This window comes from Diabrotica undecimpunctata, chromosome 5 (assembly GCF_040954645.1).
Source record: "Diabrotica undecimpunctata isolate CICGRU chromosome 5, icDiaUnde3, whole genome shotgun sequence".
NCBI lineage: Eukaryota > Metazoa > Arthropoda > Insecta > Coleoptera > Chrysomelidae > Diabrotica > Diabrotica undecimpunctata.
Window position 1 is genome coordinate 64,934,273 of NC_092807.1, and position 72,089 is coordinate 65,006,361.

Genomic DNA, 72,089 nt, shown 5'->3' on the forward strand with positions numbered 1-72,089 from the left:
GAATGAATTTTTCGACGTATAATATTCCTTGTCTCGTCATCCAAAACCATGCTTTTCCTACCTCTAGTTTTACCTTTTTCTTGCTTTTTATTTTCCGATGTATTTTTAAGTAAACGATAAATACAGCTAACGGATACTTTTGTTAAACTGCCACAAATGTCGACCGCTTGGCAAACATTTAATTCCATTTTTCTGCCGACAATTCCTTCATAAACGTTTCGTATTATTACCTTCTCTTCGGACGTTAACATTTTCCGTCTCTTTTGCGGCATTTCATTTTTGGAATCAACATCAGAATTTTGCAGTCTTCTCTTGGAACAACTCGGTTTTTCATCCAACTCCAATAAAACTCAAACCAAATAATCACAGAATATAACTAAAAATTTACTATAAAACGACAAACTATAACACTCGTATTATCAATAACACGTTTTATCAATAACACAAACTTATCGCATAAAATACCCTACCCTCAGAAACGCCAATGTAATGAACTATTGTTAATGGGCACTCGCTCGACAAAAAGTAGTTTTACGGGTTTCTGTGGATCTGAATTGAAACGGAGTTCCGTCGCTAATTCCAAAGTTGCCAAACGATTGAAAAATATTGTTTTAAAATATCGATTTTTATTTTATAAATTTAAATATGTAACGAAACGGAACATATAAATAAAATTTATTTCATTACAATTTTGTGCTTAATTTTTACTACTGAAAAAATCAGGTTTTTTTGTATTTTTATGACAGTAATAATCGCTGCGTGGAAGAATACAGGTTTTGTATGACCATAATTACTACTTGTGAACAAGAATTGGCTACACTGTACGACAACTTCTGGTCAAGTCTACTATAGAGAAGCACAAATAAATATACTACTTTATATATTCTGTAATTTCTTATGAGGAAACGCAAATTGCAATCGAGAAAACAGGCAGTTTTCGAGGGCCGCTGTGTACATTTAAATTTGATTATATTCGGCGTTTAAACTATGATATCACTCTTCTAAATTGAGGGTTTCTACTATAGGTATATTTGCAAATAATTTTGTAGCAGAAACCCTTACTACGTGGAATCTATTGATATTGTATTAAAACAAATTTGTCACAATTTGAAAAAATATGTTTTAACACATTATCAATAAATATAGGTATGTACTTAAATTTGACAAATGTATATTTTTTAATTGTTTTTTTTATCGTAGGATTATTTGATACCTATTAAAAAATTAACTTGAGTTCAACTATATTTTATTGTATTAATTTTAAAGCAAATAAAATTGTATTTTACTTTTTCTATAAATCGTGTTTTTATACATTATTACTACTTCCAATTATTAACGTCTGAATAATTATCCCCGCGAGTGAAAATTCAAGCACGCTTATGCTCATTGAGGAAGTATCACAGTCTATCGATACCCGTTTTACTCCCCTTTACCCTCTTGTCCAGGAATATCGAAGCTTCAAAACAGTGTGTGTTTAAGGTATCTTATTGCTGGGTCCATCTATGTTTATACGTCCATGGTTTAGTCCAACTTGAATTTGGTATTTTTGGTATGAAGGGTAACATTTTGGCCTAAAATTAAGAAGAAAAAATTTAAAGACGCTAGTGATATTTCAGTAGGTTATGGCAAACTATATTTTGATACAAACCTTCACTAAACATTCTGTATACACGAGTTCTAATAACATGTTCATAGTTATTGGTTAATGAACGGCAGAAATTGGTAATAAAGTTGTCCCAGCTTTTTTTTCTAATTGAAAATAATTTAATAATTTTAATATTAGTCTTTGTTTTTTCTCGGTATATCTCGGCATATTTAAAATATTTTTATGACAATAAATACAAAATTAAATTTTCACTGTAAAATGTCTGAAAATACTAACATGGAATGACAATTATCATTTTATCCGTTGACATTGTGAAAGTACTGTCAAGATCGAGTTCTGCGTCAAATTATATTTATGCGCATCATTGATTGGATATCTATTTAGTGTATTATGAACTCCAACCAATTATACATCCGTAAGTAGAATTCGCTTTAATATACAAATACCCATAAACGATACATAATTTTCGAAGTTCTATGTATAATAATCACAGACTCGCGTTTTTTTCTGTCACTTCCAGCTTAATGCGTTAGAGAAAATTCGATCAACTATGACGCACTGAAAGAAGGGTTTGGGATGAACTATAATCTAATTTTCAATACTAAAAAACTCAATGTTCGTTATACAGAAAGTTTTTCGAACTATAATTATTTCAAGAGATTTATAAATTTAACAGATACTAAATTCAGTAATAGCGAGATAAAACTTTTAGAGAAAGGATTTAAATAAAACTTGCCTCATCATAATAATCAGAAAACTTTAGAATAATTAGGTGTAGAATATGAAGCAGCATTAAACCAATCTGTCAACAATATAGAAAAAAAGTATCATTGCAAAATCTATTACCGATGTGTGTAGTGAACCTAAAAATTCCTGTTACAAAGAGAATCAAACGGCCATTTCAATTCAAAATAAATCAATGGAAAACAACATAGTGTTTACAAAAGCAGACAAAGGTAACACTACTTTTGCTATAGATACAATAGAATATATTAACAAAACAATAGAATTTTTAAATAATCAAAATATTGAAACGGTAAATAAAGATCCGACAAAAAATTATCAAAAACAAATTAAACTAGTGTTAGAAAATTCAAAACCAAGGTATTACTTGGTTTTGAATTTTACAGGGTAAAATGTATAGTTATTGACACTAGCACAGTTATTGACACCTGTTTATTAAATTTCAAAATATTAAGATAACTCTTATTTAGTTCACTAATCTAAAAATAAAATATTGTACGCCAATGATCTAGTTATAAACGTAGTAATTTTCATAGGTCTGAGTTGGTAGTGTGAAACAGTAATGGCGATTACAGCAAGCCATGTGCAACGGTCGGTTAGCAAAGTGCAAATACTATCGGATTGTTAAGGTAATCGGCCTATAAGTTAGTTTGATTTCGGTACTTGCCCTACGAATATTAACTCTGGTAAGTTTTTAACATAAAAGTATATCCTAAATTGTAAGAATTAGGTGTAATCTATTCGAAAATTTCATTTCCTTGATTAATTTTCGGGGTGTCAACTACTACATATCGAAAATAAGTCAAAAACAGTTATTGACACGGGGTGGCAATAACTATATATCCATAGCGTCGAATAATTAGCACGGTTCTGATATTGCCAGCTTTATTTTCTTAAAGATAATATTTTAGGGATATAAAGTTTATTATGCTAGTGTTAGTAAATAGTCATTGACACCATGATTTCATAGTTTTAAATTAAGTGAAAATGAGATAAAATTAGATGTTGTAGGTGTCAATAACTATTTCGTTTGGGTGTTAATAACTGATACTAACCCATTGCCGTAGGTGAGAGCTTCAACATGCCTAAAGTAGAAAAAGAAAAATTATACAAAAAACCGTACACCGAAGAAGATGTTCAAAAAGCACTGTCAGCTATTAAACAGGGCATGTCCAAAAAAATGGCTTCGAAAATATATAATGTTCCTAGGCCGACCTTGATATTTCGCTTAAGCGATAAATTCGTAAAAACATCTCATGGACCAAATCCTGTCTTGACCTTAAATGAAGAAAAGATACTTGTCTCCTGGATCCAGGTATGTCAACGTAAAGGATTTCCTCGTCGAGAAGATGACGTCGTTGCAAGCGTTCAACAGTTCTTAGAAAGTCACCCAAGAAATAATCCTTTCAAAAATAATTTGCCAGGCAAAGGTTGGTTCAAGGCTTTTCTTCGCCGCCACCCATGTTTGTCCAAACGTACCTCCGAGGGTGTTACACAAGCAAGTTCTGCCATTAGCGAAACCGATATTAAAAATTGGTTTGGAACCATAGAAAACTATCTAATCGAAGAAGGACAAAGAAAAGTATTGGATGATGCATCAAGGGTGTTCAATGGAGATGAAACGAATTTCCAGCTGTGTCCGCAAGGCAAAAAGGTGTTGGCAATAAAAGGCTCCAAAAACGTATACGAAGTTGATGGTGGAAAAGCAAAGTCGACGTTAACTGTCATGTTTTCTTTTTGTGCCGATGGTACAGTTACACCTCCTATGATAATCTTTCCAAATAAAAGGAGGACCTTAGAAATTGCTAGATCAATACCAGATGAGTGGGGATATGCAATCAGCGAAACTGGTTGGATGAAGGCCGAAATCTTTTACGAGTATATCTCTAATATATTTTATCCAAGTCTGAAGAAAAAAGGAACTACTTTTCCAGTAATCCTTTTTGTCGACGGACATAAAACTCACCTTACGTACAAATTAAGTGAATTGTGTACAAAACTAGAAATAATACTCATAGCCCTGTATCCGAATGCTACACACATTTTACAGCCGGCCGATGTTTCGGCATTTAAGCCTCTAAAAGAGGCTTGGAAAAAAGGAGTCCTTAAGTGGAGACGCGAACATCCAACAGAAGATCTGACCAAAGAAAAGTTTGCACCCATTTTAAAAGTAGTTTCAGATAACTGTCTTAAACCCAATACTATTACGCAAGGTTTTAGAGCGACCGGTTTATTTCCATGGACAGCGAGTTCCATTGACTTTACTAAGTGTTTGGGGCACGAAAATAAGAAAAACGATGTCTTACCTGCAGTCTCTACTATAAACTACACAACATTTTGTGATATTGTGGGAAATAATATTGTCTCTGAATTTGCTGCAAACAAGGATAGCGACGTATACAATGAGCAACCCTATTTGGACAAATTATTTCAAATATGGAAGGCTTTCCAAAATAGTGAAAGTAGTAGTGTCAATCACATAAACGAAGGTACGGATCAGTTTTCATACATACCGATAATTATTAAAGGCAATGGCACCTGCCTAAACAATATTGAGACAGGTGATTATGTGATTGATGACAACATCCTCAAAAAATATAAAGAATCTGACATTAATATCAACAACGACCAGAAGCTACTTAGAGACATAGATAATCAATTAGATGATGATTTAATGACAAATCTGACCTCCATTACAGCTGCTGTTATTGCTACAGACGGTAATTTCGCTACAGATTTGATTAGTACAACAGAAGTCCTTGATGATATAGAGGATAATTCTGCAGTAGATCTTAATGATACAAAAATCGTGGCTGACGTAGAAACTGTTTCCAACGAATTGCATACCACATTAGGCGATATATTGTACTGGCCGAGCACTCCAATAAGAAAAGGTAAAAGAGAAATTGAAAGAGTTCCGTTTGCCGTAACTTCAGCACAATTTAAAGAAATTCATATTAAAAAAATGAAGGAGAAAAAAAAATAAAGAAGAAGCACTTGAAGGGAGGAAGCGAAAAAGAGAGGAGAATAGAATTGCCAAAATAGCCAAAGAAAAAGAAAAGAAGAAAAAACAAACCTCAACCCTAAAAAAGCCAAAGATTAATATAATCTCTAACCAAATTATTCTAAATCCAAAAGAAACCTCAGAAACAGAAGTTACCACTACATCTGAGAAGAGTAAAAATCCGGATACTGACGCTAAATTAGAAGAGTTTGAGATCCTCTTGCCGAATACGTCTTCAGTATTACTGGACCAAGAATCAAATGATCCTGCACTGGAAAAACCAAAAAGAGTTTTAAATGAGAAAGTAGAAAACGACAATGTTGAAACTGCAAAAGAAGAAGCGAATGAGGACAAGAACTCTGACACTAATATTAAATCTCTTAGGCAAACCGAAAAGTTGCATAGTACAAATAAACAATCCTCAAAAGCAAAAGAGAATCCAGTTGACAAAGTGAAAAAAAAATTGTTTAAGATAGATAATGATGAAAACACAGCAGTTACGGAACATAGTATTTTAGAAAATGGACTTTGTTTTATTTGCACCTTTAACATATCTGACACGAAAAAGGGGATAGGTTGCTCCTGTTGTTCAAGACGTTATCACATCAGCTGTCTTGTAAGGAAACGTGGAATTGAAGAAAGATCTTCATTTAAAGATTTTATGTGCAATACTTGTAAATCAAAGAAACTAGCTAACGCCAAGCTAAACTAATATTTTTTTGTGTGAACTTATATTTGTTGTAGTTTTGTTTTTATTTACACTCCACAGAAGATTGTGATTTTGTTTTATTTAAGTATAGGTATGTTAGTGTTTTGTATTTATTTTTTGGCTATATAACTAGGACTAAAATTGTACATAAAAACCTCGAAGTATTAATGTTTAGAAACTTACTCTTTGTTAAAAATTTTCTCCCTGTATTTTTAAGAATTTTTATTTTTTTTATATTTTAATAACTTTTCATTAAAAATTGAATAATTATCTAGTAATTTTTCTTTCATTCTTACCTATTTAATAAATGGCAATGAACAAGGACAAAATATACTGTCAATTATTATATCTAGCAGTGTCAATTACCATAATCTCCGTGTCAATTAATGTACTCACGATGCCTCTCGCATAATTTGTTTATTATTTTCTACAACAATTTTCTGTTAACATTTTGGTTAATAATTATAAAGAACCAAAAACAAACTGATGTACTGATGTAACTGATGCACCGTAAAAAGGTTTTAAGACAACCCTTTAGATTTTTTAGGCATCCTGTATAATAAAGCACTGCTTAAGGTGTCAATAACTGTGCGTCTTACCCAATATTAAATTCCATAGAACAGAAATACCTCAACATCATGAATCCACAGCCTCCTAAATTATAAAACTACACAAACCTCATCACCCAATAAGACCTGTAGTTTCTTTTGATACAGCTCCGGCATATAACCTTTCAAAAAAACTGTTACGAGTTTATTTTAGAAAACAATAAATTTTCAGCTAAATTTACCGTAAAAATACAATAGAACTAGTTATTAAAATACATTTTCAATTACTTAACAACTCCAGATTACTTTCCTTTGACGTAAAAAATCTTTTTCCTAGTATTACTCATACAGAAACTTTTGTTCTAGTAAAAAAGTTTTTTAGACCAAGAAAGTCTTTTAGACCATAATAGTACACATCCATTTCATTACATTGTCATTACAATCATTACATCTAAAATTTTACGTCTTCTCGAAATATGCATAAACCAGAACTACTTTAAATTTAAGAATCAAATATATACAAATAACAGTGCAGGACTTATAATGGGCAATCCCCTAAGCTCATTACTATTGGACATTTTTATGGATCATCTAGAAACAAAGATTTCAAAACATCCCGTATTCAAACAGTTTTTATATTGGTGGAGATACGTAGACTGTATGTGTGGAGATACGTAGGCTGTACTGGTATGTTTAGGAACTAACAGACAACTTGAACAATTTTTATCGTATATTAATTCACTCCATAGTCATATTGAATTTACAATAGAAACAAAACAAAATCATTCCATTAATGTTTTAGATTTAAAAATCATCAGACTCAAAACTAAACATGAGTTCTCCATATTTCATAAACCTACCCATACTGATACGACTGTACACAATTCATCATCCCATCCTACACAACATAAACTGGCAGCCTGTTATAGTATGTTACATAGATTAATAGAAAATCCGATTTCAAAATACAACTTTGAGACAAAATTCAATACCATTAAGCAAATAGCGGTAATCAATGGATACAACGAACAAACAATTAATAAAATTTTAAATCAAAAACTACACAAGAAAGCCCTAAAATTAATATTTCCCCCATCAGAGAAAAACCCCAGTACCTTCTGCTCGATTACATATACAGGCAAAAAAACTTGGGCACACATGTTAAAAACAACAGGAACCAAAATAAAAAGCACTTACACAGTGGTGTATACAAGCTTAAATACGGAGACTGCCCAAAAACTTACATTCCTGGGGTTTCCAGTAATAGGAATACAGATTCTACATACGCACTTTACCGTCTAGATCATAATCATTCTTTTATTGACGAATTTCTAATTCTTCACATTCAAAATAAAGGCCTTAAGCTATCTTTATTAGAATTTATGGAAATCAACAAATTAAAAAACAAACTTGATACAAACAGTTCTCCCCTCCTTATCATATTTCGTAAAGAATATAAATTATAAACACATCCAAAAATAGATCACTTGAGAAAGGCACTCTGCCAAAACTGCTGTAGAAGCTAATAAAATATTATAATAAATTTTGTGGAGGTTTTAAAAACAAAGTTTTCAGTGTTTTACTGTTATACAAAATGAATTTCCATCAAGGAATGGTCGAATCCATTACTTATAAATATAATTCCTTTTCTTGTTTTAATATCCGTCATACCATAATGAGTTGTAGACTGCATCAGTTATATCTTGGTTCTAAAAAATTAATACGATTAGAAATAACTAATTTAATATGTAAATATGCTGTAATTCAGGTAAGAATATGAAAGTATTATTGATTGCTGCAGATCATAAATTAAGAAATAACGAAAAAAATAATCAGCACGGGAAATGTATGTAAATTTAAATGTAATGTAAAATGTGACTTACATGAGCAGTAATACAATAACGATGGCAATTACAGCTACCAGTATTACAAAGAGTTGGTCAAAATTTTTAAAATTCACATGGTGTAATCATGTGAATTTGTGTGGATTTAAACAAGTATATTTTAATTATAAAAATAATAGCCAATTATTTAAAAATTTACACAAGTAAAAGTACCGACAACACAAAGCACGTGTCTATTTTAAAGTAAAATTTGAAAACCAGTGTAGTTAAAATCACAAAACATTGGTAGGTAAAAATATGACATGAATATTACAAAAACAATTAATAATAATTACTTGTTTCAAAGGCACTAAAAGTGCATACCTGCAAATTGATGATTTACGGCATATCTTGGGTATTAATTGAGAGTCGCCATTGTGGCATTCCAACAAGCTGTTCGTAGAAGCACCGGCTCAGTAATAAACTCAAAGTTACAATAGGCATCTGTACATTTACAATAAATAATGAACCAAATGTTGAAAATTATATATCTCTACCCGGACTTGAATTTTATATTCCAGCACGACGGTGCTGCATGTTACACAGCTAAAACTAAACTTAACTGAAACTAAAAAATTGTTTGGAAACAATAACATTAAAGTGCTCTCATGGCCTTCGAACAGTTCAGACCTTAATTTTATTGCGACACTGTGGCATAAGATGAAACAGAAATTGCGTAATAATCGTCACAAAACCGATGCCGATTTGAAGAGTAAATTAGGTGAATTATAGAATTGTTTTGATCCAGACTTGTGTAAATCCTTAGTACGAATAATGCTAGATAGAATTGCTGTGGTTGAAGAGGCGCGTCGCGATGTAACGACATATTAAAGTAGTAATTTTTTGAAATTGTCCGAACATTTAGTTGTCACGATGTTATGTAACATTTTCGTTTATTTTGTCGCCAATGCTGCAATTCAAAGTTTATAGAGACCGAACCAATTCAATATTGTGTTATTAGTGATAGAGTTTATTGTATTCTTCCACATGTTCTTTGGTTTAATAAGCAAAGTTGTAAAGATAAACGTTTTCAATACTTTTTCCTTTGTCCAAACATTTAGTTGTTAGAGCTCGTATTAAGAATATGCATTTCGATCAATCCATCGCTGTATATGATAATAAGCGTGTATGGTCGTGGCGATCCAGGCGCGCGGCGCTTGGAAATCTTTGTTTCAATTTAAAAAATGTTTTTAGCAAGATGAAAACCACTTATCATTGTCAATTTTCTTACTTATATGTAAAGGTTTAAAGACTATAAAGCTTTTTGTAGAAGTTTAATGCATTTGGTAGTTTTAAAAAAATCTCAATAATCTATCTTTTTTCAAACAAAACATTGCAAATAACTCAAAAAGAAAGAATTTTTTTACATTACATTAAAAAAATAATTTACTTTGATGAGATACTTTAAAAAAAAATTTCCAAGCGATTTGGAAAATTGTTAATAACAATAAAGTTATTTGTTAATAAAAATTTTCGACACACTTGGAAAAGTGAAAACTTATAATAAATGAACTTTGAAAATATAAATCGAATAAAAAAGGTTTGGTGCGATATAATGTAAAAACCAGACAACTTAATAATAATTAATATAACCAGTCTCATAATAAATGCAAAATATTCAATATTCCAGACAAAAACCGAGGTGCATGTAATATAAACTTGATTTAAGCACATTAAGTTCTAAAAGTAAACTTACCGGTGGGTAAATACATAAACCCTCCAATGATACAATACATTTTAAAAATAAGTGACATTTTATTATAAAATTTTGTTTTTTACTTAAGATTATGATATTCTCCAAAACTTTTATACTAAGTGACATCATATAAAAGTTTCAACCATTTTTCATTATAAAATTGGGAAATTGCCTCAACGATCATAATTCCATTACCTGTTACCATTATAAATAGGTCTTGGCTAAACTTTAGACCAATATTGGCTAAAAAATACTAAATTCTGTATACCAATTTACCAGCGGACAACAATTTTGTTGTCTTAATTATTCTCTGACTTGTTTTCAACAAGCGTTTGGCCTCCAGGCTAAAAAATAACTTTTGTGCGGGTGGATAATGTGTCGACAGAATATTTTTTCTAAAGCAGGTTATTGAGAAAAAATAAGCCCACGACCTTTTAACTTGTATATTCTTTATCCATCTGACAAAAGTATACGATAGTGTACGTAGTAGACAAATAAGGAATAAACAAAAAATATATAAAAGCAATACAACAGTTTACAAAATAAATATGACGGCAAAAATAAAAACTGGCAACAAAATGTGTTAAAGAAATTCCTATTAGCAAGGGTCTAAAGTAGGGCTGCTACATAGCACCTACACCCCTTAAATTATATCTGAATGAGGCACTCTCAGAATGGAGAAAAAAGTGCATAGATATGGGCATCCAAATCGAAGTCGAGAGATTCTACACGATATACTTCGCTGATGACCAAAAGTTATTCTAGGGGAACACGAGGGTGTTATACCATTATATGCTTTGAAAACTAAAAAAGCAGTACACCAAGTGCCAAAAGCCTTACAATAAATATACAAAAAACGGAGTACTTAAATGCAAGGAGAAAACCAGAAAGCCTACAATTCAAAAACAGTACAAAAAGAAAGACATTCTTGTATTTGCCAAACAAGATCAGCCACTATACAGTTACACAGACTATTGTCGAGTAATAAACTAAGAAACGAAAATAAAGGGAGAATTTATAAAATAATACTAGAAATGATTGAGTTGGACGAACTCTGGAAAAAACATTAAAGAAACAAATCAAAAATGATTTCCATGTATATAAACTATTGGAGGAGCTGTTGCTGGCTCCCTAGACTCTATAGGGTGAGGAACGAAGATAATCGGAGAGAAATTAAAATTTTTCTTGATATAATAGACACAATTGAAGCCAAAAGATTAAACCGGTACGGACACCTGCAGAAAAAAAAAGGTGGCATGGATGCCTACAAAAGGATAGAAAAATAGACTACGCTCACTAAATAAAATCGAAGTAGACTAAGTAAATTAACAGTATGAGTTAGACTGTGAGGACGGAGAAAATTTCTAGCTAGGAGAAATGCCGTACTAGGAGCGATGAAGGTGATCCACGCGCTATCTTAAACAGGGTTAATCTAAAAAAAAAAAACAAATAGTGAATTGTATATTTCAATCTTTATCCATATAAACTTTTAAAGTATATTTATCTTACGTAATCCACACTTATCTTATAGTAACTCTTTTGTTTTTAGAGCTCTTTTTACTTTTTGAAGAGCTGCTGTAGTCTATATTTTTTCATGATTGGAAATATTTTGCATATCAATTGGCATTATAAAGATTTCATTTTTCTCGGTCCCAATTAAGGTTATAGTCATGCTATTTTGTTTTATTATTACTCGCTAATGCCTTCACGATAAGTGTAAATCTTAGTTTTGCTACTTAAAAATAGAGTATAAGCAAAAATATTGTTTTGCAATAATGTTTGTTTCTTCAATCAGCAAAGTTTCATTAGTAAACCTTAATTGCGTTTCACTGCAAAAAGAACAACTTTATTATTAGTTGTACAATATTAATATTGTTCTGAAGCTATTTTCTTGTGGCATTTTAAATTAATTACTATTTAAATGGGAATAAGCCACAATTAAAGGTTAAAATACGTTTATTGACGTTTCAATTTCCACTTCGGAAATCGTTCTCAAAATACAAACATTAGTAAATTAAACAAATTTTGTTTTTTAAATTTATTTTGTATTTATTTATTTTTTTATTTTGTACAATATTAAATTGAACTTACATTACCTGCAAAAACAAACAACATTTAAAGCTTTTAAATGCGGTGGTAGCGTCTTTTTTGATACAAATTTGATAGCGCTGGGTTCAACAGACCCGATATATAAATATAATATAAATATATATTTTTGTATATTTTTCAATATTTTCTTTGCCTTTATTAATTAACTATCTTCTTATAAATACTGTGAAATGTGAATATGATATTGGATAATATATTATTTTAATATTTTTTGACATTTCTTTACAATCCTACATTTTGATACCAAAAAAACGTTTATTATTAAAAAAATATTTATTTAACTACTTATGAAGCATGAGATATTTATTTTAAAGAAACGTAAAAAGTAATGCTGAAACAAACTAAAAATGATAAAATAAACGATTAATTTGAACATTCGTCACAATAAATATTAATATGTTTGAGGCATAAAAATGCATGGAATTTTTTGCAATATTATTTTGACTAATTGTCATTTTTACACTTCCGCGCCTTTTCTTTGTCACAATAGGCATACCTAGCAAATTTTCTCGAGTTCTAGTATTTGTAAGTTCTTGAAGTCTATATCTTACTTGCGGTGGTACATTTTGCGTAACTAATGATGATATAATGATCTGACTGTAATGATCTTCTTTTTAAGTGCTCGTCTAATAATGACAGAGCAATAGTTTTAAAAAGAGTCGATGTTTCATACTGGTATTAGGGTTGTTACAATTGCATTTACACCTACCATGTTCATAGTTGAATAAAATATTACCACGGGCCACCTATTTGTATTTTACAATGAACAAACTTCGTCCAGGGTATCAACTTCTCCTTTTGTCATATTATAAAATGTGACAATTTTTGGTTTATATTAATTTCCGGAATCTTCATCAATTATGTTTTTGTGATGTAGACTAGAGACTAACAAAACATTTTTATTTTGTTTTGGAGTATACGACACAAGGGTAATATCTTTTTGGCCGCCTTGAGCGAAAGCTGGAAGAAAAGCATGCGTTGAGCGACTGTCAATATGATTTTGGGACTAAAAGGTCAACCATAGATGCGGTTACAGAAGTAACCTCTTTGGTTACGTAGGATACAAAAAGATGGGTGGCTCCCATCCTGCTTGACGTCAAGAATGCCTTTAACATGGCATCATGGGAAAAATCATGTCCAGGCTGAGAAAATTGGGCGATAGTAAGTACCTAAATTACGTTGACCAGGTACAAATACTTTACTGACCGGTCCATAAGAGAAAAACATACCAGCGTCCGTTTGTCGCAGGATGTTCCGCAGGGTGTTCAGTACTAGCGGATGCACTCTTACCACTAACGGGACGGAAGATTACAGCGAAACGGTAAATGATTGGCGATGATCTCGCACTGGTTGCTAAGGCGACTAAGAAAACGGACATGGCTAATGCGGCTAACACAGCCCTTTGTCATATTAGAAGGTGGATCAGAGATAACGATCTACAGCTAGCGCCTCAAAAAACTGAGGTGTTAGTTCTTAATGGGAGCCGAGAAAAATCCACTCTTCGCTTTATAGTGGAAGGTGTTAAGGTTGCGCTGGTTAAATCAATTAATTATCTGGTGTCTGGTGAAGTCTGGTTGTCGGAAGAACTAAGGTTCGGAGTACATATCCAAAAGACGGTAGGAAAGGTGAACCGAAATCTGAAGGCGTTGATACGGCTGTTGCCAAACATTGGAAGCCCAGGTAGCACCAAAATAAGGATGCTTAATGAAGTTTTCTAGTCGGGGGTAACCTACGGTGTCCCTATGTGGTGTAACGTACTAAACACTGCAAAATGTGCTAATCTGATGGAGACTTTGCAAAGGCGAATGCTCCTCAGGATATCTAGCGCATATAGGACGGTTTCAAATAAGGCTCTATATGTCATTGGAGCGGTGATACTGATCGTTTTGTTGTGCAAAAAGCGAGCGAGGATGTATGCGTGAAGGATAGATGGAAATATAGATGAGAATGATAGAGAAAGAAACATTGTAAAGTGGCAGAGAGAATGGGCGAATTATAGCGAAAAGGCAAGGTGAACGAAAGAGCTTATTCCCGATCTGAGTCCGTAGTGGGAATGTAAGTTCAGGAAACTAAAGTACTTCCTGACGCAGTTTCTGACCGGACGTGGTAGTTTTGGAACATTCACAAATAGAATAGGCAAATCTGCCTGTGCAGACTGTACTGTTTGTGGGGTAACGGATACTCCCGCCCAAATTTTTAACTGCCAGAGATGAGCAAATGAGAGCGTAGATTTCGAGAGGCGAATGGATTTCGGGCTGGATGAAAAAAACATGGTAAACATAATGTTGAGAGGAGAGAAAGAATGGAGAAAAGTACACTGTGCAGTTTCTAGGGTTTTGAAGAAAAAGGAACAGGACGACAGAGGAGGAAATTTAACGGGGGATCTGAAATTTATGGTTATTATTATTTATCAGTTTATGGTCTAACGGCTGAAATATTTTCTGATTTACAGTAATAGCTATAGTTATTTATAAGTTTTTAGTTTTTTATTTAAGTTGTTCATTGAGTGGCAAGACCACCTCTTTCATTCTTAAAATCTGAAACCTTAACTACTCTCAGTGTTTAAGGCTTTAGCTGGAACACGGTTAATCGGGCACTACCCTGGGGTCTTCTGGCCTAGTATCCTACTCGGCCGAAAGATGCCACGGTGTCTTGCTCCGTGATATTAGATGTCCAAAAAAGAATTCCCCCATCGTTGCCTGCCAGAATTCTATGGATGTCTTCTTAGGCTCTTACTGTAATCTGGCAATACAGCAATGGATCTTAATTAAAAACCATTTACAGAATTTTACTCTTCGAGGAAGATCACATAATTGTAAATGTGGTAAAATATTTTGTTTTAAAAATAAAGTAGTTGTCGAAAATAAGCTCTCACAAAAATTTGAATACTGATAATTAAGGACTAATTTCGTATCAAAGGCGTCGCAGAAGCGGGACACTATTGGCAACGATGTTAAATCTGATACAATAGTGTACGATTTTGACACGGAGAAGATAAATAGCTAGAGGGGAGTGTGCTGTGAATCAGAGAGCAGAGTTTTGAAAATCTGGCAAAGTTTCCCTTAATTCCATGTGTGTATTGAGAAGAAGGTGATTTTAGCTTAAAATGCAGTGTGGCAATCTTTGTAATGTGAGTTAATTACTGTTTGTTGTAAGCTGTATCCTCTGTCAAAGGATTCGATAACAGTGTTCTGAGGGCTAAGTAAGCCGACATGGTTTTAAGTAGAAAATAAGTTGCCGAATTTGAAGGATTACATATTGTTATCATCAAAAATAACCTAAAGTCCAGTTTTGAAATTTCATTTCTTCCAGTATTTGTTCAGCCTTCATTTTGTATCTTTAAGGGCCAGATTTTGAGGACCCTTAAGCTAGCGGGGACACATGAGCGGAATCCAATTTAACCTACGTAATATTTTTTCACCAATTTTTCACTAATTTATTACCACCCTAATAATTTTTCACCACCAAACCAACCTTAAGGGGAGCGATTCTGCTGGCTTAAGATTCAAGCTAGCAGAATTCAAAAAAGAAACTTTTTGTTGATGGCATATTTTTTCACCCATTTTTCACTAATTTATTACCACCCTAATAATTTTTCACCACTAAACCACCCTTAATGGGAGCGATTCTGCTGGTTTAAGGTTCGAGCCAGCAGAATAATAAAATAAAAAATCTTTTTGTTAGTGGCATATTTTTTCACCAATTTTTCACTAATTTATTACCACCCTAATAATTTTTCACCACCAAACCCCCCTTAATGGGAGCGATTCTGCTGGCTTAAGGTTCAAGCTAGCAGAATTCAAAAAAAAAACTTTTTGTTGATGACATATTTTTTCACCCATTTTTCACTAATTTATTACCACCCTAATAATTTTTTACCACCAAACCACCCTTAATGGGAGCGATTCTGCTGGCTTAAGGTTTAAGCTAGCAGAATTCAAAAAAAAAACTTTTTGTTGATGGCATATTTTTTCACCAATTTTTCACTAATTTATTACCACCCTAATAATTTTTCACCACCAAACCAACCTTAAGGGGAGCGATTCTGCTGGCTTAAGGTTCAAGCTAGCAGAATTCAAAAAAAAAACTTTTTGTTGATGACATATAGTTTCACCCATTTTTCACTAATTTATTACCACCCTAATAATTTTTCACCACCAAACCACCCTTAATGGGAGCTGTTCTTCTGGCTTAAAATTCAAGATGGTAGAATTCAAAAAAAAAATTTTTGTTGATGGCATATTTTTCACCCATTTTTCACTAATTTATTACCACCCTAATATTGTTTCACCATTAAACCACCCTTAAGGGGAGCCATTCTGCTGGCTTGCGGTTCTGCTGGCTTGCGGTTCAAGCCAGCAGAATTAAAAAACATATTTATAATATACCACAGTGTTTTGCTAGGTTTTTACGAATTTATTACCATTCTAGTAATTTTTCACCCCTTAACTACCCCTTGTGAAAAGTCAATAATTGTGGTAGATTAAAATTTAAGGAGAAATTTTTTTTCAAATTTACTGTCCACTACTTATAACTGAAATAAAAAAGTGTTTTGTTAAGTTTATACTAAACTTTGACCATCCTGATAATTTTGCTCCCATAAACCTATTCGAAAACTTTCCTACTAGCTGAATATTTGAACCAGCAAAATAAGAAAAAAACGTATTCTTGAAATACCTCAGTATTCTGCTAAGTTTTTACGAATTTATTACCAACTTAGTAATTTTTTATCCCCCGACTTTTATTTTTAACCCTTAGTGGAAGTCAATAGTTCTGTTATGTTTAAATTAAAGGTGAAAAAGTTTTGTTTTATAATTTTACTAAATACTATTTATAAGTAAAATAAGAAACTCTCTGGTTAGTTTTTACTAAATGTTAACGAACTTCACCAATTCCAACATCTACACATTTACGCTGGTTGAATGCAAAGCAAATCTTTTCGGAAATATGAGATACTACAGTATTATGCTAGATTTATACTAATACATTACCATCCTAGTAATTTTTTACCCTTCAACTACCCTCTATGAGGAGTCAATAATTCTACTACCTTAAAATTTAAGGTGATAAAAAATCTATTTTTATAATTTTACTGTATTCTACTTGTAACTGAAAATATAAATTGCTTGCCTGGTTTTTACTAAATTTGATCCACCCTTATAATTTTTGACCCCCTAAGCTTCAGATAATGGGAAACATTCAACAAGATACACATTGACGCTAGGTGAATAAAAAATCTTTTTGAAAACACAAGAGTGCTCTGCTAGAATTTTACTATATTTTTACCAGCCTAGTCATGTTTTTCTCAACTACCCTAATTGAAAAACATTTTCAAATGTTATTCTATACTAACTAATATTTATTTTTTCAATGTTTAAATATTAAAAATATGAAAACACTTTATTCCAAAAACTATAAATTTTACCCGTTTTAAAAAATTGACTCTGATTCGAGTCGTATTACATGGCTAAGCGAAATCGAATCGTTAGTCCTTTTTATGAATATAAAATAACTGAAATCAAGTTGAGTTTTAGTAAATACAATGGAATTTTTATATTTCACAGAATAAATTACCAGGTAAGAAATATTCAAATTGAAATAATTTTATTACGTCTATTACATTATTTATCTGATTGTAAAGGAGGGTCGTCGGGATCGTGCGCACCTATTGCACCCTATTGTTAAAAGATTTGCATTCATTAGGTAGATGAAAATTTGAAAAATAATTTAAGTATTTAATATTTTAATAATATTTAAATAAGAAGAGTATTAACGATTGGTCAAAACATAATTTTAAGATTAGGTGTATAACATAAAGAATTTATATTGCAAAACATTTTAAGTAGGTATATTCAAATGAGACCGAAATTACCGGTTGGTCAGAACAGCTGATATAGATTATTTGCGTAGTAAAATAAATTTATATTAGCAGCATTTTAAAAATTTAAAGATATTTGTATTTTAATTCTTTGTCGATTTTTCATTCATTGTCAGTTGAATATAGGTAAAAATTAAAGGTTATTACAAAAAAATATTAACTTATTTATTTTGTTTATGAAAATGTTTGAAAGAATCGCCCACGGAGAGATCTGGTTTCTCGGCACAATCCACACACCCATAAATTGGGTTTTTTCTTATTTTTAGGATAGGACATACTCTGCATCTTTTCGTTTTCGTTTCGCGTTTGTCCGATTTATTAGCAATTATTTATAGGTAAATGTTCGCGTGCGATATTCCGTCTTTCTTTGCTTTTTTATAAATTAATTTACGAATTAATTCTAACCTTGATATCGTCTTTTATGTCTTTTGTTTAGTATATTGTTTAAAACTAAGTCTAACTTTCCACGGTACCATCGATTCATCTAGCGATAATTATTTTACTGGATAACGCAGAGCAGTCATTTTATTATTAAAAAGTCTATAACTTCTTATTCTATAAAACCGATCTTCAGGAATAACATTCGGTCCCATTGGATTATGGATGAAGATTAAGCACCTTAAAAATATAAGAAAAAGATCTCTTCCGATGTTCTTCAAAAAAGATTTTAAGCTGAATAGTGGATCTGTTTTCCAATAACCCTCCAATCTTGAAATCCGTATGTGTCAGTGTGGAAGATAATTCCCATAAATACTAGAAATTCAAATAAGGAAAGTAGTTTACATCTTTAAATGCTAGAATTTACACAAACACCAACTTCACCAACTTTTTCATATGCTAAACATTGCAATATTGTTGTTTTGTACACTACCTATTTTTTAACAAAATTTTACAACTTAAAAAGGGATCATTCCCGTGAGTTGACTGTATATCATATAGTTAAAAAACTCGAACATTGAAGTAAAACACTGTTGTGATTGGTATATTTAATTAAATTTTAAAAATCCTAAAGGATTAAGTTCAAAACGTTTTCGGACTTATCAGTCCAGTGAAATTTGTAGTACTTTTAGTAAGTAATTAATAAGTAATAGGTAAGTAGTAATTTTTAATTAAATATATCAATTATTACAACAGAAGTGTTTTTCACACACACACACACACACACACGCGCACATACACACCGTGTAAATGTATTCAAGTATTTTTGAAAAAACAAATTTATTTAATTTTTGTTAAAGGGGTAGTAAGGGGTGAAAAATTACTAAAGTTGTAATAAATTCGTAAAAACCTAGCAGAACACTGTGGTAGATCATAAATATTTTTTTTAATTCTGCTAGCTTGAACCGTAAGCCAGCAGAATCGCTTCCCTTAAGGGTGGTTTGATGGTGAAAAAATATTAGGGTGGTAATAAATTAGTGAAAAATGGGTGAAAAAATATGTCATCAACAAAAAGTTTTTTTTTTTAATTCTGCTAGCTTAAACCTTAAGCCAGCAGAATCGCTCCCACTAAGGGTGGTTTGGTGGTGAAAAATTATTAGGGTGGTAATAAATTAGTGAAAAAGTAGTGAAAAATAATGCCACCAAAAAAAAGTTTTTTTTCTGAATTCTGCTAGCTTGAACCTTAAGCCAGCAGAATCGTTCCCATTAAGGGTGGTTTGGTGGTGAAAAAATATTAGGGTGGTAATAAATTAGTGAAAAATGGGTGAAAAAATATGCCATCAACAAAAAGTTTTTTTTTTGAATTCTGCTAGCTTAAACCTTAAGCCAGCAGAATCGCTCCCATTAAGGGTGGTTTGGTGGTGAAAAATTATTAGGGTGGTAATAAATTAGTGAAAAATTGGTGAAAAAATATGCCATCAACAAAAAGTTTTTTTTTTGAATTCTGCTAGCTTGAACCTTAAGCCAGCAGAATCGCTCCCATTAAGGGGGGTTTGGTGGTGAAAAATTATTAGGGTGGTAATAAATTAGTGAAAAATTGGTGAAAAAATATGCCATCAACAAAAAGTTTTTTTTTTGAATTCTGCTAGCTTGAACCTTAAGCCAGCAGAATCGCTCCCCTTAAGGTTGGTTTGGTGGTGAAAAATTATTAGGGTGGTAATAAATTAGTGAAAAATTGGTGAAAAAATATTATGTAGGTTAAATTGGATTCCGCTCATGTGTCCCCGCTAGCTTAAGGGACCTCAGATTTTGATTGTTTGAAGTCTGAAATAATATTATATAAAATTTTATGTAGAATTTGAAAATAAAAAGATAATATGGTTCTATGTTAATTAACGAAGTTGACGTCTACTTCCGGTATAACCAGAAGTGTCACATTCAACAGCACAATATATTTTAACTTAGTGTCAATCAAATCCTAGACCTTCGAAATTTTAAATTTTTAACATAACTGTATTTATCATTATTTTTAATCAAAACTTGTCGCGCCACCCTCTGTATTCTAGCACATTTTAAATTTCTGCATATTTCTTATTTTCAACAAGATGTCGAAACTTATAATCCTTCAGACATATTTTACCTGATCCCTGAATTTGAAGGATTTTCATTTTCTTTTTCTACATTCTTAGAGGCATGCGACTAGGCTGTATATCTAAAGGCGATCAACGCATTTTATGAACGAATCACATAAAAATAAGTTAAGAGGTAAAGGTTCAAAACGATTACTATAACAACGATAATAATAATACACCTAGTTCAAAAAAATTTCAGGATTTTCTCTCACTTTCTAATCACCCATTCAACCCATTCAACAGATATTAAGGAAATACAACAACAAATTCCAACACCCAGTTTGGATAACTTCCACCCAAAACTTAATTTTACCGGACAGACATTCCTGTAAGCCCCTATCATACAATGGCTTTCAAAAATTTATATCACATTACCGATACCACTATCGTCTCGTTCTAATAATGACTGAATTATTGTGTAAAGACAAATCCATTATAGGTTTTTCTGCGCCACTGGTGGACCGGATAAACGTTTCGCTGATTTAATATGCTCGCTTTAATAATTCGCTAATTTAGTAAATCCAAAACATGTAAATAATAAAATATTTTGAAACGTATCTTAAATTGCCCATGTTTGTAATTACCGTAAAACCGTACTTTATGAAATATCACTACAAATTATAGAAATAGCAGAGAGAAACACGGACTGATATTTACTAGTTCAAGCAAACATCGAAATATTTAATACCATTTCAGAATAACATTTAAAAAATATATAATTTAAAAAAATACAATTTTTTATATTCTTTGTAAATTCCTAATAATTACACAAACATTACACTCCACAGCCAATTACAAAACACCTTTTAATATTGTATGTAATAATGCAATTTGCGCAAAAAATATAAGATTTACACTGCGTTCTTTTTAACACTTTTCTTATGGGTACCTTCTTCTTCGTAGCGCTTGAGCGGCATGGCATATGATATACATATATTGAAATGATTTCAATATGTTAAAAAGGATACAACTTAAATGGATTTTTATATGAGTTTGTTGTTCATGAATTTCATGAAGCCATCACAATGTGGGTTCGACTCTGAAATAAAAGAGAGAAAAAGATTAGTAAATTGTTAAATAAATTAATTTTGACTTACCTGGTATAGTGTTACTAATTTCTGAATAGTATAGTTGCCTAGTGTATAGGTGAATCGTCTAAACCTTAAAAAGAACAAAAAAAGAAGAATTCTTAAAAAATATTTAAATATAGAAATTTTAAAAAACGTCAGAAAATAAACTGTGAAGCAAGTCTGTGGGAGCTAAATTAATAGGGGTTTTGTTAAATAAGAAATTACAATGATGTGGAGATGAAAAGAATAAATTGTATTAGCATTGTAATAGAATAAGTTTTATATCTGAACATTTTTTTTATAAATTCCCAAATTAGATGTGATTAAAGTGATTATGAGAAATTAATGTGGATTGACAAATGTGTCAGAACAGGAGAGTTTTATGGTTTAAAAAAAAATAGAAGACGAAAAGAAAAAGAACGTTGGTTGCTGTTAGCAACGGATAATAGGTTTTTTTGGGGAGGCCGACGAGGATTTTTCGACGAAGGGGAGCCCTGAAACTGTGGAATAGGTCGGGAGTGTTTTTTAACTCGTCTAATTAGAATTTTGGTTTTTCCACAGTTTCCACAGCAGAGATATCCAGAATTTGTTCCAGAGAGTAAGAGAAACAATTTGACTTATAAATTATTATTGGAGTACAGAAATGTCATTTAAATTGAGAAAATTAAAATTCGTGAATTAACATAATTGCGATAGGCCTTAAAAATTGAAAATATTAATGATCATTAAATTAAAAATAGAATAGTACGGACCTTAACTTCCGAAGAGAGGATTGATATTCCAGTTTCACCGATTATTTTGCGAGTAGTTAGTTTTCTTTAAATAAATCAGAACTGTTTTAAAGTGAGGTTGGATAATAATTTTGGGGATCATTTGAAATTTTGATTATATTTGAATGCAAGTTAAAAGTCGGCGGAATAAAGTGTTCATTTTCTTTTTCTTTATACTTCATTTAAACACTTTATAAAGTTGCAATATTTATTTAGTTTTTAGGTACTTGTAGAGAGTCTCCACATTTTGTAATAAATTTTATTGTCACGACACTAAACCACATTAAGATTTATACGACTCCTACTTTTGTAAATTTTTAAAGGCAACCCAAGTTGCAGACGAATTTTATTGTTTATATTAAATTTGTTCAATATTAATAAATAACGTGCTTTATTTGGGTTAATTTATCAAAAGTCTAAAGTAAATTTTGGTTTAATTTCTTTTTGAACTCTACCAGGAGACTACAGAGTCGACGTCACACAGTGACAGAGTGCTTAGAATACATAATTGAGCTAGCTGAGGTATATATTAAATTAAACAACGAACCACATATTTTAAAAATTACAACATTTATTATAAATAAAAATAAAATTAATAAAATACAACTTTTTCAATATATCTATATATATATATATATATATATATATATATATATATATATATATATATATTGTTATGATTGTTTATTTTGAGTTCAAACTTAGTTTATTGAGCCAATAAAAAAATTATAACTTATCTGTTATCAAAAGTGAAATAATCCTTATATTACCTGTGTTCGATGGATTCAAAAGATTTTCTAGTTGTCTTTTATCGGGTTAGAGAAGAAAGGATAATAATACAAATATATTATATTACAAAGATTTACGTTTCTTTATTTTATATGAACGAATAAAACAATTATTAAATTCTGTCGTTGTCTTATCAATCAGCATACAAGAAAATAAATCAAATTATTATGATAATAGGATTATAAAGCTACATATATTTATATTACGTGAAAAACCAATTTTACTTAAAATTTTCTTTACTTGAAAAAAGTTCAGTTCTTAAATTTGAATGCTAATGAACATGATGTCGAAACGATCCTTCACAGATATTAAATTCAATTGTACAAATACTTACAGTTTATTTTCTTCTTGAGTTGTATGTTGGAACATACCCAGAAAAGTCCAGTCTCCTCAAAGATGTGATCTCCCCTCTTTGGCACCTCGGCTCCTTCTTTACGTCTCTGCAAACCTCCTTCAGACTACACAAAAAAACACCTGATTCACTTCTCCAAACTCCGCTACTTATTTTTGACACCAGGACCTCCTTTTGTCAACTTGATGCCGTAAGAATACTTTCACATATACTTTATAAAATGCCCACGGTAGATACAAAGACCTCTTTTAATCTACTTGTTATCTCCTTCTTCAAACTATTCACTTCTTTTCGTTACGCCGGTAGCCAAACTCACGAACCACACCCTATCTTTAGACAAACGACTGTTTTCTTTCGATCACCAAAATATGACTGACTTCTCCTGTCTCATCATCGACTCCCAAATTCCCATTTAAAAACGACCGTCCAATCAAAAAGCTTAAATTGTGTTTACTATGATATTGGAAAAGCCTAATTTCGGTTTCAGAGAAAACTAAATAGCTTACTTTAAAATTGGTTTTTTTTTAATACATCATTTATACATATTTCAAAAGATTAGAATATGGTCATTTAATACTCGACTCTACAAACAATGAAGCGATTAACTTACAGGTAAAATGTCTTCTAATTCTAAACAAAGGTTTTTTTTGATAATTTTGTTTGCAACGGAAACAGGTCGTTTGCCAAACAAATTTCTATTTTTATCTACACTAAATCTTATCTTAAATTAATATATACATTTTTGTTTATAACGATTTCTTAAAATTTTATTTCGATGGATTTTTTTTATTTATTTTTCTTTGGTTGGAAAAGAAAAAGTATGACAAATCCCCGCCTTTGCATATGATAAAAATTACTGAATTATGCAGGGATTTTTCTCTATGCAAAAACAATACCAGTATTTTATTCATAATATTTGTAAACATCGTTGATATTATAAATTCCCCTAATCTTGTCTGATTCTATGTGCTTCAACTCATAACTATTTATCCCATTCTCATTGTTTACTATGTACGGACCCTCAAAAACAGGCATTAACTTTCCGCACACGTTGCTAGGTATGTTGGACACGCGCAATGCTCTCACCATAACCTTCTCACCTTTTTTGAAAGTAACTGGTCTTCTTTTTCTATTTTGGTCTTGCCTCTGGACATATTTTTCGTTTGCTCTCCGCAATCTCCTCTGCACATTTTCCATTATCTGTGTGTATTCCTTTTGTTCTCTATCTTCCCATGGTCTTAGTGGCATTATACCCTTCATTATATATTCTGGGGTCTCTTTCGTTACAGTGCTCGGGATGGTATTTAGATACGTTTCTACTTCGGCGACTTTCCTATCCCATCGTCGATGTTGACCCTCTGTTGTAATCCGTAGAAACTTCGTCACTTCCTGTATAAAACGTTCCGAAGGATTACTCTGTGGATGTCTGATGCTAACAAAATTTGTCTCTATTCCCCATTCTCGAAGTTGTCCCTTGAAACGATCATTTCTAAAATATGTTGCATTGTCTAGAAGAATCCTTCTTGGTGTTCCTACGGTGGCTATAAAATTGTCGATTTTTCTCATTATTTCTTCCCCTTTCGTGGTACGGCAACTGTATAATTTTACATATTTGGAAAACACATCTACCATGACTAAAACATGTTTATTCCTTTTCGTCGTCATAATTAGATCGCTTAACATATCTATTGCTACAATATCTAATTTGTTGCGGGATATAATATTTTTTGTAACATTTTCATTTTTGAAATTTCTAATTTTATATTTTTGACAGATCTGGCACTTTTGTGTAATTTCTTTTGCGATGCGGTAATCTTGTCGGCAAATAAAATTTTCTCGAAAAACCAGCCAGACTTTTCTGCTACCGATATGTCCATTGTCTTCGTGTAATTTCTGTATGATCCTTTCTGCCAATGTCTGTGTTATCACGTATAGTTCCTTTCCATCAATTCGTTTGAAAAATATACCGTTTTCCCTCTCCGCTCTTCTTTTTTCTCTTTCTTCCAGGTCTTCTTGATTTGTTCTAATTTCGTTTAACGAAAATACCCCTTCCTCTTGTGTCAAAATGTTCAATCCTGCATGAAAAGCAATTGCTTCCTTTTTCCCCGAGTCTTCATCCCTTGTGAGAGCGTCGGCTATAATGTTGTCTTTTCCTTTTATATATCGAAACTCAAAGTCATACTCCTGTAGTAACAAAATGCCTCTATGTATACGATTGTTAACCAGACGATTTTTCATTATATGTACCAAAGCTGCATGATCAGTTTCGATTGTGAATTTTGCTCCCAACAGATAAAATCTTAACTTATTTACACAGAAAAGTACGCTAGCAAACTCTAGTTCAGTCACACTGTATTTTCTTTCGTGTGTTTTTGTCACCCGGGAAATAAAACAAATCGGCACTTCTTGATTGTTTTGTATTTGCGACAAAACTCCCGCAAATTTTTGTATGGATGCATCAGTTCGTATTATGAAAGGCAAATTGTACATGGGGTGATATATTTTCGTTCCTTTCGAGAATTCCTCTTTTAAAATTTGAAAAGCTTTCTCTTGTTTTTTCTTCCAATTCCATTTAACACCCTTCTTCAATAATTTGATCAGAGGAATTTCCTTCTGGCTTAAATCAGGAATTAGTTTTTTAAAATAGTTGATCGTTCCGAGAAAACCTCTCAATGTTTTTAAATTCGTTGGTCTTGGGTATTCACCTATGAGTTTTACCCGGTCCTCGGCTAAACTAACTGTTTGTGTGTCCAATTTAAATCCCAAATATATCACTTCTTTTTGAAAAAATTGACATTTTTCAACATTCAGTTTTAATCCGGCCTTGTCCAATTCTCCCAAAATAATCTTTATGTGTTCCAAATGACTTGATGTATCTGGTGAATAAATGAGTAAGTCGTCGATGTAGTTCACTATGAAATCTTCATATTTATTTAATATTGTATGGAGAGCTCTTACCAATGCTGCACACGCACTTTGTAATCCAAACGGTACTACTTTAAATCGGTATACAATACCATCGATTGAGAAAGCGGTGTAATTTCTACATCTTTCTGCTAACGGTATTAACCAAAAACTATGTTTCAAATCAATTTTAGAAAACATGTGTGTTCCCGTAATTCTCCCAAAAATAGCTTCGATGTTGAGGGGTGATTCATATTGAGATACCGTGTGTTGATTTATATTCCGGGCATCCAAACAGAGCCTCAATTCTCCACTGCTTTTTTTCACAATCACGATTGGGTTGATGTACGGCGAGTCACATCTCTCTATGATTTGATCTTCTAACATTTTGTTAATTTCTCCTTTCACCTCCTGTCGGTATTTATATGGGATCGGATAAGTTTTCGATCGAAAATTTCCTAAGTCTTTAACCTCAAATGAATGTTCATACTCTTTGGCTACTCTGTTTTCTTCATTTATTAAATCTTCATACTTTCTCAATATTACACGCAATTCCTTTTCCTTTTCTTCTCCACATATCAATTTTCTTTCTTTTTCCTCAATTTCTTTACACATATTTATTTTGTATTCTGCCTCCTCCATTTCGCATACTTCTTCAAATACCACTGTTTCAATTGTACCTTTTTCGTCTTCTTTTGTTAATCTTTCTTCTTTTTCTTCTTCTGGCTCATCTCTTCTTTTGAGGAAACCCACTTTTCACTTTCTTTTGCCAATCTCCTCTTTCTTCTCTGTCCTTGTTTCATTGCCAAATTCATTTCCACCGTTTGTTCTTTGTCTAAATCATTTTTTTGTTTCTCATTTTCCTTTTCCATTTTCTTACTGTCCTGTTCTTCTTCTTTTTCCTCTGTGATTTTCATCGTGTTATTTTTGAAATCTATCACCACATGTTTTTCTGCCAATTCATCCACTCCTACGATCATATCATGCAACATGTTTGGCATCACAACACATTGTAGTGCATAAAATTTCTTATCCAATCGTACTTTTATTCGTATTCCTTCATTTATCGTTGCCAAAGTCCGTTTATTTGCGCCCACTAAATTTACCTTGGGAATTTTGTAAATCAAATTCGTTAAATTAACTTCCTCTATTAGTTTTCTGTTGATCAGTGTAATTTCCGATCCAGCATCAATCATAATTTTAATCGGTGTCTCGTTGATAAAACCATCTACAAATTTCAGATTTGCTCCACTTATTTTGTCCTTATTTTCTGCCAATTTAATAAATTCCTTCGGGTGACAAAAAATTCCTGTTTGTTTCTTTGTCTTTAGTGAGCGCCTTCGTGAAAAGACGCTTGCTGTTCTTGTTCGCTTCTACTTCTGTCGCTTTGTCTCTCATCCTCACATTCCTCTATGTGTGTGTTGTTGACCGCTCTTCTATTTTCTCTTGGTCTCTCGGACCCGTATCGGTTTCCGCGATTTTCCGGTTCATTCGTTCTATTATTATTTCAGTTTTCCTGATATGTGCGATTGTTGTTTCTATTCTGGTTCTCTCGATATCTGTTTTTGTTCCATTGCCGATTTCTTTGTTCATAATTTACTCTTCCGTTGTCTCTACTTTCGTTTTCCCTCCTCGGGACAAATTCTCTTCTTGTGTACTCTCTCCTAAAGTTTTGTCCTCTATCTCTATAGTCTTGATTTTCTCGTTGTCTATAATTTTCTTGCGTTCTCCTCATTTTTCTTTCTCTTAATTTTGCTTCTCGTATTTGTAAGAATTGACATAAACTGTCAATATCTTTGTAGTTTTGTAGGGTTATGTGATCTTCTAAGGTATCTTCAAAATGTCTGGCTATTAGTTCCACTAGCTGTTCGGACGAATAGTTGTAATGTAAGTGTCTTGCATTGTTGTATAGTTGTAGGGCATATGTTTTTTCTGATATACCTATACTATCCCGGTATCTCCCATTTTGTAATTCCTTGTTTATCTCTATCTGTTGTATTTTCCCCCAGAAATAATTCAGAAATTTTTGTTCAAATGTTTGCCAAGTTTGCAATTCTTCTTCTTTGCTATCAAACCATAAACTTGCCTCATCTTTAAGATGGTTCCTTATCGTTTCCTTTGCTGTTTCGAAATTACCGATATGTCGTACTTTCTTTTTTAAATTGTTGGTGAAAATTACTGGGTGTAATTTTTTTACGTCCCCGCCAAACTGTATTTTTACCTCGCTTGTTCCATGGATAACCATTTCCCTTCTTTCCCCGGAATTTTGTTCCTTTTTGATTTCCTCCATTTTTCTTTCTATTTCTCGCATGTCTTCTTGTAAAACGTTTTCAAATTTTGTTTCTAATTTTTCTAATTCCTTTTTCTGGACAGTCTTAATATCCTTCATTTTAGTTTCTATTTCTTCTCTCTGCATCTCTAGTTCCTTTTTCTGGCAATTTTGTATCTCCTTCATTGTATTTTGGATATCTTTAATCTCTGTCTCTTGTTTTGCATTCTTTAGGGTTATTTCTTCTATCTGTTGTATTAGTTCTTTCTTTATCCCCTCAACACATCCTTTAATTTCCTGTTCATAGTTTTCCAGACGCTGCTCTATATTCCTGTTATTTAGTTCTATTGCTTGCCTTGTTTCCCGTTGGTTTTCTTCCATTGTTTGTTTTGTTTCATCCATTATGTGTTTTGTTTCCAGTTGATTTTTATCCATTTTTTGTGACGATTCTTGTATTTGTTGTGTCTGTATTTGCATCATAGCTAATAATTTTTCTAACATCCCTGTTTCTTTTCTTTCCTCCATTATTGTAGCATTTCCTTCATTATCAGATCCTTCATCAATAATTGTTTCCTCTTCTATCTTATCCTCTTTCCTTTCTTGCGTTTTGCTTTGACTCCTTGTGGTCGACATGTTCGTTAGATTATTTATCCCCGCCAAATATGAAATTCAAGTAATGTTGCAAAGACGAAAACTTTTTCTCTTATCCCAAATGCAATAAATTCAACTAAATGCAATAAAATTTTAAAACTTTTGTCAGTTGTAAAAATCAATAAAATATCATAAATTATATCATGTAAAATTTTGTACCTAGAGAAATTTGAAATGTAATGTCATAAAAGCAAATATTATAAACTTTAACCATCGGCAAATAAATTTTCAATCAATCTGCTTTCTTTCTCTATCCGTTTAAATTTTAACTAGAAATACTTTCTACGCCTTACACGTTGGGGGCCATTTGTTATGATTGTTTATTTTGAGTTCAAACTTAGTTTATTGAGCCAATAAAAAAATTATAACTTATCTGTTATCAAAATTGAAATAATCCTTATATTACCTGTGTTCGATGGATTCAAAAGATTTTCTAGTTGTCTTTTATCGGGATAGAGAAGAAAGGATAATAATACAAATATATTATATTACAAAGATTTACGTTTCTTTATTTTATATGAACGAATAAAACAATTATTAAATTCTGTCGTTGTCTTATCAATCAGCATACAAGAAAATAAATCAAATTATTATGATAATAAGATTATAAAGCTACATACATTTATATTACGTGAAAAACCAATTTTACTTAAAATTTTCTTTACTTGAAAAAAGAAGCCACAAAACTTTAAACTTTTGATTAGCCTAACAAAACCTCAGTTCTTAAATTTGAATGCTAATGAACATTATGTCGAAACGATCCTTCACAGATATTAAATTCAATTGTACAAACACTTACAGTTTATTTTCTTCTTGAGTTGTATGTTGGAACATACCGAGAAAAGTCCAGTCTCCTCAAAGATGTGATCTACCCTCTTTGGCACCTCGGCTCCTTCTTTACGTCTCTGCAAACCTCCTTCAGACTACACAAAAAAATACCTGATTCACTTCTCCAAACTCCGCTACTTATTTTTGACACCAGGACCTCCTTTTGTCAACTTTATGCCGTAAGAATACTTTCACATATACTTTATAAAATGCCCACGGTAGATACAAAGACCTCTTTTAATCTACTTGTTATCTCCTTCTTCAAACTATTCACTTCTTTTCGTTACGCCGGTAGCCAAACTCACGAACCACACCCTATCTTTAGACAAACGACTGTTTTCTTTCGATCACCAAAATATGACTGACTTCTCCTGTCTCGTCATCGACTCCCAAATTCCCATTTAAAAACGACCGTCCAATCAAAAAGCTTAAATTGTGTTTACTATGATATTGGAAAAGCCTAATTTCGGTTTCAGAGAAAACTAAATAGCTTACTTTAAAATTGGTTTTTTTTTAATACATCATTTATACATATTTCAAAAGATTAGAATATGGTCATTTAATACTCGACTCTACAAACAATGAAGCGATTAACTTACAGGTAAAATGTCTTCTAATTCTAAACAAAGGTTTTTTTTTGATAATTTTGTTTGCAACGGAAACAGGTCGTTTGCCAAACAAATTTCTATTCTTATCTACACTAAATCTTATCTTAAATTAATATATACATTTTTGTTTATAATGATTTCTTAAAATTTTATTTCGATGGATTTTTTTTATTTATTTTTCTTTGGTTGGAAAAGAAAAAGTATGACAATATATATACTGAGAATAATCGTTCTGATTTCTTCTTTATCAATTTGATCCCAAATTTCAACCAACCGCAAAAACAGTTCATCTAATGTGTTTGGTGCATTAGGTAGTTGTCGTAGTCTTCTCGCAGGCCAATCCATGGCAGGTATTTTAACCTCCTGACGATATTAGCATTGGCGATATATGGCAATATCTTGCATAAGCATGAAATTATCCACAATAAATGGTGCAAATGGCATGTTCTTCTAAAATGTCTATTATATACCTCTGCGATGTAAGCCGACCGCGATCTATTCTAACTAAGTCCGTACGAGCCTCTAAATTAATCCCACCCCACACCATTACCGAGCCGCCGCCATACTGTACAGTCCCTACGGTGTTACACTGTGCGTAGCGTTCCCCAAGCCTTCTATACACTCGGTTTCTCCTGTGATCAGAAAAAAGACAGTACCTGGATTCATATCGGTAAACAATATTCTTCCCCAATCGTCCAATCGTCCCAAATTTATTTCAAAATGCAAAAAATAACAATGTAAGAAAACATTAGAGGAATAGTTTTCTCTATTCTCTATTCCTCTAATGTTTTCTTACATTGTTATTTTTTGCATTTTGAAATAATTTTACTTGTTCCATCTTATTGATTGTAACGAACGTGCTCAAAGATATTTTAAATTTTAACATGCTTTTTATTAAATGTACAGTGTCATCAACAATAATGTTATTTTAGTATTAATTTTATTTATGTGTATAATCTTCCAATTTCTGTAAGTATTGTAAATCTAAGTGTACGTCAGTGTTTTGAAATGTTTGTTTTTTACAGTTACTTCCGATGAAGCCATCAAATAAATGGCGAAATATTGAGATTTAGAAAAAACAAAGATTTTTTATTTAATAGACCACATACCCGATATTTCTAACATATTTATAAATTGTTTTTTGGTCAAAATAATCACGTAATATATATATATATATATATATATATATATATATATATATATATATATATATATATATATACATCCCGCTATCATTTAGAGCTCTTTTCACGTTGCAGTAATTTAGCATCACCAAGAAATGCTATCATTTTCTATTTATAAGTCGTGTATGTTCGTTTAGTGCACCTTTGTAGGCTTGGCACCGTTGTCGGTTTTTCAATAATCGGATTTTTTTATATATTAAATTTTTTACATCAAACCATCATTGTAACAACGGGAGGTAAAATTACTGTATTTGGTATCATTTTAAAGCCAATAGATGTTGCCAGTATTAATACTTAGAATAATATTTGAAAACATAAAAATATCGATCCGTTTGGGTCAAGTTCAAATGAAGACAATGAATCTACCTGGCGGCCGGCTGGTTTCAACCGACAGGTTTTTTATATAAACGATCAGTTATTTTTATTCAATTTAGATATTTTTTCCCAGAGAGTTGTGTAAGGGGAATATTTTACATATTTCAATTTCCAAGCTGTTTAATCGAAGCTATCAGTGAATAGTTTAAGATAAATATTAGGTTTTTATGGGATCAAGTCAAAAATATTGGTCGTGATTGTGATGAGAATCACATTTTTAATTATTTAATGTTTGACATTTTGATTTCCATTCAGGAAATCGTTCTCAAAAAACGTTTTTTGGACAAAATGTGTATACACATTTTTACATAATTTGTACAATAAACAAGGTTAAATATTGGAAATCGTATCGTTAAATATTGGTTAAATAAAAATGTAATTTTCATATCCATATCGACCAATAATTGTGGCTTAATCACATAAAAAAAAATATTTGACTTTGACCATGCCATAAGAAAATAGTTCACGGAACCTCGCTAAATAGTTTAAAAAAATCTTATACAGAAATTTAAATTCTAAATAGTATGAGGGGTAGCCGACGAAAAATTCGTAAAGACGTAAAGTTGATTTTGCTTTGTTTTTTTAAACAATCTTAAAAGGCAAAAAAAAAATAGTTTTTTGCTTATGAAATGTTTTGTATACATTCTAAAGAAAAATAATTCAAATAAAAGTTGTAGACCATAAAAAGTTTTTTATGTAGAGAAATACCAAATTTAAATACATAAATAATTGAGATAATTCCAAAAAACCGTAAACTCTAAGATATTATGTTTGTAGTAATTTATAAATGTTAATAACTTTGTTTTTTGCATAACGACAGGTAATATAGCTACTTGAAATTATGGCAATTGATGAGTTATTAAAGTGTGCTAAATATCAAGCAGATCCAAAAATATTTTAAAATTTATTCATTTTGTTTGTCACAGAAAGCGATTATTTAAACAACTGTACTTGTCCAAACAGTATAACTCTACAAGTATTTTGTAACTTGCAATCGATTCTTTGCGCTTTCAATTTTAGGGTATATTAAAAAAACTTTAACATATTATTAATTTTTTTATTAAAAACCAATTTGAATAGGGGACTTTTTAGTTTTTAGACCACTTCACGTTTTTTTAGTTTCTTTGACAAGTGAGGATTGTCTATTCGGTTATTTCTTAATATGGGCTATGAGCAATTGTCTAGTCAAGTCAACATTATTATAGAAGTTACCCATACTTTTCCAGTAGTCATTCAGACGGTTCATCTTAATTGTCCCCATATGGAAGATAAGCCCGAGAAAAGTCTTAAATTATGTTTGTGTTGTCTCTTTCCACAACGCAATCCTCGATTTTTCTGTACGACTTTGCGCAAATATTTCATCAGAGTCAATCAGAGTCACTTCCACCATTCATTTAATCTACATCGTCCTCGCCAGATGGTTCTAACAATAATTGTAATTCAGCAGTGGTGAATCTACGTTTATGTTCACATCTAGCTTTTTTAGATGTCGAAGGCATATTATTTACATCTATTTTTTTATAAATACTATAACTCACTTTTACGGAGGTAATTAACAATAAAAACGTTCTACTAGAAACTATCAACTTACGACTTCCATTACTAGAAGGCCAGTTGAGGCACAATACATTTTTACTCAATAATAGTTCTTGTTTAAGTAAAATTGTTTTTTAATGTGATTCATTGAAGCACACTAGATATATTGCAATTTTGCCATCACATTCTTCAGAGTATGTTTTAACTTTTTTAACTTTTCTATCGGCCTTTCTACTAGTCATGCTTCTTCTTAAAATTTTGTAACATCTTGTACACTTTCTTCTCTTTGTATTATCTACATCGCTTTGCCTGAGATGGTATTTTTGGGTGTAACTGGTCGTGAGGGTTACAACATTTCTTTATTTGCAAATGCCTTCGCAAACTCCAGTCTGAACTCAAGGATATGTTGTCGCTTTTTTTACGTTTTCTATTATTTAGCAACTAAGCATTGACTACTGCGGTATTAAATGCGGTATTAAATATTAATTCCACTGCCACTTTCTGGTACCTCTTCAGAATTTTGCGTATTGGGCTTTGGTAAGAAGCCACTTGATCACTAAAATCAACACTCTTTTTTACCAAGTTATAATGGAGAATAGTTTGTGGTTTTAGTACTTGTGTATAATTTTTCTTTTCATTTTATTAAACCAAGATACAACTATTAAGTTTAAATGTTGTAAGAATTAAAACTGGTCTTTTGTCGACCCATTTTATCACTTGTAAAATCGATAATGGGGTCAAGTTTCATCGTGAGTAACTGGTTGCAACTTTTTTAATCGGGATTTTGGTTTTACATGTTTTTATAGTAAAACATCTGCACATGAATAATTCGTTTCTCGAACAATGATTTCAATTCATCGACCAATATTCTAAAAGAAGGTGTTATTACGTCGTCCGGAATAATATAAACTGGTTCTCTTTCACAAAGCATTGGAAATATGGTTTACATTCTATATTTAGAAAAATCTTTTACTGCAACTCTTTTTCGACTAAACTAAACTAAATTAATACACAAAACAAATTAATCTATTTTTTTTTAGAAATGCGTATTCCTGTCGGATTTTTATCAGTGCGGCATGAGTCACTGGTGTCTCGTATATCCGGAACTCTTATCACATTAATAACATAATTCTCAATTAGTAGTGCGGTACAAGATACATTTAGGTCGTATAATCTTAAAGCCGTAATAAGATCATAAGACCGTATGTTATAAATTAATATATCCCTATAAGAATTATCTTGAACGATGAGAAAAATACAATAAAAAAGTGCAATATTAAGTGTTATTAAAAAATGGTAAGTCATTCATGAGCGTACAGTTAAAAATAAAAGTTTTCAGTGTTCTATTGCTTGAATATTATTATCTGGTATTCTGAAAATGTTGACATTTTTTCCTGGTCTGATCTTCCTCAACTAACGTTATCTTTCTTAATTGGTGGGTTGTGTTGTTCAGGTCTCTTAAAGTGTTTTTGTTGCTATCCATACTGAATGATCTTCTTTAGAGAATGTACTAATGTAGTGTTTAAATGTGGCATTGCGTGCATCATGTAGCGCTGATCTTAATTGTCTGATTAGTCGATTATATTTGTGTTCGTCATTAAGATTTCGGCTTCTTGGTGATTTACCTCTTGCTCTTCATTTTTCGACTATTAGTTGTATATTATAATTCGGAGTGTTATTTGTGATTTCTTGATTTGGAATTGTTAATCGTGTAGCTCCATATGAAATAGTAGAAGATGAAAACGGCAGCATATTCATCCATAAAAAAAGGAAACGCGATAAAGATATCTGAAACAACCGTTTTATGTTATAAGAGATGAAATAGCCCGAAATTACCAAAACAGGTGAACAGGGTACTATAAAGAGGAAGTAGAATTAGCTATGAAACAGCTTGAATGGGGAATAGAAGTAAGCTTAGACCAAATACCAGCAGGAATTATTCAACTGAGGAAAAAAATTAAATGGATAACAATATACACTCTATTTACAGAAAAGAAGGTGACCCGCAAAAATTTTAAGAACTTCTTTAATAGTCTTCAGTCAACAATTTCCTAATCATGTTTAAAAAACGTACGGAATGCACTGTATATACTAACCCAAGTCTTCAACATACTTGTTGTTGCAGTTATGTACTACGATCGACTTAAAGGTTATGCACGGCTCCCCTTGTATAGGTACACAGGCATGCACCCGTGCGGGAGAAAAAAGATATGTCATACCGTTACATTATCTCACATTTTAACGTTGAACATTTTGTGGTCCCCTTTGGGTTATAAAACGAATGATCGACTTTTTCTCGCACAGATCCCGCCTATGTAACTTTACAAAGCGAGTCGTTTGCTGGGTATTAAAGAACCGTCTATGGCCATCATATAATTTTACGCTAATATTTCACGTTCTACGACGAATTCCACGTTTGACACACTGTCTTGTTTAGTTTTCTGTCATTCTATTTGTTAAATCCTATCTCATTCGTCACAGCGTCAAGGAGCAGTAAATGTGTGCAGTGAACGGGAGGCATATGTCTAACAGTGAACATTGGAAATTTTTCGAGTTTATCATATATTCTTTGAGTGCCTCTCCTATCGGAAATTCGATATCATTAGGGCGATTCTAATTTTATTTACTGCTGTTTTGAATAATTCGTTAGTGGTACAGCCAAACCACTCTCTTAAATTTCTCATCCAGGACATTCTTCTATGGCCTGGATTTCTGCGTCCTTGGATTTTTCCTTGCATTATATTTTGTAGGAATGTGTACTTTTGTCCTCTCATCAGGTGGCCAAAGTATTCAAGTTTTCTCTTTTTTATATTCAGTATAACTTCTGGATCGTTATTTATTCTGCGTATTACCTCTTAATTTGTAATTTTATCCACTAAACTTATTTTTAGTATACGGCGGTAGCACCACATCCCAAAGCTTTCCAGATTTTTAACATTCTTCTGTTTAAGAGTCCATGCCTCAACAATGTAAAGCAAAGTACTGAATACATACTAAGTAGTTAACTAAAAGTGGACGTATACAAAGAGATGTACGACGTAATCGTATGCTATTCGCTAAATCCTGTCACGTAATATGCCACACACCTCTGTGCGTTAATTCGTTTTATTGCTGCCAGTTTAAGGTGTTATTAGATGCCGCCATGTTTAATTTCTCTCCACCATCGTATTATCTCCGTGAAATCCTATCATTTTAGGCTCCATATGTCATGATTAGACCTATAGGACCGGATATACGCAACTAAGGCTCTTTTGACATAAAATATATAGGAGCAAAGATATATACCTAAGGTCCTCTTGACGTGTTGATGTGTTTGATTTCTACGTCGTAGTATTCTATTGGTTAAATGGTACCATTTGAGGTACTGTACGTCACGATTGGATTAATAGGATCGAAGATAGATAACTAAGGCCCTTTTGCCAGGCTACTCTATTTAACTTTTATATCTCATTGTATTCTATTAGTTAAATTCTATCATTTGAGGTACGAAACGTCACGATTGGACTAATAGGACCACAGATACATAACTAAGGCCCTTTTGACAAGCTGATATATTTTATTTTTCTATCTTATTGTATTCGATTGGTTAAATCCTATCATTTGAGGTACTGAACGTCACGATTGGGCCACTAAAAACGAAGATACAGTGAAAGCCAAATAAAGTTGCGTTCACGTCATCATTGTGAACATTTGCAGCGTTGTCAGATGGTTGATGAAGTATGAAAATTAACAGAAAAGAACTGAAGTAAACAAAAAAGGTGAAGGTAGCAAATTTCACACTATATTAAATGGAATTTGAAAATGAGTGTTTTTTTTTTTATTTATATTTTGTTAATTACATTCATGAATAGATTTCACAAAGTAAGGAATTCCAAAATAAAAGTGGTAAGGTTATTACTTTATTACTGAGATACCAAACAATAAATATAATCAAAATAAAACCACAAGCAATAAAATAAAATATTTTTTAATAATGAACGCATTTTCAAAGACAAAACATGACATTAAAAAAACAACATCAACTAACTAAACATTTTCTGAATCTGATTCCACATTAGTGTCACTCTCTCCCCTATTAACATTTATTACTATTGGACTAATTTCTTGACGATCAAATATTCTTTCTCTCTTATACCATTTAAATATTTCTCTTTCAGTATGATTGATAGAGTTTTTCCACATATTAGGAGTAATCATGTAAAGTGCCTCATGCCACATGTTTAGGTAGTTGTTAGCGCTGTTACCATCTATACCAATGTGCCTATTGTAATAATTTTTTGCTATGCCCCAAATTAATTTAATAGGGTTAAAGATACAATGGGACGTAAAACTTTGTATCCATACTGTTCTGCCATATCGTCCACTATATACTTTGTTTCAATTGGGACCACAATAATTGAACCGTTACGTGCTGTTCTAAAACCATAAAGAAATAAAATTATGTTAAATGTATATTTGTTATAATCATACTTACTTCTTTGGTACATATTGTAAATAGTATCATGAATAGAGCTTGTATTTAAAGTTGTATTTTTTACTCGTTTATTAGTGCAACGCGTTTTCTTTGGTGACTCGAACTGTTCACCTTTTTTCTGCATTTGACATATGCTGCTTACTGTTCTTACACTGATTTTTAAAGCAGCAGCTACACGCTAAAATAATACAAATTTTTGTAAAGTAAAGTAATGATATTTTATTCGCATATTTCCTCTTGTACAGTGTTTAAGAGAACAGAGGGCCATTATTATTCCTTTCTCCTTTAAAATAGTTAACTAATGGAGCCACAAGTTCTTTGCGTCGACTATTCAGCTGTTTGGACATTTTGATAAATAAATAAATGTTTTTCACAAGATAACCTCAAAAATCGATGATATGATGAATCGATGAGTACAAAAGTCACAGAACACTGATTGAAAACTCAACAAACGACGCGGCAACATGACAATATTTCTGGTAGTGACTAATACTCCGTCATTAATTGGTGGTTTCTTCATGAACATTTCAACACAAAATTGTACAATGAGGTACGTCTAAATCCAAAAAAGCTATATTGTATATACATTATTTTGTTACAAAAGTTTTTTTATTGATCGGGTTATTTTAAGAAGTGATTGTTTAGCAAACTAAAGTAACATACACTTTTCTATAGAAATGTAGCCACACATACAATAGAATTACGACCTTGGTGACGTGCACGCAACTTTATTTGGCTTTTACTGTACGTAACTAAGGCCCTTTTGACGTGATGCTGTATTTAATTTCTATGTCATTGTATTCTATTGGTTAAGTGCTATCATTTAAGGTATCGTACGTCACGATCGGACCAATAGGACCGAAGATACATAACTAAGCCCATTTTGACATGCTACTCCATTTAATTTTTATACCTCATTGTATTTTATTTGTTAAATCCTTTCATTTGAGGTACTGCACGTCATGATTGGACTAATAGAACTAAAGATACACAACTAAGGCCCTTTTGACATTGTTCTGCATTTGATTTTTCTATCCCATTGTATTCTTTATGCTAAATCCTATCATTAGAGGTACTATACGTCACGATTGGACTAATAGGACCGAAGATACGTGACTATGGCCTTTTTGACATGTTGCTGTATTTAATTTTTTTATTTCATTGTTTTGGTTAAATCCTGTCATTTGAGATACTGTAAGTCACGATTGGACTTATAGAAACGAAGATATATAATTAAGGCCTTTTTGACATGCTGCTATATTTGATTTTTCTGTCTTATTGTATTTTATTGGTTAAATCCTATCATTTGAGGGGCTGTACGTCGCGACTGGACCAATTGGAGCGAAGATACAATAGGTAGTTGCAATATATCATAACCCGTTACTTTTAACCAAACATGATGCCAGAATGATTTGTGGATGGAAAATATATATATATATATATATATATATATATATATATATATATATATATATATATATATATATATATATATATATATATATATATTCTTAAGTTTACTATTTCGTTGTGGTAATATTATATTCAACAACGATGCCAAATTTCTGATGCAAAATGATTGATAATGAAAGTGGGATATACATTTTCATGTATATAATGGCAGCGAGTAAACGGTAAAACCCAGAACTAAATATATATAATATTTTCACTGTACCATCATTTTAGACTCAAACATTTTCTGGAATAAACTTATATAACTCAGTAAGGGATAAAAAGAGAAAGCGGATATTTTAAAATACCAACACGGTATCAAAACTCTAATCAATGAGATGGTTAAAATTCTTGTAACAAGTACAGAAAAAAAGTTATTAAGGTCTTGTAAAGTAGCGTCGATATACAGATGCTACTTTGCAAGACGATGCTAAATTGATGGTAAAAGCATAATGTATCGATGCGAAAATGATAGTAGGATGTATATATATATATATATATATATATATATATATATATATATATATATATATATATATATATATATATATATATATATATATATATATATATATATATATATATAAGGCTATGATGATAGGTCACACCGTAAGTCCAGTAAAGTAACGGCGCCATATTTCAATCAATCATATTTTGTTATTCAAACGATACGTGTCATTAATAATACTGTATTAATAACATATTAATACAATTAAAAATTATTTTAACAATATTTTTAATGTAGAGATTAATACAAAATAATTTAAACCTTTATGCCAGTTTACATATAAACTCCTAACTTCATCTGAGCAAAGAAATCTGAATTAATTAATTTTTTTGAAAATTGCTAAAAATATAGATTACTGTAATTGTAAGGTAACATCGACGACGTATAATATATATTTATTATATGTCACTGGGTAAGATAAACATACACTTACTATAAAAATAAAATGACGTTTAAAACGTTAACGCTTTACCAAAATAAAATAAAATAAAAACTAAATAAGAAAAAGGCTAAGATTAAGAATAAAATTAAATAAAGGTAAATAAAATTAAACAAAATTAAATCACCTTAAACAGAATTATGTAGAATTAAATATTTTTTTATGCTGTATGTATTGTGGTGGGGGTAAAATAGTTTGTCGGATCGGCGGTAGCGAATAAGGTAAGAAAGAAAAAACACACATTGCGGCATTGCTAAGGCAGCATTACATCATATCTCCTTTATGTTTAGTCCGATTGGAGCGTGTGATACGTTAAATAAAAGAGAAGGATATCACGAATATAATAGGATAGAAAACCAAACAAATCGACTAGCAAAAGTTCACTACACAGTGTCTCCATTATTAATATAGGTATAGTTACATACGCGATGTCATAGGGCACTATGCATAAAAATAATTTAACTAAGACAAAGTTTTATTTATTGACTTAAAGAAGGCCTATGACTAAGTACAAAATAAATAACTGAATAAATGCTAACATGCAACATAGCAAATGAAAGGGGATATATATATATATATATATATATATATATATATATATATATATATATATATATATATATACAAAACAAACAAGGCGACTACCAAAAGAGCACTACAGAGTATCTTCATTATTAATGAACGTATAGCAACATACGAGATATCATAGGGCACTATAGATAAAAATAGATTTACTATAAGACAAATTTTGATTTATTGACTTAAAGAAGGCCTTTGGCTGTATATAAAATAAACAACTAATCAAAACTTAACATGGCAAAAAAACAAACAAGGCAACTACTAAAAGAGCACTACACAGTATCTTTATTAATAATGAATGTATAGCGATATAGGAGATATCATAGAACACTATGGATAAAAATAGTTTTACCAGAAGACAAATTTTGATTTATTGACTTACAGAAGGCCCCAGGCTGTGTACAAAATAAACAACTGATCGAATCCTCATATGCGACGTAGCAAATAAAAGGGGATGATATAAAGAATATATTTAGATAGAAAAAACAAACAAAGAGACTATCAAAAGAGCACTACGGAGTATCTTCATTATTAATGAACCTATAGCAACATACGACATATCATAGGGCACTATAGATAAAAATAGAGTTTGGATGGGTACAAAATAAACAACTAATCAAAACCTAACATGACAAAAAAACAAACAAGGCAACTACTAAAAGAGCACTACACAGTATCTTTATTATTAATGCTATGGATAAAAATAGTTTTACCAGAAGACAAATTTTGATTTATTGACTTACAGAAGGCCCCATGCTGTGTACAAAATTAATAACTGATCGAATCCTAACATGCGACGTAGCAAATAAAAGGGGAGGATTGAACGTATAGCGATATACGACATATCACATGACACTATGGATGATAATAGACATATTTGCTTTATACATCAACCATAAGGTAAATATTAGATAAATTTGCTTTATTGACCTGAAAAGGGCCTTTGATTGATCATAAAATAATCAACTAGCCGATGACACATTAATTCAAACGATGTGAGACATATAGTACATATAATATATATAGCTTGTCATCATATATATAAATATATATATATATATATATATATATATATATATATATATATATATATATATATATATATATATATATATATATATATATATATAAACTAAGGTACACTCGAAGAGTGGTGGGTTTTTCGGTCAAAGTGGAGAAAGAAAAGACAAAGAAGGTGGCTACTTCATCTATTTATTGAAGACGTTTCGCTTTCTGCTCAGAAAGCATCATCAGTTTATCTAAAAAGAACAATATGAAACCAAACATCCATAGAGAAGTTACAACAAAAGTGTGTTACCTTACAAAGACATGTAGCAGTCAGTGATGTTAAAAATATGAAAAAGCTTACAAAGCTGGACATTCAGAGTTAACGTTGTATATAACAATTAATTGAAACTAGGCAAAGTTTGCAATTTGACAAAATTAGCACAGCAAAAGAACATGTGATAAAAATACATGTATATAAAAAAAAATTTATAAAAACTTAGTAAAAAACATTAAGGTTTATTTTAAAGTGTAAAGAACTAGAAAGATCATTAGATTGCACTTCCAACAAATTTATTTAAAAAATTAGATTTTAATTTTAACTTTAGGTAACATTATAAGTTATTAAAGATTAATAGTAATAAAGATAAAATGAAGTTACCAGTCTTTAGCTTACTGAGTCTCGTTGGTAAATGAATTTACAGGTTTGACACCCACGCACAACAACGTGAATAGAAGTGGCCTTGAGGTCAAAATGACATAAACAGCAAGGCAAGCTACCAACCTCTATGTATTAAGGCGGTATATTCAAAGAATGTGATAAATTTGGTTGACAACTTGTCGTTAAAAAACCAAACAATGAAAGGAAAAGGTGGTTAAGATCACCACTTACCCTACAGTGATTGATCCGTCAACAAAGAACAAAGCAAGAGAAGTCAATCCAATATATCATATATTATAATATTATGACGTCACTAGTTAGCCAGCTAACAGGTGAAGATTAATAAAACTTCCACAGTCCAAAGGTTCAAACATTAAGGACCGTAATGAAAAGGATTCTATGAATCAGATTCAATTTAAAATTTTATCAAACAAGTTCATCAAAAACAACAATTACTTAATTATGTAAAAGTGATATTGACAAATAATTCATAAAAAGTAAGTTGATAAATCTTAATTAAAGAAGGAATAATTTATTTATATTTTATTTTTATTTTTATTTAAATTTATTATAAGAAAATGTGATAAAGAAAACCCCAATGTGGGACAAAATTTAAGTAAACAACATATCAAGCCTAATTCTACAAAATTAATGCATGATAAATTTGGCTCAAATTACTAATGTCCGTTCTCTTATTTAGAGTATTAGGATGTTTTAATATTGCACACATTTCTAAAAACTGTCTTTTAACGAGATTGCGTTCAGTGCCAAGAATTTTAACTTCATTAAAGTTTACTTCATGCTTAGTGTTGATGGCATGTTGGGCAAGAGCACAAGTATGCTTAGATAAATTGATATCACTGCGGTGTGTCGTAAGACGCCCTCTCAGTGATCTCCCAGTCTGACCGATGTAACATGAGTCACATTCAGCACAAGGTATATGATATATTACATTCACTTGTTCCAGAAGGGACAGAGGTGTTTTAGTTTTAGAGAACAAATTCCTGACAGTCTTAGAATTCTTAATAGCAATTTTAACAGGTACGTTGTTATGTTTGTACAGTTTAACGAGTTTCTCAGTAACTTGAGGAAAATAAGGTAAAGAGGAGTAATGGGTAATTGGATTCCCAAGTACAGTATTAGGCAGAACAGTGTTATTAATTGAATTATTTGATATTATTCTAAGTTGGTCACCATTGGGTATATCATTTAAAGAAGAACCATAGCTTTGAGCGAAAAGGTATTTATTAATAAGGGAGGATGGATAGGAATTCTCAATCAGAATATTTTTAAGTAATTGCAAGGATTCCCTTCGATTAATCGGATGTATCAGTCTATTTAGCCTGCAGCTTAAAGCTTTAATAAGGTTTAATTTATATTTAAAGGGATGACAAGAGTGGTAGTTGAGAAACCTATTAGAGGCCATTGGTTTCCTGTACCAACTTGTAGTAAGGGTGTTATCTCCCATTCTAATGACACGCATGTCTAAGAAGGGAATACTATTTGTGTTAGAGTCCTCAAGTTCAAAAGTGAACTGTAAATGAGGATCAAACTCATTGAATAAAGACAAGGTGGCCTGAATCTTGTCTGGAGGTAAGGCTAGTAATAAGTCATCAACATACCGTTTAATAAAAGGGATTTGGAAATCTAAAAGACCCAGACGGTCAGATACTAAATCATCCAGTACATAATTAACTAGGATGGGAGAGATTGAGGAACCCATAGGTGTCCCAAAAATTTGAAGGTAATATTTGTCGTTGAAGACCAAAAAATTAGTGTCAAATATTAATTGTAAAAGTTCTGCAAATACATCCCAGGATACAGGACAGTTTGGTTGGATGGAGTTCCAGTGATTTCTTAAGGAGGTAATAACGCTCGAAAGAGGTAAATTAGTGAAAAGAGATACCACATCAAAACTCACTAAAATGTAGCCTTGTGGAAGTTTAAAATTATTAATAAATTCACTAAAATGAAAAGAATCAACAATATTAAAGTTGTTATTATAATTATAAGATTTAGATAAGATGTCAGTTAAAAATTTTGCAATATTAGTATTTGGTGAATTAATGGAGGAAACAATTGGCCTCATGCTCAATGTGGGCTTATGTATTTTAGGTAGACAATACAATCTGGGAGCATATCCATCATAATTATGTAAAAATTTTGCAAGTGGTTGATCTATGATCTTAATATTTTTTAAGTGTGTAATGAATTTATTTATTTTATTTGTAAATTTAGAGCAAGGGTTGGTAGAAAGAGGTTGATAGTATCTATCATCATCTAACAACGATTGACTAAGATTAAGATATTGATCTCTATCCATGAGGACAGTAGCATTCCCTTTATCACTAGTAAGAACGAGAAGATTAGGGTGAGTTTTTAAAAACGATACCGTCTCCCTGTAAATCTTATCTAACTCCGATATGGGTTGTCTAGGGCGATTAGAATAGTTCAACAGAATATTATTGGAAGAAGACCTAAGAGATAAAAGGTCAGAATTGTCAGCATGTGACAAAATATTTTCCACATCTGCTAAAATTCTACTAACAGAATAATCTCTGAAAGTTGGCTGTAAGCCAAATTTGGGGCCCAAGGATAACAATTTGAGAATGTCCTGAGGAACCTCAGTACTAATAGGTTCTGAGGAACCTCAGTCTATCCAGTACTGAGGTTCCTCAGGACATTCTCAAATTGTTATCCTTGGGCCCCAAATTTGGCTTACAGCCAACTTTCAGAGATTATTCTGTTAGTAGAATTTTAGCAGATGTGGAAAATATTTTGTCACATGCTGACAATTCTGACCTTTTATCTCTTAGGTCTTCTTCCAATAATATTCTGTTGAACTATTCTAATCGCTCTAGACAACCCATATCGGAGTTAGATAAGATTTACAGGGAGACGGTATCGTTTTTAAAAACTCACCCTAATCTTCTCGTTCTTACTAGTGATAAAGGGAATGCTACTGTCCTCATGGATAGAGATCAATATCTTAATCTTAGTCAATCGTTGTTAGATGATGATAGATACTATCAACCTCTTTCTACCAACCCTTGCTCTAAATTTACAAATAAAATAAATAAATTCATTACACACTTAAAAAATATTAAGATCATAGATCAACCACTTGCAAAATTTTTACATAATTATGATGGATATGCTCCCAGATTTTATTGTCTACCTAAAATACATAAGCCCACATTGAGCATGAGGCCAATTGTTTCCTCCATTAATTCACCAAATACTAATATTGCAAAATTTTTAACTGACATCTTATCTAAATCTTATAATTATAATAACAACTTTAATATTGTTGATTCTTTTCATTTTAGTGAATTTATTAATAATTTTGAACTTCCACAAGGCTACATTTTAGTGAGTTTTGATGTGGTATCTCTTTTCACTAATTTACCTCTTTCGAGCGTTATTACCTCCTTAAGAAATCACTGGAACTCCATCCAACCAAACTGTCCTGTATCCTGGGATGTATTTGCAGAACTTTTACAATTAATATTTGACACTAATTTTTTGGTCTTCAACGACAAATATTACCTTCAAATTTTTGGGACACCTATGGGTTCCTCAATCTCTCCCATCCTAGTTAATTATGTACTGGATGATTTAGTATCTGACCGTCTGGGTCTTTTAGATTTCCAAATCCCTTTTATTAAACGGTATGTTGATGACTTATTACTAGCCTTACCTCCAGACAAGATTCAGGCCACCTTGTCTTTATTCAATGAGTTTGATCCTCATTTACAGTTCACTGTTGAACTTGAGGACTCTAACACAAATAGTATTCCCTTCTTAGACATGCGTGTCATTAGAATGGGAGATAACACCCTTACTACAAGTTGGTACAGGAAACCAATGGCCTCTAATAGGTTTCTCAACTACCACTCTTGTCATCCCTTTAAATATAAATTAAACCTTATTAAAGCTTTAAGCTGCAGGCTAAATAGACTGATACATCCGATTAATCGAAGGGAATCCTTGCAATTACTTAAAAATATTCTGATTGAGAATTCCTATCCATCCTCCCTTATTAATAAATACCTTTTCGCTCAAAGCTATGGTTTTTCTTTAAATGATATACCCAATGGTGACCAACTTAGAATAATATCAAATAATTCAATTAATAACACTGTTCTGCCTAATACTGTACTTGGGAATCCAACTACCCATTACTCCTCTTTACCTTATTTTCCTCAAGTTACTGAGAAACTCGTTAAACTGTACAAACATAACAACGTATCTGTTAAAATTGCTATTAAGAATGCTAAGACTGTCAGGAATTTGTTCTCTAAAACTAAAACACCTCTGTCCCTTCTGGAACAAGTGAATGTAATATATCATATACCTTGTGCTGAGTGTGACTCATGTTACATCGGTCAGACTGGGAGATCACTGAGAGGGCGTCTTACGACACACCGCAGTGATATCAATTTATCTAAGCATACTTGTGCTCTTGCCCAACATGCCATCAACACTAAGCATGAAGTAAACTTTAATGAAGTTAAAATTCTTGGCACTGAACGCAATCTCGTTAAAAGACAGTTTTTAGAAATGTGTGCAATATTAAAACATCCTAATACTCTAAATAAGAGAACGGACATTAGTAATTTGAGCCAAATTTATCATGCATTAATTTTACAGAATTAGGCTTGATATGTTGTTTACTTAAATTTTGTCCCACATTGGGGTTTTCTTTATCACATTTTCTTATAATAAATTTAAATAAAAATAAAAATAAAATATAAATAAATTATTCCTTCTTTAATTAAGATTTATCAACTTACTTTTTATGAATTATTTGTCAATATCACTTTTACATAATTAAGTAATTGTTCTTTTTGATGAACTTGTTTGATAAAATTTTAAATTGAATCTGATTCATAGAATCCTTTTCATTACGGTCCTTAATGTTTGAACCTTTGGACTGTGGAAGTTTTATTAATCTTCACCTGTTAGCTGGCTAACTAGTGACGTCATAATATTATAATATATGATATATTGGATTGACTTCTCTTGCTTTGTTCTTTGTTGACGGATCAATCACTGTAGGGTAAGTGGTGATCTTAACCACCTTTTCCTTTCATTGTTTGGTTTTTTAACGACAAGTTGTCAACCAAATTTATCACATTCTTTGAATATACCGCCTTAATACATAGAGGTTGGTAGCTTGCCTTGCTGTTTATGTCATTTTGACCTCAAGGCCACTTCTATTCACGTTGTTGTGCGTGGGTGTCAAACCTGTAAATTCATTTACCAACGAGACTCAGTAAGCTAAAGACTGGTAACTTCATTTTATCTTTATTACTATTAATCTTTAATAACTTATAATGTTACCTAAAGTTAAAATTAAAATCTAATTTTTTAAATAAATTTGTTGGAAGTGCAATCTAATGATCTTTCTAGTTCTTTACACTTTAAAATAAACCTTAATGTTTTTTACTAAGTTTTTGTTGTAAAGCGATACGATATATTACAAGTACCCAGAAAATATATAAGGGACATGCAAAATCCATTACACTTTTATAATGATAATGAATTTAGAAAAAGGTATAGATTTCGAAAACAAACAGTTATTGAAATAATGTTGCCAGTAATATATGATGAAATGGTGAAAATTAATCGACGTGGATTACCGTTTCCACCCATTTTATGTCTTATAGTTGCCTTGAGATTTTATGCTATTGGAAATTTTCAGGTAGGATAAATTAAAGAATATATTTTCAGAACATGATATATGTATATATTTTTTAATATTGTAATATATTATATATTTATATATATATATATGTATATATATATATATATATATATATATATATATATATATATATATATATATATATATATATATATATATATAATGGTAGATCGTAGTATAGTTAATTTTAATTTAATTTTTAGATTGTAACTAGAGATCTTAAAGGATTTTCACAACCCACGGTTTCGAGATGCATTTTTAAAATTTCCCGCCTACTTGCTTATATGCCCACATATATAAAATTTTCTAAAGGTCTCGAAAACCAGAAAAAGAACCAAAGGCTGTTTAACGATATTGCCAATTTTCCCAAAGTAACAGGGTGTATAGACTGTACCCACATACCAATAAAAAGTCCTGGAGGGAATATAGCCGAGTATATAGAAACAGGAAAAGATGTTTTTCAATAAACGTCCAAGTAGTGGGTGGACCCAATTTAGAAATTTTCGATGTTGTAGCTCGTTGGCCTGGAAGAGAACATGATTCGATGATCTTCAATAATAGTTCAGTGAAACACCGTTTCGAGAATGGCAGTTTAACAGGATTTCTTCTTGGAGATAGTGGCTATGCTTGTTTACTGTGTTTAATGACGCTTCTTTTAAATCCTGGAATTGAACAAGAAATAAGGTATAACAGATCTCATATTAGAACGAGAAATACCATTGAGAGATTGTTTGGATTGTGGAAAAAAAGATTTTGTTGTTTGAGTGGGGGTTTAAATAATAAATTGGAAAGAGTTTCAGAAATAATTGTGACATGTGCAGTTCTTCACAATATTGGGATCAAAGTGAATAATGTAAATGATGAACAAGATAATGTGGAAGAAGAACTAGATGATAATGAACCTCACATACCGAATCAAGCTCAAAATATTGGACATATTGTACGAAGAAGACTTATTGAACAACATTTTAATTGATTTCAATTTTATGTTACACCGTTTGGCGCTCTTTCACTTAGCTGTGTTAAAGTAATTAATAAATATCTACAATTCTCCCTTTTTAAAATTCCAAATTTTCCTGCTCAATACTACTCAAAATTCTATACAAACCTATCACTTTTTCCATTATAATATCAATAAATAAAAAACAAATCAAGAAAAATAAATATATGTACGAGTAATTATAACATATGAATGTGTATAAAATAGAAAATCAAATTAGAAATTGTTAGTGGGACATCAGATAACAATTAAAAGGTCTTTAGAAAATAAAATTTTTATTTAAACTAATATACTAAATGCAATATATCTGTTGGTTGAATGGTATTTGCGAAAACAATATCCTATGCATAGTCCAGGTTTTTTTGTCACAATCAGCACACTAGTAAATTGTGTTTTTTCAAATTTTATCCATACAACATATTCTACATCGTTTTTTGTCACGTACTGGTTATATTTCAATATTGATAATGGTCTGACAACATTCCATCCTCTCTTGGTTTTATGTTCAGTCAAAGTATTGGCAAATTCAGAAGATCCTTTTTCCCTCCTCGTAGATTTGCCACTGACTACCCAACGCTTAGCTACTCTTCATACAATTCGAATAATCTTGTAAAAAAACCAAGCATTTGCAAGAAAATTGCACTTTCATATAAAAAAACGAGTTATTTATCTCGTACTTTTTTTAAGCAAGGCACAATATTTAATTACTTAATATTATTATTAATATTAAAAAACAATATTAAAAGCTTTAATACTATTACCAATATTAAAAATTTTAATATATTATACATTATAATATTAATATGAATGAGTAGAAACGATTACATTTAAATTTGGCAAATTGTAACTCCAGTCGACTAGTTCACAAGTACGATTGCTGTAGATCCTTGTCATCAAATACGTCTACGTTTTCATATCGAGTAGTAAGTAACCGATCGCCCACTAGCGGTTCTCCGAAGATTGACTATGAAACAGGGGATGAAATCTCGATGGAGTGTTCGCTAACTGAAACGCCGCCGGCGACTCTTCCTGGTGACGCACTATGAAAGGACCCTTAAGCTAGCAGGGACACATGAGCGGAATCCAATTTAACCTACGTAATATTTTTTCACCCATTTTTCACTAATTTATTACCACCCTAATAATTTTTCACCACCAAACCAACCTTAAGGGGAGCGATTCTGCTGGCTTAAGATTTAAGCTAGCAGAATTCAAAAAAGAAACTTTTTATTGATGGCATATTTTTTCACCCATTTTTCACTAATTTATTACCACCCTAATAATTTTTCACCACCAAACCACCCTTAATGGGAGCGATTCTGCTGGCTTAAGGTTCAAGCTAGCAGAATAATAAAATAAAAAATCTTTTTGTTAATGGCATATTTTTTCACCAATTTTTCACTAATTTATTACCACCCTAATAATTTTTCACCACCAAACCAACCTTAAGGGGAGCGATTCTGCTGGCTTAAGGTTCAAGCTAGCAGAATTCAAAAAAAAAACTTTTTGTTGATGGCATATTTTTTCACCAATTTTTCACTAATTTATTACCACCCTAATAATTTTTCACCATCAAACCACCCTTAATGGGAGCGATTCTGCTGGCTTAAGGTTTAAGCTAGCAGAATTCAAAAAAAAAAACTTTTTGTTGATGACATATTTTTTCACCCATTTTTCACTAATTTATTACCACCCTAATAATTTTTCACCACCAAACCACCCTTAATGGGAGCGATTCTGCTGGCTTAAGGTTTAAGCTAGCAGAATTCAAAAAAAAAAACTTTTTGTTGATGGCATATTTTTTCACCCACTAATTTATTACCACCCTAATAATTTTTCACCACCAAACCCCCCTTAATGGGAGCGATTCTGCTGGCTTAAGGTTCAAGCTAGCAGAATTCAAAAAAAAAACTTTTTGTTGATGACATATAGTTTCACCCATTTTTCACTAATTTATTACCACCCTAATAATTTTTCACCACCAAACCACCCTTAATGGGAGCGGTTCTTCTGGCTTAAGGTTCAAGATGGCAGAATTCAAAAAAAAAAAAATTTTGTTGATGGCATATTTTTCACCCATTTTTCACTAATTTATTGTTTCCTAATATTGTTTCACCATTAAACCACCCTTAAGGGGAGCTATTCTGCTGGCTTGCGGTTCTGCTGGCTTGCGGTTCAAGCCAGCAGAATTAAAAAACATATTTATAATATACCACAGTGTTTTGCTAGGTTTTTACGAATTTATTACCATTCTAGTAATTTTTCACCCCTTAACTACCCCTTGTGAAAAGTCAATAATTGTGTTAGATTAAAATTTAAGGAGAAATTTTTTTTCAAATTTACTGTCCACTACTTATAACTGAAATAAAAAAAGTGTTTTGTTAAGTTTATACTAAACTTTGACCATCCTGATAATTTTGCTCCCATAAACCTATTCGAAAACTTTCCTACTAGCTGAATATTTGAACCAGCAAAATAAGAAAAAAACGTATTTTTGAAATAGCTCAGTATTCTGCTAAGTTTTTACTAATTTATTACCACCCTAGTAATTTTTCACACCTAAACTACCCCTTGTGATAAGTCAATAATTCTGTTAGGTTAAAATTTAACGTGAAAAAAATCTTTTTTTACAATTTCACTATCCTCTACTTATAACTGACATAAAAAAGTATTTTTACCCTGATAAGTTTCCATCTCTAAACCGATCTTATTTGGAAACATTCCTGCTAGCTTAATATTCGAGCCAGCGTAATTAAAAAAAATTATTTATGATATACCACAGTATTTTGCTGTTTTTACGAATTTATTACCAACTTAGTAATTTTTTATCCCTCGACTAACCCTTAGTGGAAGTCAATAGTTCTGCTATGTTTAAATTAAAGGTGAAAAAGTTTTGTTTTATAATTTTACTAAATACTATTTATAAGTAAAATAAGAAACTCTCTGGTTAGTTTTTACTAAATGTTAACGAACTTCACCAATTCCACCATCTACACATTTACGCTGGTTGAATGCAAAGCAAATCTTTTCGGAAATATGAGATACTACAGTATTATGCTAGATTTGTACTAATACATTACCATCCTAGTAATTTTTCACCCTTCAACTACCCTCTATGAGGAGTCAATGATTCTACTACCTTAAAATTTAAGGTGATAAAAAATCTATTTTTATAATTTTACTGTATTCTACTTGTAACTGAAAATATAAATTACTTGCTTGGTTTTTACTAAATTTGATCCACCCTTATAATTTTTGACCCCCTAAGCTTCAGATAATGGGAAACATTCAACAAGATACACATTGACGCTAGGTGAATAAAAAATCTTTTGAAAACACAAGAGTGCTCTGCTAGAATTTTACTATATTTTTACCAGCCTAGTCATGTTTTTCTCAACTACCCTAATTGAAAAACATTTTCAAATGTTATTCTATACTAACTAATATTTATTTTTTCAATGTTTAAATATTAAAAATATGAAAACACTTTATTCCAAAGACTATAAATTTTACCCGTTTTAAAAAATTGACTCTGATTCGAGTCGTATTACATGGCTAAGCGAAATCGAATCGTTAGTTCTTTTTATGAATATAAAATAACCGAAATCAAGTTGAGTTTTAGTAAATACAATGGAATTTTTATATTTCACAGAATAAATTACCAGGTAAGAAATATTCAAATTGAAATAATTTTATTACGTCTATTACATTATTTATCTGATTGTAAAGGAGGGTCGTCGGGATCGTGCGCACCTATTGCATCCTATTGTTAAAAGATTTGCATTCATTAGGTAGATGAAAATTTGAAAAATAATTTAGGTATTTAATATTTTAATAATATTTAAATAAGAAGAGTATTAACGATTGGTCAAAACATAATTTTAAGATTAGGTGTATAACATAAAGAATTTATATTGCAAAACATTTTAAGTAGGTATATTCAAATGAGACCGAAATTACCGGTTGGTCAGAACAGCTGATATAGATTATTTGCGTAGTAAAATAAATTTATATTAGCAGCATTTTAAAAATTTAAAGATATTTGTATTTTAATTCTTTGTCGATTTTTCATTCATTGTCAGTTGAATATAGGTAAAAATTAAAGGTTATTACAAAAAAATATTAACTTATTTATTTTGTTTATGAAAATGTTTGAAAGAATCGGCGACGGAGAGATCTGGTTTCTCGGCACAATCCACACACTCATAAATTGGGTTTTTTCTTATTTTTAGGATAGGACATACTCTGCATCTTTTCGTTTTCGTTTCGCGTTTGTCCGATTTATTAGCAATTATTTATAGGTAAATGTTCGCGTGCGATATTCCGTCTTTCTTTGCTTTTTTATAAATTAATTTACGAATTAATTCTAACCTTGATATCGTCTTTTATGTCTTTTGTTTAGTATATTGTTTAAAACTAAGTCTAACTTTCCACGGTACCATCGATTCATCTAGCGATAATTATTTTACTGGATAACGCAGAGCAGTCATTTTATTATTAAAAAGTCTATAACTGTTCTTATTCTATAAAACCGATCTTCAGGAAAAACATTCGGTCCCATTGGATTATGGATGAAGATTAAGCACCTTAAAATTATAAGAAAAAGATCTCTTCCGATGTTCTGCAAAAAAGATTTTAAGCTGAATAGTGGATATGTTTTCCAATAACCCTCCAATCTTGAAATCCGTATGTGTCAGTGTGGAAGATAATTCCCATAAATACTAGAAATTCAAATAAGGAAAGTAGTTTACATCTTTAAATGCTAGAATTTACACAAACACCAACTTCACCAACTTTTTTATATGCTAAACATTGCAATATTGTTGTTTTGTACACCACCTATTTTTTAACAAAATTTTACAACTTAAAAAGGGATCATTCTCGTGAGTTGGCTGTATATCATATAGTTAAAAAACTCGAACATTGAAGTAAAACACTGTTGTGATTGGTATATTTAATTAAATTTTAAAAATCCTAAAGGATTAAGTTCAAAACGTTTTTGGACTTATCAGTCCAGTGAAATTTGTAGTACTTTTAGTAAGTAATTAATAAGTAATAGGTAAGTAGTAATTTTTAATTAAATATACCAATTATTACAACAGAAGTGTTTTTCACACACACACACACCAACACACACACACACTCGCACACACACACACCGTGTAAATGTATTCAAGTATTTTTGAAAAAACAAATTTATTTAATTTTTGTTAAAGGGGTAGTAAGGGGTGAAAAATTACTAAAGTTGTAATAAATTCGTAAAAACCTAGCAGAACACTGTGGTAGATCATAAATATTTTTTTTAATTCTAATGGTGAAATGTGGTAATGGGTGGTAATAAATTAGTGAAAAATTTGTGAAAAAATATGCCATCAACAAAAAGTTTTTTTTTGAATTCTGCTAGCTTGAACCTTAAGCCAGCAGAATCGCTCCCCTTAAGGTTGGTTTGGTGGTGAAAAATTATTAGGGTGGTAATAAATTAGTGAAAAATTGGTGAAAAAATATTACGTAGGTTAAATTGGATTCCGCTCATGTGTCCCCGCTAGCTTAAGGGACCTCACTATGAATACCAGTGTGAAATGTACAAGATTAGGAATAAACAGTTATTGTAAAAAATATGTATACTCCATTCCACGAATATACGACTGTTTTAAATTCGCTTTAAGGTATCGATTTAAATGGTCCAATGTGCTGAATTGTAGAGTTGTAGAGTTAATAGTTTATAGAACAGTAATTCAGATTTTGAAGTACATAATTACTATCATTGAGTTTAGTATTGTAAACAAGTTGGTTTTTGAATTAAGTTATTTAAACGAAATGTAACAATACTTAAGTGATCAAATAGTGTAATTTATTTAGTCGAATATTCAATTAGTATTAAAAAAAAAACAAAAAAATAATAAAAATAAATTTTCGTTACTTTTTAATATCTGTAACGACTTGTTACTTTAACTATTTTGCGTTTGTGTAAAAATTTGTGTTATTTTCGGATTAAATTTCACAATAAATTTTGCGTCTATCTGAACATCTATTAACTGAAATAGTTTTAGTTTAGATGTCATACTAGTAGATCCTTTTTATTGGAATAATGATTAGACCAATTTACCTTCATACTTCTACTTGCACAGTAAAATATTCGTTGTCGAAGTAATCCAAAACAGTCGTATATTCGTGAAATAACCTATATATACTCGTATATAACCTACCAAAACGTAAACCGGGATACTGACATTAATGAAGTGACAAATAAAAGTTGATATCTGATATCTCATGGTTTACTGTCATTAGTGTATAATTATTTTTATATGGGCGTATCATTGATGTTTCGAAAAAGTTAAAGTGTAGATATGACTTTAAGAGCTTGTTATGGTGTTATATTTATTATTATTTAAATCAGATTGAAATATAGTTTATTTAGGTTTTGTGTATCTTTTTTGTCATTTATTGCGTTGGAATTTCTTTTTATTTCTATTGATTCGTGTATCTGCCTCTTTTGTTTGTTTTGTTCGGTTTTTAAAATTTTGATGTTTTCGAAGTCAAATTTATGCTTTTTCTCATTTTCATATTTTGTGTGTGCAGTGACATTGTTCTTGTCATATTTGTGAGAACGAATTCTGGATTGAAGCAGTTGACTGGTCTGCCCGATATAGACACCTTCACAGTTAATACATGTTATCTCGTAAACAACATGTGATTTTTTGAGTTTTGTAGTTTGTGTTTTTAGTTTAGTGAAATATTTATTTAAAAGGTTGTTGCCTTTGTGAGCAACTATTATGTTATGTTTGGCTAAAAGATTTATCAATTGTTCGGAAAAACCTTTTATATATGGAAGAGTTGTATAGGTAGTTTTGATACTGTTGGGTTTATTGTTATTTGTATTGTTGTAAAATTTATTAAGTCTTAAAAAGTATTAAGCCTAAACTTAAAAATAGTCTCGATTAGATGTTCGGGATATGCATTCTCTAGAAGGGCATCTTTTGCTTTTTTTATTGCAGTTGGTCTGTATTCTGGGTCTATTAGTTGTCAGTGTCCCGTTTTACGTTTTGGTAAGTTATATATATATATATATATATATATATATATATATATATATATATATATATATATATATATATATATAACAAACAGTTATTGTAAAATATGTATATACATATATATATATATATATATATATATATATACATATTTTACAATAACTGCTTGTTCTTAATCTTGTACATTTCAGAATCTTGACAAAGGTAAGGGTTTCCTGCCGAAACGTTGATTTCTATGGAAAATAATAAAATCTAGTTCCACATGTAATATAATTTATTAAGCCTAAACCCAAGAAAAACTAATTAGATATATATATATATATATATATATATATATATATATATATATATATATATATACATATATATATATATATATATATCTATATCTATATATATATAGATATATATATATATATATATATATATATATATATACAGTTAATATGTTATAGTTATATGTTAATGTGATATTAAAAGTCTGAGGTGCGCCAAGCAATTAATTAGCTAATTAATTAATTAATTAAATTTATTTAAATGATGCAATTATGATTCTATCACACTATTTAATTTTCTTATCTTAAGGTTTTACTCGTGCTTCAATATCTATGCTTTACATATGATAGGTAAGGTTCAAAGAATACCGGAATAATAAAAAAATATATCATACAACATTTTATATTGAAATAAAATTCACACTCAAATATCTTCAATAAAAAATATCTCATATAATGATTATCAAAATTTTGTTCTACGTACGTGAACCTTCAAAAATTAATGGTATATACAATATAAATTAAATTTTCAAATCAAAATTTTTCTAAATCTCCTGATCAAAATATTCCTATCCTTTCTAAAGCAATTGTTAAAAAATGTGTTGTTAATAAAGAAAAACTGACGAATGGTAAAACTATCTCTCTGATGATGAGTTGTCCAAATCCTTGTTCCTTGTATCCTACACTATTTATTCTTAGCAGTCCCCTAGGTAATCAGCAATCTTACAACAAATTATTGCGAGCCTATCGTCTTTAATGATCTCCTTCAAATGCACGTATCGTTCACATGATGCTAACCTCTTTTCCTCTCAATAAACTGAATCTCTCGTTCCGGCCTGAACAGTGACTCTTGGAATATCAGTAGAAAAATATAACTTACAATATTTTACTGGATCAGCTTCCGTCAGATACACTTACTCCAAGAAAACTCACAAACATTCACTTCTACTGCTTACTAACTATGGAGAACCACCAGAGAACAACGACTGTTCGCCTTGAACCCTTGGAAAAACAACTGATTATCTTTTCTCCCTCAAAAATCTAGCTAAACTCTCATTCCTACATACCAGAGTTCGTCACACTTATCCCCATCTACCATTTAGATAACAAACAACAATTTTACCTACAATTTTAAATTTCCTAAAAACTATTAACATGCTAATCGGTTTCTACAAATTCTTAAGAACTAACGGAGAATTATATTTTCTATATGATAAAAAAATTTAAGTTACTTCAAATGTAAAAATAAAAATAACAATAAAAGAAACGTTTGAAGAATGATATTTCTTTTATGAATTATTAAGGTTAGTTGTTATTACGGTGAATTTTAGGTATTTCCAATATTTATAAATTTTGTTTAATATATTACAATGTCACTTAGCTGTCCAGTGTCCGTTTTATAATTTAAAGTGTATTTATTTTTGTTAATGTGATACATCTCAAGAAATAATCTACTTTTGTAGTTATCAGCCTCTGCGAAAATGTGAGCTTTGTTATAGTCTAGCATATGACCGGTGTTTTCATAGTGCTCAACTACTGCGCAAGTGTTTTTTCCCAAGCGGAAATCACTTTTATGTTGTGTGATGCGTTGTTTTAGCCATTGTGATGTTTGGCCAATGTAGCTATTTTGACATTCTAGACACGGTATTTCATAAACAACATTACTTTTGTATAAGGTTGGTACTGGGTCTTAGATTTTTGAAAATAGTTGCTTGCTGTTCATGGTACAGCTTGTCAAATTTAAGGTGATACTTGACAAATTTGTCCACTTGCGTAGAAAATTAAGTGAGAACGCATTCGAAGGAAAAGAGATACATAATGCGCTCGGTCTCTTCGCCTCGTTTGTACACTCCATACTACAAGTTTACAGAGAGTGACCTTATTTATTAATGTGATTAATTATGATATGTCTATATATCGCCGTTCCAGTGAAACAATGACGTAACTGTAAAATTGAAAATTTTACAGAGGAGACGAATGAAAAATATTATTTTTTGCAATATACTTTTAGAGAAGTCAATGAAAGTCATTTGTAGTGATTTTATTGGGAGAAAAAGTTAAATATGAACCGTTTTGACTGATACATATCCAAATTAGGTAGTGTATATGGAATACTTTGATTTTGTAATTAGGTCATTGTTTTTCCAAAAGTGTATTGTATATGTAAACGCAACATTTTTGTCGATATTTTTATAAGTAATGTATGAAATGTACATTCACAGCAAGTTTAAACGTGATACATGGTACAACTAAATTAATCTAAATAAAAAATATCAACACTATTGAGATCAAAAGGATCTACTTAAACTATTTTGTAAATTCACAAAAGTTAAAATCGGAACTAAACAAGAAAATCCACAAAAAACTTAGCAATAGATAAAAATGAAATTTAATCAATAACTGAATCAAAGAAATATTTATAAAATTGGGGAATAATTAGACTGTCCACTAAACTTTTTAAGTCCCTCTTTTTGTTATCTGTTAAGGGGATTTTGTTGGTGTAAACAGATTTTGTCGTAATTTCCTTAATAGATTTTACTTCAGAAACACGCCTCTTCTTAGGTTTAAATTCTACGCTGTCCCATTCCTGTTGTTTAAAACTTAATTTGCAACGGAATACTTCGCATCCTTTTTCAAACTGAAGTAGTTTTACATCGCTAATTTTGAATTCTTGTCCGTTAACATTCTTAAATAAACTAGGAGCTAGTTCTCCATATAAAGCTTTCAAATCAACAAAATCAGTAAAACTCATTTCCTTAACAACCAGCGGATTTCCTTTCTTTTTGGCATATCTTATTAATGAAATATACTGGTCGGGTACATAAATTGGACCCGAATTTTTAGCCTTTTTTACAGCTTTTTCTATTATGCTGTGGACAGCGTCGCCCTCGTTTTGGGTGTGACCGCGAACCGCGAACTAAATATTTGTGAGTAATAGAGTTAATATTGTACACTTCCACTGCATACAAATAGGCTGCAATCATATATCTGAAAAAAAAACCAAATCAAATTAAAGGAGATTATTTTTAGTTTATTTTCTAATTGAAGTTGACTACTCGTACAGTCCAGAACATACCTGTTTTTTTGTTGTCCGCCACAATTGTCAGAGTAAAACACCACGTCAAGACCAGGTTTCAATTTAGCGAGTTCTTCAAGATAGAGTAATACGCAGGATCCAATTTCTGTTACCCCTCTGTGGCCTAAGCCTTCATGCCAAAAAAAGCAGTCGGACTTGTCATTTCCAATTTCAGTTACCTGTAAGATTTTCTTGGTTAAAAATCATTACACAAAAGAAGAACATGTTTAGGAGTAGACATTAAGCGTATAACAGGATTCATATTTAGACATCTTAAAGTAGATGTTATAACATGCCCAAATATGAATCCTTAATTTTGAAAGATAAAATTTTCGATATTTTTCAAGGTACCTACTATTATACCCTTAACAAGATGTAAAAAAGTATTACATTACTATCATTTTTTTAGACCAATGGTAGTTTACTTACCGTAAAGTTGTAACAGTTGAGTCGACTTTTATAAAAAAAAAGCAGAGGTTTGTCCCGTTGGAACAGGTAACACAGCCAATATTATTGTATGTTATTTTGACGTTTCAATTTTTCCTTCGGAAATTTTTCTCAAAATACAAAATATTTTTTTTTGTTACTTGGTAAAAAAATTCTTTTTATAAGTATATTTTATTTGACTCATTAATATTGACCATTCAGTCATGTTGAAGCGGCAGTTTTTTTAAACACTTCTATAGTCTCGTTCTGTAATTTTATAAGAGGAATATTGGCAGAGATAAAAGCTTTACATTTGCGTTACAGTAAACTGTATAAGAATAAAAGAACAGTAGTTAATCTTATACCTGGAACATACCGACGAAACATTTATTACTTAATTTTTATACTAGAGTTGTTGTAATATTTTATATTATAGTTATACTTTTATTCTTCGGATCTTGGGCATTTTAGCATTTTAGTAAGTCATAAATATTTTAATCTGTTTTTTATTTCTTTACAATAGAATAATACCAACCTCCTTGGGATAGCTGTCAACATCCGGTATTTAGGTACTAAACTGTATAACTTTATTAACTTTCCCGAATATTTTATTTTTGTAAGGAGATTTTGTAGAAATATATCGTATAAAATATATCTCAAATAGTGACTGAGTTGTCAATATGAATAAGTCAGATAAAATAAAATTATTAAAAGAATTTTTTTACCAAGTAACAAAAACAAAATTTGTTTAATTTATTGGCATTTCGTATTTTGAGTTAACGATTTCCAAAGTGGAACTCGAAACTTCAAAATAAACTTATTTTAAACTAAAATTGTGGCTTATTCCCTGTGGCCTTCTAATTTTGAATGAAAATCCATGTTTATAATTTAAAATACTTAACAATAATTATTATTTTTTTTTTATTTAAATTTACGTGTCTCGACAACTATGGTCATTGACACGGGAACAAACAAAATCGGTATTTACAATATATGATTAAGCTACAGTTTTGGTACTTTTACAAAATTCGTAAATATTTCATATTAAATTATATAATTTAGAGTCTCTTAAAAAAATAATCAAAGAGTTCATTGAACCAGGTGAACTAAGTATATCACTAAGGGTACCACTAATATTGTGCCGTCGTCGGGTGGAGCTGAAAGTACTGCATTCAAGTAGGATATGCTGTATGGAAAGCCGCGTGTTGTTGCAGCGTTCGCAGACTGGTGGATTTCCAGAACTCATGAGGTAACCATGCGTGAGACGAGTGTGTCCTATTCTTATTCGTCTGATTATGGCTTTGTCTCTTCTTTTTTGTATGGGAATTTGCAGTGGTCGAATTATTGGTTGTATTTGATGTAATTTGGATGTGCTTCTACTCCATTGATCTTGCCAATTTTCCAAGACTGATTGCCTGAAGAGATATTTTAGGTCCTGATGGAGCTGTATCCTTTCGACTGGATGATCAGGGCAATTAGCTTCTTTCGCCGCTTGGTCCGCTTTCTCGTTACCAATAACACCTACGTGCGAAGGAACCCAGATTATGGAGACTGAGGTGCCCGAAGTTAACAGCTGATGACAGTGAGCGTGTACCTTATTGACTATTGGGTGTTGTGATCTTAGGGTTTTTAGTGAATGTATCGATGACAGAGAGTCGGTGCATATGGCTATACGTTTGCTGCTTTTTGGTGTGACTTCTAGCGCCTTGTTTATTCCATATAATTCCGCTGTATGTATACTGCAGATAGTAGGGAGGCGAAATGACGCTATTGTTTCATTTGTTGTAGTAACAGCACAGCTTGTACCATGTTCATCTTTACTGGCGTCTGTGTATAAGATTGTATCAAACTTTTCCATGTCAATCATTTTGTTGAACTCTTGTCTAAACATACTAATGGGGGTTTCCTTTTTGTCGTATCTACATAGACTAATGTTAAAACTAGGCTGCTTTCTGGTCCAAGGCGGGGTATGAGGGATACAGATCGGGGTCATATGTGAAAAATCTATGTTGTTAATTAACTGGTGTAATTTGCGGTCAAATGGGTATACAGACCTAAGTTTTTCTGTTGGCTTTATTACTGTGTGTCTGGCAACAAGCTTGGCAGCTGGATTTGAGGGGTTGGCAGAGACCTTTGCAAAGTAATTCAGAAGTAGTCTTTGTCTCCTATAGGTCAGTGGAGGTTCACAGGCTTCAACATGAATGCTTTCAGATGGGCTAGATCTAAAAGCACCAAGACAAATACGAAGAGATGTGTTCTGAACGACGTTAAGAGAATTTAAGAGAGACTTGCATGCAGACATATAGAGTATGCTACCGTAATCAAGTTTGGACCTAATTAGGGCTTGGTAAATTCTGAGTAATACTTCCTCTTCAGAGCCCCAGTGATAGTGAGCAAGAGATTTAATTATGTTTATTCTTTTTAAACAATTAGCTTTAGTGGTTTGTATATGATTTCTCCAAGACAGTCTTTTATCAAACTGCATACCTAAGATTTTATGGTTATCTACTACACGAAGCGGAGTTCCATGCAGTTATAAATTAGGTTGAGGAGACCTGTATTTTTTACTAAACTGGATTACTACAGATTTAGGTGGTGAAAATTTGAATCCTGTACTTTCTGACCAATTGGTTATAGACTCTAGGGTGTTTTGGAGTAACGCGCATGTACTGGATGTGGTCCTACCTTGACAAAATAGAATGATATCATCAGCGTAAATATTGTGTTGAACTGGTGCTTTTATCGTAGAGCATATGTCGATAATACAGATTAAGAATAGTGTGGTGCTAAGTATACAACCTTGAGGTAGTCCATTCTCTACAGCTTGTGGTGCAGACATTTTACCATTTGCAGACACTTGGAACGTTCTATCCGTTAAAAAATTATTAATAAATGTTGTTATATTACCTTCTAATTTGAGGTCACTAAGTTTTGCAAGAATTATTGATTTTGAAGTGGTATCAAAAGCACTCTCTATGTCTAGAACAACGGCAATTACCTCATTCTTGTTTTGCATGGCGTATGTAATTTCAGACTGAAGTGAAACCAAATTATCCATAGTGCATCTATTTGATCTAAACCCTGACTGAAATGGATTTAGTAACTTATGTCGTTCTAAATACCAGTTTAGACGATTATTTATCATTTTTTCTAAGACTTTACATAATGAGCAAGTTAAAGAGATGGGTCGAAATGAACTGGGTAATGCTGAAAGGCAGTCATTCTTTTTAATTGGAATCATAATGGATTTTCTCCATAGCCTGGGAAACCGTTGATATGTCCATAAAATATTGTACAGATCTAATAATTTTCTTAATGTATCTGAATGTAGTTTTTTAATAAATATTGAGGGGATATCATCTGGTCCGGCAGCAGAATTTTTTAGAGAACTAACAACATCATAGAGTTCGTTCAGAGTAAACGGTAGGTTAAGTGGATTAGGGTTCGATGAGGAGGACTGAGGAGGGAGCTGTTCGTCTCGTGTCAATAAATGGTTAATTCTGTTTTTGGATTTGTCTAAAAAATATTGTGCCAATGTATCAGAGATTTTCTGGTCGTCTGTAATAATATTATTTTCATGGATAAGAGCGGGTATTTTATACGTTGTGTTGCGTCCATTAATTTGTTTTATTTTGTTCCATACTTGCGTTGGAGATGTGTCAGCGGTTATAGTACTGGAGAATTTAATCCAAGATTCTCGTTTACTTTCTTTTATTACTCGTTTAGAGTTGGCCTTTAGTCTCTTGAAATTAATTAAGTCCTTTTCTGATCGTGTTCTGCGATATTTGTTTAAGGCCTTTTTGCTAGCTTTAACTGCTAGCTTGCAAGATAGGTTCCACCATGGTACAGATTTTTGGGATGGATTAATGGAGCACTTTCCTATGTGTTCCTCTGCTGCTTGCAGTATACATCTATTAAATTCCTCAACATCAGTATCAGCATTGTTTTGATAAACAATTTCGTTAACTCGATCCTTAACAGATACGCTGAAAAGCTCCCAATTAGCTTTTGAGATATTCCATTTGCTCTTAACATAAGACGGTTTAGCTTCATTATTAGTGATGAAAATTGGGAAGTGGTTGCTATCATAGAGACTATCAAGCGTGTACCAGTTAAGAAGAGGAGCTGTTTTGGGATCACTAATGCTCAGGTCAATTGAGGACAAGGAGCCAGACTGTATGTGAAAATACGTGCTACTTCCTGTGTTTAAAAACTAACATCATGATTAATGATAATATCCTCAATAATCTTACCTCTACCAAACGTATTTCTGGATCCCCATATAACACTATGAGCATTAAAATCTCCAACAAGAATAAATGGAGCTGGAAGTTGGTTAATGAGATTTAAAAGTTCAGCACTGACAAGATTATAGTTAGGAGGAATGTAAACATTGCAAATGACAATTTTGTTAGGGCACCATGCAGTTACTGCTACAGCTTCCAGCGTTGTATTTAACAAAAATTCTCGGTGAAAGACATCATTTGAGATAAAAATGGAGGATCCACCGCTGGCCCTTAAATGCGTTGTCCTAATAAAATTATAGCTAGAATAGTTTCTAAGATACGGATTGTGTGTTGTGTTAAAGTTGGTCTCTTGTAAGCAGAGAAAATCAGGGACGTGATCTGAGATTAACTGTTGTAATCGTTCAAGACGGGGGAAAAACCCGTCACAATTCCACTGAATTAATGTGAATAAAATTACAGATTATTGTAAAGACTTTTGAGACTGTTGAGATGCGTCTGAGTTGCTGTCATCATCGCTTACGTCATAGGATATATCAATACTAGATACACTTTCGGCGTCATCAGGTTCCAGTTGGAGTTTAATTTTTTTATTTATGCGTGTTATACGATATTTAATTGCCCGTTCTTGGAGAGATGAGTACAGAAATTGTAAATTTAAGATCAAAGATTTAATATCGGTCGTGAATTTCAATGCTTCGGTGTAAGGATCGTTATTTCCAAAGGTGTTTTCAAGGAAAGCTATCAAATTATCTTGAGGAAGTATGAATGCTTCTGGTGATTTATTGTAGGCTTTTTTTATATCCTCTTTAGTTTGTTCAGTTAGTCCGGTTTCTATTGGTGGGTTTGTCCTTCGTTTCTTTCTTTTTTGCTTAATGGTTTTATCCTGCTGTATATGGCTGGCAGGTGAAATGGCTGGAGGCATGCTAACAGTGTCATCTAGGGAACTGTTATTATTCGTGACCGTCGATACTTCTGAGCGACCTCGTTTAAGGGCTGGATTTAATGCGGTAGTTGTGTCCAGTTGTGCAGTATCTGTAATAGGGGTCGCGCTGGAGGTGTCTGTCGACTGTGTGTTATCTAGTAAAGGGGTTGTGTTCGTGGATAATTCGGGATTTGAATTGGGAGTTTGGGTTACATTAACAGTTGGAGGATTAGGGCACTTAGAAGCAATGTGTCCTGGTTGTTTACAGATAAAACACTCCATTTTATCTGTAGATAAGAAGATTCTGTTGTCAATACCTTCAAAAGGTATTACAATTGACGTTTGTAATTCAAAATTATCTGTATTGGAAAAAACATATACTTGGCGTCTAAAGCTAAGGATGTGAGAGTACTCATCACCTGGGATACCAGCTCTTAAAAAGGAAACCGGGGAGGCTAACTCAAGCCCAAGATTTTTGATGGCAGATTCTACTAAATCGTGCGGAACGTTTGGGGAAATATTTGATATGACAATTCTTTTTGTAGGGGAAACCAGTCTGCGAATATTTAGGGTACTGTTCCCTATCTGAATATTTGGTTGGGATGTCAATAATTGTTCGACTAAATTGGAATTGGTAAGATAAATACATATCCTATTATGGGATATCCTAGAAGCAAAAGAAATTTGTTTGGGACCGATAATATCGCCTATAGCTCTAACATAGTCATGTAATTTAAGGTTTTGATCAGCATGTAATACTACCGCTTCGTTATGTTTTGGAAACGAAGGTTTAACTATGGATGTTACTATGGATGCATACGAATTTGTTTGTCTAGAAGTTGCATTATCTGTAGTTTGAGATATATTTGAAGCTGAACTGTTTTGCACGTTACTGCCCATGTAGTCAGAAGCAGAAACAATATTATGAAATATTATTATTTGTTTAGTTTAGAGTGTTGTTGATATTTAAACATTTTGCCGGCACCACAGGTAGCCGGCTATCACTTTTCGATGTTTATGCTAGTCCATTAATATTGATGTTTCTAATTAATGTAAAAAGCAAAAAACTGGAATCTAATTATAGATCCGAATAAACTAAACAAATCTAATTTAAAATGTTCAAATACGTACGTTATAATTACTGTTATCACTCACTGGTAAACTCGTATTTCACTGCTATTAATAAACACAGCAGCAATCGTCGATGTTTACACGTCGAGGTACAATCAAAAACTCGAAAACTGTAATACGATATTTCTTCAACACACAGTAACTTTAAACATAAGTAAAATAAAAAAAAAAAAAAAAAAAAAAAAAAAAAAAATAAAAAAAAACTTTGTCGCAGACTATACAAGTACCTTGCACTTCGAAGGGCCAAGAAATAATAGGGTCGAATTGTGTTGTGGTCGAATGCGCATCTTCAAATCGGCTAAGTATCGCGTTAAATTTGACAAGCAACATTATATTTATTTATTATATTATATTATATTATATATGTATATATATATATATATATAGATGTATATATAATATATATATATATATATATAACATATATATATATACAATATATATATATATATATATATATATATATATATATATATACAATATATATATATATATATATATATATATATATATATATATATATATATGTAAAAGTAAACCTATGTTTATTTTAAGTGAAGCAGCAGGGTTTAGTTATTTTTAGTTATTTAAAGTTTTAGGTTGTATGACTGTTTAAGTTTTATTGACATTGACATATTGTAAATTGTATGGTACAATAATTGTAACTGATTGACTGCCTCTAACTAATTTTCATACTAAAACTGGCCATCATAGTAACTGTAACTCATAACTGATTGACTAACTGAATGGACTGGACCGGACTTTCTTACTAAACTCCCCTCTTGAATCCAAATCACGGGTATTTATATCTTTTCAATCTTCCAGAACCATCTGGTAAGAAATCATGTTCGATTTAGTTCTATTTCTTCTATATGGATGTACTCGAAAAAAGTATATGTTCGATCCACAGACATAACCATTATTTCGAGAAGGTTCCACGGTAAACAAAGGTCAAATTCTCTATTCTGGAGAATTCTTTAATTTTCTATTGATAATTTTGTTGACATTTAGGCTTTTCAGATCAGAATAAACACTTACATCAGTAACTTAACATTCTAATTTAATAAACTACACATTTTAAACAACTATAACCCCACTTATATTCGTAAAAATTATTAATTTCTGTCCGTCACTTACTGTATAGTTGGTTGCCTATGCACATGGCTCACTTAAATATATTTACAACATTAAAATACAACTTTTTACAATTATTATATGCTAATTTCTTAAAAATGCCCTCACATAAATAATTTTTATAAAATTTTCTAGTATATAACTTATTAAAATAACCAAATACTTTTTAATATCTAATATTATCTAGTAGTATAACTTATAAATTATTTTCTATAAACACCAATCATATCAATGGGGTATATATATATATATATATATATATATATATATATATATATATATATATATATATATATATATATATATTATATATATATATATATATATATATATATATATATATATATATATATATATATATATATATATGTAGTAACAAGAAGTCCAGAGACCTCTCTGATAGTAAATTAGGTGAACCGCAAATTCAAAGCCTCTTACTAGAGACTTTTAACGACGCCAGAAGTATCTTTTTACTTCAACATGCATCTACGATTCACCTTTGAAAATTACTATCTTTTTCGCTCTTTACGTAGAGAAAGACGTTTAAATGAAAGTAAAAGATTGCATTTCATTTCCGATTGAAATGAAATGCAATCTTTTACTTTCATATATATATATATATATATATATATATATATATATATAAAAATAGAAATGAAGAGACTCAAGAAATCGAAAACTAAAAATGGCTAAAGGTAGTAAAAGTGCTGGAAATCTAAATAAGATACTAAGATCAAAGAAAATATCTAGAGAAGCAAAAAAAAAATATATATACAATGGATATCCGACCAACGGTGCATATCTGGAGAAGAAGAACAAATAATGAAGTAATACAAATGTATGGACAACATTTTTATAAATTATTTTCGTTTGATTTAAATAATCAATCCTTTTTCATACTTTAAATATACATATTTTTTAACAAACAGTTGTTATGACGACTAACCCTTACCTTCGTGTTTAATTTATTAAGGTAAGAATTCATGTATTAGCTAATAACGAATAATATATTTTTTTAACCTTTAAATTGACATTAATTATTTAAAAATAGCTAAAACTACGTCAACAGACAATACGAAATATTTTTAAAGGTTTTTATTTTTAGAGTATGCCTGGCAAGCCTTTGACTTCTCAAGCTCAGCAACTTGTGTTAAATGTGTTGGAGTATTTCGAATTAGAAAAAGTAAATGGAGGACCTTTGGAGCCATTTTAATCTGTTCAACAAGTAACATATTGAAATGTATGTTCGTTTATGAAAATCATTAAACAATTCTTTATTTAAGAGAGTAGCTGCTGCATTAAAAATATCACGATGAACAGTATGTACAATTATTTAAAAGAAAAGAAAATAATCACGTTCTTTCAAAGCCAGGCAAAAGTAGACCTCGTCCGAAAAACAAAACAAATGATCTATCTGAGGGATCAAAAATGGCAGTGCGTAATACAGTATACGACATGTACCAACAAAGTAAGTAGTTACCAATTTCTTCAATCTGAATTTGATATACCATAAGATAATGGTATCATGTAACATGATAACCAGAAGGTACTTTTTAATCAATACTTTATATAAATCTATGTTGTAAAAAAGATTGTTGAGAGTAGTTTAAGAAAATTTCTGCTAAATACATTAATGGATATATATACATATATATATATATATATATATATATATATATATATATATATATATATATATATATATATATATATATATATATATATATATATATATATTGTTATGTTTCTTCTTTCCCAACCGAGAAACTCAGGAATACAGAGAGAGAGGACAAAATTTTAGGAGGGATTACACTAGACGAGAATTTATTCCCAGGAGGGAAAACGAAAATAGGGAAAACAGAAGAGGAAATGATGATTTCAGAAATCGGCTATGGAATGAGGACAGATATCGAGAAAATCCCAACAGAAATAACACACGCGCATATCCCGAAAACAGAAATTACAATAGACGAAATGAACAGGAATATCGTGGAAACCGGAACGGATATGACAGACCAAAAGAAAACAGAAGAGAGGTAAATCATACACAAATAGAGGAAAATGAGAATGAAAGACACAGCGATGAAAGAAGAAATACGAAAGAACAACAGACGGTTTTTTACGAAAGCACCCACTAAAAACAAAAAACCAGGCAGGAATTTTTTGTCACCCGAAGGAATTCATTAAATTAGCAGGAAATAATGAGGAAAGAAGAGGAGTTAATTTAAAATTTGTAGATGGTTTCATAAAAAATGGACCAATCAAAATTTTGATAGACACCGGTTCAGAAATAAGATTGGTAAACAGAAAATTAATAGAAGAAGTGAGTTTGAGAAATTTAATTTACAAAATACCAAGGGTAAATTTGGTGGGTGCAAATAAACGGACATTGGCAACGATAAATGAAGGAATACGAGTGAGGGTACGATTGGATGAGAAAATGTATGCACTACAATGTGTAATAATGCCAAACATGTCGCATGACATGATTGTAGGAGTGGACGAACTGGCAGAAAAACATGTAGTCATAGATTTCAAAAATAATACGATGAAACTAACAGAAGAAAAGGAAGGAGAACAGGAAAATGAACATGGGAAAAAGAAAATTGATAATTCGGAAAAAGAACAAACAGTGGAAATGAATTTGGCAAAGAAGCAATGACAAAGAAGAAAAGTAAGAAAACTTAAGAAAAGGATAAAGGAAGTCAATACCGGAGATTCCTCAAAAGAAGGGATGAGCCCCGAAGAAGAAGAAGAAATAGTGTCAACAAAGGGAAATGAAAAGAATATGATTGACACAGTGGTATTTAAGGAAAAGATTAATGAAAAAGAGGAGGAAAAATGTGCGATAAATATGTGTCAAGAATCTGAGGAAAAAGGAAGAAAATTGATATGAGAAGAAAAAGAAAATGAGGTGCGTCTGATGTTAAAAGAACACGAAACTTTAATAAATGAGGAAAACAGAGTGGCAAAAAAGTACGAACATTTTTTGAGGTAAAAAACTTGGGAAACTTTCGATCGAAGACTTACCCGATCCCATATAAATATCGACAACAGGTGAAAGAAGAAATTAATAAAATGTTGGAAGATCAAATAATTGAACGATGTGATTCACCGTATATTAATCCAATTGTAATAGTAAAAAAAAGCAGTGGAGAATTAAGACTATGTTTAGATGCCAGAAATATCAACCAGCACACGGTATCACAATATGAATCACCTCTAAACATCGAGGCCATATTTGGAAGAATTACAGGATCACACATATTCTCTAAAATTGATTTAAAGCATAGTTTTTGGTTGATACCTTTAGCTGAAAAATGTAGAAACTATACCGCGTTCTCAATTGATGGTATTGTATACAGGTTCAAGGTAGTGCCTTTTGGTTTACAAAGCGCTTGTGCAGCATTGGTACGGGCTCTACATTCTATTTTAAATCGATACGAAGATTTCATAGTCCATTACATCGATGATTTGTTGATTTTTTCACGAGATATACAGAGCCATATGAAACATATAAAGATAATTCTGGAAGAATTGGACAGAGCGGGATTAAAATTAAACATCGAAAAATGTCAATTTTTCCAAAAGGAAGTAATTTATCTAGGTTTTCAATTGGACACTACAACAGTTAGCTTAGCCGAAGACCGAGTCAAGCTCATTGATGAATATCCAAAACCAACGAATTTGAAAACATTGAGAGGTTTTCTTGGCACGATCAATTATTTTAAAAAACTAATTCCCGATTTAAGCCAAAAGGAAATTCCTCTAATAAAATTGCTGAAGAAAGGGATAAAATGGAATTTGAAAGAAGAACAGAAAAAGGCTTTTCAAATATTAAAACAAGAATTTGCAAAAGGAACAAAAATATACCACCCCAATTATAATCTACCATTCATACTCCGAACTGATGCGTCAATACAAAAGTTTGCAGGAGTTTTGTCACAGATACAAAACGACCAAGAAGTGCCAATATGTTTTATATCTCGGGTG

General features: G+C 31.4%; 1 protein-coding gene across 1 annotated transcript; it reads left to right on the top strand.

Moving 5' to 3' along the window:
* The first annotated feature begins 13,624 nt into the window (after positions 1–13,624).
* LOC140442227 (uncharacterized) lies at positions 13,625–49,318 on the top strand. Its single transcript, XM_072533304.1, has 2 exons — positions 13,625–13,915; positions 49,055–49,318. Exons 1-2 carry the CDS (start codon positions 13,625–13,627, stop codon positions 49,316–49,318), a joined length of 555 nt encoding a protein of 184 aa, XP_072389405.1.
* The last annotated feature ends 22,771 nt before the right edge of the window (positions 49,319–72,089 follow it).

What these genes read in the sequence shown, in the direction of transcription:
- LOC140442227 (XM_072533304.1), top strand. Translation starts at nt 13,625, where the DNA reads ATGATTGGCGATGATCTCGCACTGGTTGCTAAGGCGACTAAGAAAACG. An exon ending in GAGTACATATCCAAAAGACG is followed by an intron (nt 13,916 to 49,054) that starts GTAGGAAAGGTG and finishes TTTAATTTTTAG; the next exon opens with ATTGTAACTAGAGATCTTAA.